This window comes from Haliaeetus leucocephalus, unplaced genomic scaffold (assembly GCF_000737465.1).
Source record: "Haliaeetus leucocephalus isolate CR32 unplaced genomic scaffold, Haliaeetus_leucocephalus-4.0 Scaffold751, whole genome shotgun sequence".
Taxonomy (NCBI): Eukaryota; Metazoa; Chordata; class Aves; order Accipitriformes; family Accipitridae; genus Haliaeetus; species Haliaeetus leucocephalus.
In genome coordinates, this window is record NW_010973187.1 from 8,914,164 (window position 1) to 8,986,252 (window position 72,089).

The window sequence follows — 72,089 nt, forward strand, 5'->3', positions numbered from 1 at the left end:
TATTTATCTATTTCCTTGAGTTATGTTAGAACAGAGTTCACATAACCTCCCAGCTTCAAATTAACAAAAAACTTTCTGACTACTAAGACTGCTATCAGACTACTGGGTTAGATACTTGCATATGGACCTGGAAGACTGAAAATTCAAAATATGGTCAGCCTTCTAAAGAAAATTCAAACCATTTAACAATTGAAATAAAGTTCCTCTCAAGTTCAGCTACTTAAAGTTTAGGTAAGAAGCTAAGAACAAGAAACATAAGTAGTCCCAGAGCCAGTTCTTCATATTCTGACATAGGACTGGATTATAAATGAAATTTTGATGTTTCAGGCTCCAGAACAGCCTGTAGGAGGGGGATTCATTACGCTGGCATATACTCCTTAGTGAATGGGATGAAGCTAAGCCCGGGTGCCAGGTGGTTGTACTCTTGGCAAAAGTACTTTCCTTTTGTGTAGGAGTCTGGTGGTTAAGGATGTCATGTTAGAGACTGGAGATCAAAGTTCAGATTCTTTCTCAGCCTGTCCCATTTCACTCCTTTGCTGTCCAAAACACCACACTGTGGAACAGCAGAGAGGAAGTGGGACTTAACCGTCATCCAGCCAAGTCAAAATATTCCGGAGACAAGAATCCAAGATTTTAGAATAACTGTGAAGAAGTTCACCTTGGCAGAAGAAGACATGGTTACTAACAGGAGATGACTGCCTATTTTTACCGCCTTATCAAACCTTTCCCAGTTTTGCATTGCTGTGAGTTTCCTTCCCTCTTAAGTTTTCTGTGCAGCCCTTCCCTTTCATATCTCTGCTCATAGCAGCTGTCTTCTTTGGCTGTAAAACCACTCTGCTTATGTGTAAAGATTGAGAATTCTTCTATTTTTTTGATAGGGTTTCATTAAGGTCCATGCTTGTGTGTCTAGGTTACTTTAATAGCGGTGAAGTGCAGTAATTCCCAGTTGAATTTGTTATATCTTGCTTTGTAGCTGGGCCTCTCCTCTGCACCTTTTCCTCTTTCCTTCCTCCCTTCTACCCGCCTGTCTGGACTGCTGCCCAGCAGCATTTACTACGGCTGAAATGTGCCCTGCATTGCCAGTGGTGCTGGTGCACTTTCCCAGGTTATTACTCATCTCCACCAAGGAACCTGGCAGACATCACCAACCAGAAGAGCTCTGCCTAGTGATTCTAACTGCAGCTCTAAAGTTATGATTTGTTTCTTCTGCATGCTTTCAGTTGTTGAAAAATTATTATAATCATTGTATCTCGCTGATTTAAAGTAGAACAATATTATCTTAATCCTCTACCTGTATAATTTGGACTGAATTCTAAACAATGGATTAATCCTCTACTGTTTTGATTTATTTCTAAGACCAGAGCTATAAAAAAATAGATGTTCTGGAGCTTTTCTGCACTGCATTTTTAACATCTTCCACTCCACATAAAGCAGAATAAGATAAAAGCTCTTTACAGTGACATGGAATACTGTAGGATAACACCGACCTGTCCTGCTTCAGATAGGGAATTTTTCTTTTACTCATTTGTGACCATGTTTTCCCAGAGTATGTTTCAATTCTGAGAGACTTTGAATGCTTTTTATTGTATCATTTCTCAGACAACTCCTGTTGCCAGAGAGGATTTCAAGACTTTGCCTTACAACTGATCTTTTAAATAAATAAACCAGGGGAGGATTTGTTTAAGTGTATTAATTTGATATTCAGACTGAATTGGAGAAATCCCAAACAGTTACTCACTGGACTAGGTGTTGGACTTATTATTGTGGATTGAAGCTTCTGCCCCAACAAAAAATAAGGTATTTTCCTACACACAAGGGACACAAGGACATATTGGTATATTTCTCAAAAGGTGATTGCATTTATTGCACCAGATTTGGTCTATACAAACAGGGCTTATGGGCTTACTTGGATTTTGGTTTTTTTAAATTAGCATAGAAATTGCAACTTAGACACCCCAAATAACAATTTTATATTCAGCAATTGCCCACAGCTCTTGCTGAAGTAAAAAACCACCTAGCTTCTCTTTACGGATCACACCTGAATACAGAACAGACTCTTCAACCATAGGTCATGTAACTGAGATTTGAGCTTTCTTCAACCATAAGTAAAGTACAGAGGACAGCAAAATGCCACTTCTCACCTCCACCTCCCATCTGCTTAACTCATACATATTCAGAGGTGACCCCAGCTGCAGATAAACAAAACTCGAACTGTGTTGGAGCACTGATTAGCATTAACTCTTCACAATGACTATGAGAGAGAAAGAATCTATTAACTCATTTTTTGTTCCTATCTGCTCAGCCTCACTTACTCCAGTGGTTTCTTCGTCACAGCTATCAGGAAAGCAGTCATTTAAAGCAGATGTGTTAAAGTGGGAGGGAAGGAAGGTCGGGATTTGCAGTCATCAGTCAGAGCTGTCAGCTCAGCCCAACTTTTCTATTTAGTTGAAGGTATGAGTTGGGATGTGAGGAGAAATGGTTTACACAATGTGGAAACCTTGGAGCGTAATAACATATTTAATGCTGTTGAGAAGTTCAGACACGCCTTATTTTAATTAAACAAACACTACAGGAGAGTTCGAAAAAGGTAATGATGACAGCGGCATGTCATGAAAAACAGATACTCCTGGAAGCTCTCTTGACATGACAAAATGAATATAACTTCAAAATCCTGTTCATTCCCTTGTCCTCTATCAAAACACCAGGATTTACAATGAAAATATGCACGTATCTATTTATCACACATGGATGCAAACTAATATTTCAAGACAGTTGTAAATGTATTGTCATCAAAATTAATATGAACTGCCTTGTAACAACACAACTATGAATACACTTGCTTAATTAAAGTATAAGTAAATACTTCTTGAAAACAGTTTTATTCCTGTTAGAAGGGCTTTTTCCACATATAAACACAGCCTACACTGAAGATGTTTGATTTCAGCTACTGCGTTTATAGGTTTGTTTTTCCATCAAGACTTCAGCTGCTGTTGAATTATTCTTTTTAAATAGGACTATGTTAAATCACCTGTGTGGTTTGAAGTAATTACTGATTTAGGCAGCAATTGTAAGTGACAGAATTTCTAATTGCTAGATGGATGACAAGATGCTAGAAATAGGCAGTGCACAAAAAAACAATTAAGAAATCCTCATTCACATTGGATCTCATCTTAATGACTGAGACAAGGTCAGGCCTGTCTGCTTGATGATTAAGGGCTGTCTTCCTTGTTTTGTTCACGTACTTCTCCGTGCAGAGAAACCCTGTGACACTGGGCAGTCAACAACAGAACATCTTCCTCATAAGCAATGTTTTTAAATTGGACTTAATTTGCTTGCTTTTAATCAGAACATTTTAAAAGAATAACTGGTTTCTTAGATGCTATTGAAATAGTTGCAAACTCCATAACATTTTCTTACTTTTTCAGTTAGATTATTGCCAGAAAATCACTGCAAGGTTACAAGAATCAGAAATGCTAATCCATCAAAACAAGGTTGTTTCTAGAACATTTATTATAACAATTTCCTGCATTTGTGTGATTAGAAATCTGTAGGAAAAGGAGTGCATTTTCAAGGACATTCAAAAGTGGTTTCCAAAAGTCTTCTGAGTTAAAAAAAGAAAAATAAATTCAAACACGGAACCCCACACTGAAATGTAACAGATCTTCAGTGAAACCAAAGGAGGGAATCTGCCTCTCCCGGCACTTTATGGAAGTCTGTAATAATGTATTTAAAGTAAGCATGTATGCTTTATTTAAGATCTACTAAGACTGCACTGACTCTTGTAATTTCTTTTTCATTTCTTTACAAACAAACTGTAAAGGTCAGATTCCTTTCTGTCTACAGTTCTCAAATTATTACCACTCTGCTAGAGTTACAGAAAAGAGAAAATCTAGCTTAAAATGATGATTTGCTCTGAAGAATTATGTAATTATAATATATTCCAATATTTAAAATATAGTCACTACAGTTACCCCAAACGATGATAACCTTTTGCAAAAATTGGAAATTTTCAACACACCCAAGCCCACCACCTGCCCCAGGAATAGTTAACCTTGCTAGAATCAGGAGACTGGTTTCACTGTTTGGTTTTTTTTTTCCAGTGTTTTGCTATAGCTATAATAGCTAGAAACTTTTTTCAGAAATGAAAGCCGAGATATTAATATTAATGCTTGACTCTAGAACTAGGAGTTTAATCATGCCAAACATTATAAGATCCACAGTAAAATGATGACCCTACTGGGTATTGCTGATTTCATAAAAGTCAAAGTTACCTGAAGTATTTCTGTTGGCTTATTGTTTCATGTGTCCACCATGTGTGGTTTTTTTTCTTTTTTTCCTTGCTGTATTGGGTTTACATGGCAAGGTTTTGGTAGCTGGGGGGTGGAAGCTGCAGGAGTGGCTTCTCTGAGAAGCTGCTAGAAGCTTCCCCCATGTCCGACAAAGCCAATGCCAGCTGGCTCCAAGACGGACCTGCCCCTGGCCAAGGCCGAGCTCATCAGCGATGGTGGTAGTGCCTCTGGGAGAACAGATTTAAGAAGGGGTAAAAAAAAGCTGTGCAACAGCTGTGAGAGAGAGAGGTGAGAACATGTAAGAGCAACAGCCCTGCAGACCCCCAGGTCAGTGCAGAAGGAGTGGGAGGAGATGCTCCAGGCGCTGGAGCAGAGATTCCCCTGCAGCCTGTGGGGAAGACCATGGTGAGGCAGGCTGTCCCCCTGCAGCCCAGGGAGGTCCACGGGGGAGCAGATCTCCACCTGCAGCCCGTGGAGAGAGGACCCCACGCCGGAGCAGGGGGATGCCCGAAGGAGGCTGTGACCCCGTGGGAAGCCTGAGCTGGAGCAGGCTCCTGGCAGGACCTGTGGCCCCATGGAGAGAGGAGCCCACGCTGGAGCAGGTTTTCTGGCAGGACTTGTGACCCCGTGGAAGGGACCCACACTGGAGCAGTCTGTGCCTGAAGGACTGCAGCCCGGGGAAGGGACCCACGCTGGAGCAGTTCGTGGAGGGCTGTCTCCCATGGGAGGGACCCCAAAATAGGGCAGGGAAAGAGTGTAAGGAGGAAGGAGTGGTAGAGATGAAGTGCTATGAATGGACCACAACTCCCATTCCCCATCCCCCTGCACCGCTTGGGGGGAGGAGGTAGAAGGGTTGGGAGTGAAGTTGAGCCTGGGAAGAAGGTGGGGGGGAAGTTGGTTTTAGAGTTGGTTTTATTTCTCGTTATCCTACTCTGTTTAATTGGCAGTAAATTAAATTAATTTCCCTAAGATGAGTCTGTTTTGCCCGTGACAATAATTAGTGTGTGACCTCCATGTCCTTATCTCGACCCGTGAGCTTTTAATTGTAATTTTTTCCCCTGTCTAGTTGAGGGGAGGGAGTGATAGAGCAGCTTGGTGGGCACCTGGCAGCCAGCCAAGGTCAACCCACCACACTTGCTTAGTTTTTTATTTTCTTTGTTATTTTTAGTATCTCTTTTGAATATTTACTTTTCTCCTAATTTCCTTCTACAACATAGTCATGCTTGAGGATTGTTAGTCTATTTGCTGTCGGGTCCCTTGAGGCTGTTCAGATAGTACTTCTTATGTCTCATTCTCCCTTATTAACATCAGAGTTTCCTTTACCCTTTTACATAGTCTTTGGAGTTGAAAATTGCCTCCCAGCTTTCCTACAATTAGGTATTGTTTATACGTGTCTGGAACAAGATGATTACAAATGAAAAGAGAAGCCAAGTATCTTTGGGCTACTGGCCTCTGAATAGTCATTCCTGGCAGTTGTTTAAGTATGATTTGTGCAACGTCAAGATCTGTCTCAATCCCAATATGTTTCTTGCTCTTGACTTCTTAATTTCTGGCATCGCTGCTATTCTTCCCACAATTACTGCCAGAGCCATTAGAGACCAAGAGTGGACGTGTGGTTCCAAGTCCTCACAAAGTGCAAGTAGCGTTCTTGTGACATTTTGTTCAGTATCATCCTAATTTAACAAAGATCAGTGTCCGTTACAGCTGCCCAGTAGGGAAGATAGTCTTTGAACACAAGATACAGACATTTTCATTCTTCACACCAGATTCTGCATTCTGACCCTGATAATAATGCAAATATTAGAGGATTTTAAATGCAAGTTGTTTTCTGGGCTTCTCATTAGTTAGGAAGTCTGTATATTCCATAAAGGAAAAGTTTGTTTAGCTGTATAACATTGCAAATATTGAAATAAAATAATGTTTATTCAAAATATAAATAGATCAAATTCTTAAGCTGGTCACTTCCCAGGGGACGGCTGCCTCAAGGAAGCAAGAACAGTCCAGGCATTCGTGTACCTTGTTAAAGGAGCCTTTATTTTAGAAATGTAACAACCAGATGGGTGAAGCTTACAGCTTGTATATAAAAGCTTAAAAGATAAAAGTTGTAAACAGTAAATTCACATATTAACACATTAATGTTAATGGTATCCTCTGATGATATACCTGTGGTCTGTTTTTTTAAAATAATGTATTTTGAGTGGCTTTATTTGTTTAGAGTATGTCTTCTACTGAGTTTAGCTTCAGACACAAAAGCTGGGGGGCTGGGCATAAGCTATTCAATGAGATCTCTACAAAAAAATTAGTTTTCTTGAATTTGATGTTGCTTTATCATTTTTGGGAGAAAAAAAAAAAAGTAAGTTCCAGTTCCAGCAGCCTGTTGCCTGAATTGTGATATCATGCCTTCTTTCACTTAGCAGCGTACATGACTTGCGCTTACTAAAGTAGAAAGGAACTGCTTGCCAGTCCTTTGTAAAGCCTATGGCTTTGCATGCTGCACCTTCGCATGCCCTTGAAGATATATTTTATAAGTCAAGAACTCCCAGACAGACACGTTCCAAGAAAGAATGTGCTGAAACACACATGGGATATACTGGAAATCAGTGCTCATTCAAAAGATGTAAGGTATACTCAACCTTACATTTTCATCAAATGGTGTTTTACAGATATGGCACTTGTGTTTGGAAAATACAAATGAGAGGTCAAAGAAATGAAAGCTAATTAAAGTCTGCTGAGATGAAAAACAAATGTTAAGAATCTTTCCAGTAGGAGAGGAACTAAGCACTGCGAGTGTCCTACTGGGAACACTCCAGCTGACTCTGATGGGGAAAATTCTGGGCTACACGGCTAAAAAACTGATAGAAAGTCTTTTCACTTCTGTTTTAAGAGATAGCAGAGGACTATCCACTTGAGCAGTCTAGATCTGAGATATATATTTTTTGATGATTAAAACCAATTCTTATTTGGTAAGATTGAAATAATCTAAACCGACGACTTTATTTTTCACTCTATAGACATTGTATAAACAAGTACGCCACTTCCATTTCTTTAAGTAACCAGCAATTTTTTTATTTTAAAAGTTTTTTGGCAACATTACTCTCTCTGTTTTGGGGAACATGGTAATTTCAGCTAAAAAGGATCTGATTTTCCAAAGGACAAATAGCAGTCTTCATAAATCAGCTATGTAAATTTGAAGGCATCCAGTATAATTTGTGACTTCTGACAATAAGATTTTTAGGATTCATGTACATTAGAATATTGCAGTGTTTCGTTTACAGAAATAAAGCAGAGATGCTGATTTTGGCCATGCCGAGACTTAGAGAACATACATGGAAATAAATGGGCTTTATCTCTGAAAAACTGAACACCACCACAGAATTTCTGATTATCCACTGCCTTATATTAATGTAACATCATTACTTCACTGATGTAAATTCTTTTGGATTCCTGTGCTCTGTCACTTGGTCTGGCTTCTATTTCTGAATGGCTCCAAATATATCCAGACTCAGTCAGAGAAGAGGACAATTGCTGTCACCAATTCTGGACAAGTCAGCAGCAGGCCTAGGCAACTGGTCTAGGAAAAAATCCTACTCGAACATTTTGCTTTGAGGCACAGGAATTTCCAGTCTCACTGCCTAGACTCAGCACCGATACCAGCTCTGCAGCTGTAGAGCCTGCGGGGATTTGCTGCGGACATTCAATTACCTGAGTAAATCTGGCAGGGATGGGTTGTCATTAAACAAGGAGCTACGCCACTTTGTAGTTTCTAAATTCAGACCAACTTTTAACTCTTGAACACGCATAGAAAGTATTAACATTGTATAGATTTCTCTTTAAATTTTTATTCCTGACTTTAGAGACTTTTAGGCTCTCTATTTAAAAAAAGTAGGCAGAAAACTACTTTCAAGGGCTCTGAATCTTTATAAACTCTAAGAAAGTCCATTTCTCATGTCAGAGACCGAGCCACTGAACTCTTTGGGAACTATTTTGGTTTTCCATTAAAAGAAAAAAAATCTTCCTATCCTACTGTTTTACTTGCAGTGTCAATTACTCGTGCAATGTACAGTGAAGACAAGCTCAGTGCTGTTGTAGTTTCTGAACAGAAATGCAGCATACTGCAGTATCTCCCGTCTTTTCTTGTTAAGCCATACAGAAAGACATAGGTGTTAAATATTTGTCAGTGTAATACTTTTTCATTAATATCACTCAGCATTGCATGGTGTGTCTAGATTAGTGTGCTCCTTGCTAAACCTTAATATTGAACTAATTTATATCTTAACATCTAATTAATTAAGAGCCATAATTATTTAATTCATGTGATGGCTCCTTTATGTGCCTCTAATACTGCTTGAAGAAAACCACTGATTGGGATTCCATCAGCACTTCATGAAGCTTAGGATTCATGCGTTGCAAGCATAGAGTGTTTGACAAGTTCTAATTGTTAATTAATTTTGTATTAAATCAATTTTTACTAATTACAATATGGTGGAATAAAGAATATAAGAATAAATGAGAATAAAACCCAATGAATCAGATAGACTAGGGCAATTTCATGTTGTGATTATTTAATAAAGAGTCATACGAGCACGTTGAACTGTGATGAATTTCACCCTGAACAAAACCCAGGAACAATGCCCATAGGCTGTTTAAATTCAAGTTATGTCACTGTATCAAGTCTCGCTAACTACAGTCACTTTTTCAGGATTAAACTCTCCCCATTACAAGTAAATCCCAGAATCAGATAAAACTCAATTACAAAATGAGGATGAGATCAGGTCAGATAAAGCTTATATTATCATTTCTGCTCCCTACTAATGCCTCATGAAGTTGAATACAGGTTATTTCTATAATCCTGAAAATCGTTCCAGATCTTTGGAGTGCATCTTTGCATGCCTTTTTGTGGGTATTATATTGAATAATACTCCTTTTTTTTTGCTTAGGGAAAAAGGGGGAAGTTAATCTCAGTGGGAAATATTCTGAGCTAAATTTTTGCAGAGCAGTAGGCACTGTGAGGGACTGTGCTGAATTGCTGACTCACGGTGCTGCTGCCTCAATATCCTGCTGTTGTAGGGGAGAATGTGAGGGACTGTGCTGAATTGCTGAGTCACGGTGCTGCTGCCCCAATACCCTGCTGTTGTAGGGGAGTACGCACAAGACATCCCCGAAGAAACCACCGTACCCGCGCCTGCCGAGCTGTGCTTGCCCGACAGGGTAATGAGCTCTGTGGAAATGGGTAGACTTTTCCGAAAAATTGTGGGGACTGGGACAATAAGAGAACTGCGTGCTCCCCTCTCACGAACGGAAGATCCGAACATGGGAAACATCGGCAGGACTGTGACACCTGGCTCGGAAGGAGAGACACCTGACTGGCGGCAGAGGAACCTGACCCTCCATCACCGGCATCGGAACCGACTCAGCGGGACGTTGCTGGCTTCGTGGTGGTGGTAACTAGTCTTGCTACCTCTCTTCCGTTCGCTTGCTTAGGTCTGCCTCTTTTTCTCCTTCCTCACTCTGTTCTATCGCAGCTATTGGTTATTGTAGGAAATAAAAGTTGTAAGGTTGTACAGCATCTGACCTCGTTTGTGCCTTAATCTCGCTCTCGGGATCATTTAACAACCCTCCCCGATATTGGATCGGGACAGGCACTCATTGCAGGTAGCTCATAAGAGCTACTTTTAATTTACCATATAGTAAGGGTGAGAGGACTCAAGTCCTAGAAAAGTATATTTTTCTCTGTAGACAATGAAGGGATTCTGGGTAGACATTCAGATGTCTACAATGTGGACAGCTAAATGTGGAAAGATGATTCCTACCCAGAATGGCAGTTCATTTCTTTTGCTCCACAATATGCATATTGATTCAGAATGCAGTAAAGATTTTTCAGAAAAAAAAAATGCTACAGTCTGCTGCATGATTTTTGTTGGTTCGTGTTGGTTTGGGTGTTTTTTTTTTTAATTAAGATCTGTTAACTTTTAGTCCTGAAAAAATGTATGGAAGTTCACACGCAGGAAACAATGCACTAGCTCCGTTCTCCTAGGATGCTTGAGGGCTGCACATCACCTTCACAACAGGGAACAACAACATGAAGATTTCCTGCAGTAAAGTGGAGGAGGTCACTCGTATAGTTAAAGACAGGTTTATGCTGGGTTTAGATGCTTAGAGTTGTAAGATCCAAACAAGATATGTTTTCCGGTGATCCAGAAAGATCTGGAAGTGAAATCAGGTGATGTGTTGAGTCAACACATTTGCATTAGGTCTATACTTTGGAAGCTGGTCTTGTCCCATCCATAGAATGTGTGCTGGGCACATGCCCGGTGCCTTATGTGAATTAAACATGAAGTATCAAAATGGTATTTAGATGAGGCACAGTTCTAAAAGTGGGAACCTGATCATGGATTAATTTCATCATAAGAAAAGGAAGGCTACGTAGAAATACAGTAGCCACATTAAAGAGGGCTGTAACACCTCACAAAGCACTTCAGCTGAAGCAATACACTAAGCGTGCAGTGTGCCAGAGGAATAGGTCTGTATTACTGCCCCATTCTGCAGGTGAGGAACCTGAATGGTATGAAAAGTATGGCTTGGTTAAGGATGTGCGGGGAATCATAACACAATTCCAAAGGTCTGTGTAGGCACAAATCCTCCCAGCCACACGCATTTCAGTAAGACACACATGGAAGTTTCCAAGGAAAAGGTGGTATTTTTCAGGGTGTCTGCATGATGGAAAAAGGCAATAGGCAAGGTTGCAAGAGGGTAAAGAGCTTAGCTACACAGTAAGTTTCAGGGGACATTCTTTGAAATTGAAACAAGGCACCTGCATGTGTTCATGTGTACATGCAAGCATGTATAAAAGCTTAAATATTTGTTGGGTCAAAAATGGAATTTTATTGCCCTTAGAGAAGAGGGACTTCACATTTTACTTGGGTGTAGGAAAGTAAAATATCCATAAGAAAGTATGTTCTCATGTTTGCTATCCAAGAAAAAAGACCCTCTCACAAACCTCACCAATTCATGGGGCAACATATGCCTGTCATGCCAAGATGAAGATTCTTCTCATTACATGCAGATGAAAAATCAAAATGCTGGGATCTGCTGTCTCCAAATGGCAAAGAAGTTGTCTTTTACTAGGTTTTTCATAAGCCCAATGGATTAAAGCTGTCTGCCAGGAAAGCTGTTGGGAGGCCATGAAAATTCACCTCCACTGCAGTTGTTTCTGTCTGTTATAAGGAGATTCGTACACATTACTTGAATGTGCATACAGATGCTATTTAGGCACGTGTACATTAGAATCACAGACACATTAAAGCTATAGACAGAGGCATGGTAGGTAAACTGACAAATATCAGCTGATAGATGTCCACGGTGTTTGATCAAATACTGGCATGCTCCCTTGGGTACATGGACTTTGGAAAATACAATGTTCAATAAGACCTAGAATGTGTAACTGTTGTTAAAACAGTTCTCACACACAGAAGTACAGTGGAAAAAACCTTCCCTATTACAGGAACGTGCAATGCTGAGATGAGCTTTTCAGTCTGCACATGCAAGACTTTTAGAGGTACTGTTCTGATCTGGTCAAAATTTATCCTCTGAGAGGAGGTGGGCAGACAGCCTGACAGCAAGGCCTAGGGAAAGGAGGAGAAGTCCGTGTTAGAATGTGGCAGCTGAGAAAAGGAATTGTGAAAGAAAGACTGGCAAAAAACTAACTAGAAAACCACTAACAGAGCAGAGTGCAGCGTGGAAGAAGTGGTTGCAAGAAGCTGAGCGTTTCTATGTCTGTAATCCTGTGGCTGTTACTACCCAGAAAGTCTTGGGAGTGTCCTGCTGAATCCTCTCCAATACCATTTTGGGAACCTGATAAGTGACTATTGTTACTTTTTGCCTAAATCGGACAAGCCTGAGTATAATTATAGGGAGGGTGTGCACTCCGCCACAAACATGCCTGGGTGTTTCATGTTGTGATGGCACGTTTACAATTCTGTAATCTTTATCCTATGTAATTTTAAGGATTGTTTTTAAACGCTAAACACTAACGAGTGCCCTGACTTCTCAAAGCACGAGAAAGAGGTGAAGGATACATCCTATTTCCTTTCTAGCTGTTGCAGGGTGGAAGGAAAGGCACAGCACTGGTTTTGATAGCCCAATAAGCCTGCTCGACCACTGAACCTGTCTGACCCTGCAGTCAAAGAAGTTCCCAGCCTCATCTCAGATCCTCCCAGTTCTGGTGCAGGTAAGTCAAGGATGAGGTTTACTTTTCCCTACCTGGCACGGCTGCTTCTTTGTGTATGGGTGAAGCTGTTCAATATTCATTTTCTCAGGAGTGGGAGGACTTCAGAAAGAGTGCTGAATGTCAGCTGGGCAGGGAAAAGATAATGGGCAGGAGTACCATGGGCTTTACTGTTCTGAGGCTTTAGGAAGGAACACAAACAAGAACACATTACAGGATTAAGGTACCAAACTTAATTATTATTTATAATTAACCTTTTCAGGTAAGATTCTTTTGTGTACCAAAGAGCACTGATAAATCTGGTTTTCGGTTGAAATCAGCTTTTTGATTAACTGATAACGCAAGAAGGTTATATACCAGGACTTCAGGGAGAGGGAGAAGAAGGGAAGGAGGAGAAGAAAGAAAAAAGTATCATGGGAGATTTTGAGAAATACAAATCGAAAATATAATGGCAGGGGACAAGAACAGAATTGGTGTGAAGCTGTAAATTCTGGAAGTGGGGAAAAAACTAGAGGATAATTCAATGGGGGAGGAGACAGACCGGAGGAGATGCCTGATGGAGGAGTGACTGCTGAGATGATAGGGTGGAAGGTAGGAGAGACAGAGAGCTGGAGGAGGGAGGAGATTGTTGGGTAAGGGAACAGGAGTAAAAGGAAGCACATGTAGAAAGGAAGGCAGAAGGGAAGTCTGGCAACAAGCTGGAGGCTGCAGATGTGAAAGCCACACAGGAAGCAATCAATGGGACTCCAAGAAAACCAAAGGTAGAACAACAGCACTTACATAAGAGGACAGGTCAGAAAATATCCAGATTAATGGAAATTTAAGGAATATTTTTGTTTCCTTCCTTTCCCTGCTAGCTTCATTTTCTGTCTAACTTTAGAGGTGGAGAAACTGCATAGAAAGCCCGGCAAAGAGGCTTATGCCATGGGATGTCTCTTGAGTTAGTACATGTGTGCTGTAGCTTTACAGCTCCTGTCATACTGACTCACCTCGGGGTCCTGTTAACCCTCTGGGACAGCTTTTATCTTAACTATGAAAGGCCTTGGCAGACAGGCTGCTCACTGATGCTATTTGCTGTAACTGGAAGGAGGTGCCTCAATCTGCTGGTCAAATAAAAAAATAATACAGTGCTTAAAACTCTAATAGTTTTTAAAAAGTATTTAAAGCAGTTCATCACTGCTACGATAAAAAGATCTAGCAAACATCCAAAAGGACAGGCAGAGGAAGCAAGAACACTGTCACTTGGCTCAGAGGTTCATTTAGACAACAAAATTCTGAATCAAAGCCTGTGGAAATCATTAGAAAGAGTCCCATCAATTTGAACAGCTGTATTCACAGCTGTGAGCCCTCATTCTGACCTGTCTCTGTACTTTGTGTAAATAAGTATAATAAGCCCAAATATGAAGAGTTATCTCTAGTATGAAACTCCTTACCTGGCTTCCCGCGTGTTGTGAGGATTAACTGGGATTAGACTGTGTTTGCAAAGAGTTATTGCAAAGAGCGAGTTCAGTTAAGCTTGTTCTGGATCGGCAACAGGGACCTGATACATTGCCTACAAGTGCTGGGCTGTTGCAGAGGGTAAAGAGATCAGAGGCAGAGTCTGGGTTGGAAGGATTTCTTACTGCTGGTCTTTCTTGCAAAGTGCAAGTGTGAAAGAGTATTACCTTTGGCTCAGAGGTCTTGTAATTCCTTATCACTTGAGCCAGTTTAGCTACCAAGGTGTTTAAACGTCTGTGCAACATTCTATTTCTTTTTGTGGCTGATGAAACACCAAGTGACTCGTAGGGCACTGGGCAGCCAGGGTTGCTACTGGGTTGTTACAGCAGCTTGGTTTTCCTGTGAATAAGAAATTAACTTAGCAGGCTCTTCTGCAACTCTCCAGTTCCTGGTGGCAAAAGCAGTGAGAACAGCTCTCCCTCCATACAGGTACGTGACCCTGCTCCTGGACTAAATGTAGTTTCTCAGCACACAGCTGGACATTGTATTCGTTTCTTGTGACTGTACTAGTGCATCCCATTGCTAACAAATGCTCTTACATGCCAGAATTATTAAAAGCAAAGACAGGTATGCCATTCAGCCCCTATTTCTTGACTGTTTATAACTCTAAGAAGAGACCATTCACTGAAATTTAGAAAGAGTAAATATGCTGATAATCAAATTATTTCACTTGCATATTAGTATCTTGATAATATTTAATATATCGCTAATATTTCACTGTACATTGCAATTAAAAATGAGTGTAGTCATGTTTTACACTGTAACAAGTGTATAGAATCATTTGTCTGTAAATGATTATCTTATATATAAAGGTCTATTATATAAAGGATTATATACATTTATTATCAAAAATAAATATGAATGAAGAGAAATATCAAGTGTATAGCTGGTCATAAAATGCATATGGTTTATGAGTGTGTTATAAACAAACATCTGAAAATACTGTAGTAATTCTTAATTATAGGAAAAAGCATATATGTGTATTTCTGTGTAGATTTAAAATTGTAATTCATGTCCAATGAAGATGCTGATGTAACATATATTAAATTACTTTTTATATGGAAGTCCTGAGATCAACTCAATAAATATAGCATAGTCGTATAAATACTAGTAACTTGTGCTAGTGATCTGATTCAATACCTGATCCAACTGATACAATAACTATGATATTAATTCAATGATTTTTTTTTTTAACTTGGCAAAAATGTCCTATTCATAAAAGTGTGTAGTCTGTAGCTGTCTATTTTGAGGGGATTTTTTTCTGTCCTCAAGTGAGACTTCAGAAGCATTTATGTAATTGGCACAACCAGGAAGATGATCAGAAATATAGGTTTTTTTCAGTTAAATTATTTTATTTTGGAGCTGCTTTTTGTGTAACTGATAGTTATATACATATTCCTGTAATGTGGTTTCATCTGAAAGAATACTGCCTTATCTTAGCATCAGAAAATTACATGATCTGATATCTTCAGGTTATCTATTAGTTGCCTACTTCATTTACTGCTAGTGCACAGAAATCGCTGCTAGTACTTTTTCAACTGCTCTGTTTTTCATAGTTGTTAATGTTTCTTAATATGCAATAATGCTACACAAATTTTCCTAATCTCTTTAGATCTTCAGCTGCTGCCAAGGTATCTCTTGTGGCAAGGGTGATTTTATTTTTCAGTTTTGGTGTTTTTTTGTGTGTGCACAATCTATGTTTTATGCTTTCATTGTAGTAATTAAGTATCTATCTTCTCAAGAGAAATATGAAAAAAGGAGAAAAATCCTTTTTTGCCATACACACAAGAGTAGCACATTAGCACTTAGAGTAAAGAAGAGAAAAGGCATCCTTTGGTATAAGAAAATTTGTATGACAAAGTTTTTTTATAATAGAGTAGTTTAAATAAAACCTTGCTCACCAGATCCATAGGGAAAGGCTATAAAAGGTGAAAAACTCCACGGCAGTTGGTGCACATTTTCTTGAAACTGTCTGAGTATTCCTTCCTCACCCAGCCTGGTAGGCAAGACCCACATGGTCTGCACCTCTGCTGCCAGCTGGAGGGGAAAATCTGCTTTTCTGAGAGCATTTCTATTAACTCTGTGCCACCACTGCTGTAGTTTCTGGATTTCCTCTCGAGGGAGAAAGCTTAATCAGAAAGGGCTTTGGCCTGTATTAATTCTCCAGATATTTCCTATGTCACCCTTTCTTTTGGTAGAAAACATATGTCGTGCTGGCAGAGGCCTGGATCCCCTGGTACTGTCCCAACCACTGATTCTGATTCTCAAAGTGGGGCTGGACAACTGTCCTACGCCATGCAGTTGGTTAAGTAAAGCTTTCTTCTTGTGCTGGCCTGATGAAGAGCAGGGTTTTTTTCTGGCAGTAGGCTCATGGTGTGGCTTTTATACCTCGTGTCTGAGGCTGAACTGAAATCCCGGGGAAGATCTTCTGCATGTTGCTCAGACCAAGGACATGTCTCCAGGTCTGGAACATGAGAACTGAAAGAAAAAGATGTCAAAAGTTAATCTTAAACTTACGTCTTCATTAATCGGAAAAATCCCCTGTACCTATGTTGTTCTTACTTATTACACAGACAAAATTATGGTGTAGCTGGTAGGCAAAAGCTAACCATAAGGACTACCCAGTCATTCATCAAAGCCACTGCCATTGTCTGGGATGATTCATTATGGTGACTATTTCTCAACCAGGTATTGCACCAGTGAAGGAGTTTTGAATTTCCCCATTATTCTGTGACTCCTGAGCCAAGGAGAAGAGTTTTGCAAGAAGTGGAATATATCCAAGTAGGGACAAGATTTATTAAATTTCTCTTGACTTTCAAAAGTCATCTGCTTTCAAAATTTTTCTTCCCTACCATTGGAGCCTCCTCTCTGTGCCCTCCTTAGGTTTCAGTGAGAAACGTCTCGAGCATTAATAGACTGACCCAGCCCTTTAGGTAACAGATTTTTATAGCTCTTTGCTGCTTCAGACTCACTTAGAAGCCTAAGTTATTATATTACAGTTTCTGTATTGGGTTCAGTTCTGCGAAGTTCCTTCCTATCTACGTTCTGAGTGACTCTCACGTGAACCCACAGGAGTGGAAGAATCAAAGTCCGCTCTATCCCTGCCTCTCTTGTGCTTTCTTCACCTGATTCCTGTGCTAAAATCACTTGAAAATAAATTTTAAAAGTGATTTTGAGGACTGAGAAAGGCAGTGGTTTATGCATGCCACAATCAGTGAAGAAAAGCTCAGAATCTATATTTTCTGGGTGTTGTGGTTTAACCCCAGCCAGCAACTAATCACCACGCAGCCGCTCACTCACTCCCCCCCCATCCAGTGGAATGGGGGAGAAAATCAGGAAAAGAAGTAAAACTCCTGGGTTGAGATAAGAACGGTTTAATAGAACAGAAAAGAAGAAACTAATAATGATAATGATAACACTAATGAAATGACAACAGTAGTAATAAAAGGATTGGAATGTACAAATGATGCGCAGGGCAATTGCTCACCACCCGCCGACCGACACCCAGCCAGTCCCCGAGCGGCGATTCCCTGCCCCCACTTCCCAGTTCCTATACTAGATGGGACGTCGCATGGTATGGAATACACCGTTGGCCAGTTTGGGTCAGGTGCCCTGGCTGTGTCCTGTGCCAGCTTCTTGTGGCCTGGCTGGCCATGAGAAGCTGAAAAATCCTTGACTGTAGTCTAAACACTACTGAGCAACAACTGAAAACATCAGTGTTATCAACATTCTTCGCATACTGAACTCAAAACACAGCACTGTACCAGCGACTAGGAAGACAGTTAACTCTATCCCTGCTGAAACCAGGACACTGGGAAAAAAAATGAATCGAAGCAGCTGCTGGGTCTTCCATCACCCACTTTTCCCCTAAAGAACCTAGTTACAGTTTGACAGAGAAACTCATCACTGGCAGGAGCCAAATATATCACGCTGTTTCCACCGTACTGCTGCCAAGTTGGTTTGAGCCAATGGTATTTTAGGATGTTTTCCGTATCATCAGAACACGCTGAGAATCACAAGGGACTGCACCTTAGGTCCTAACACTTCACAGAGCTGGGAAAACTACAGCTGGGACTCTTTAGTGGGTAATGAAGGAGGTACACAGCAGTTTGGAATGAGTCTTCCAAGTTCTTGTGATGAGAAATCAGGTATTAATGCTTGTTTAGGAGGATCTTTTTTCAGGGATCCAAAGTCTGCTTGATATGAGTGGTTGGAATATGTCCCAGGGCATACAATGGAAAGCTTTGAAGGCCAACACATCTGCAGTAAAAGTCTGTGATGCGAGGTGGGCAAAAAAATGCTACACCACGTCTGCAATCTTTGGCCAAACTTTCCATTATTGTCAGGCGGTAAATATTTTGAAGTTTTCTCATTGCGTTTTCTTCTTGCTTCATAGCTTGTTTGCACTTACCAGAACCTTTTATAGTTGTCCTGGTATTGTTGATACGGTGCACTGATGAGGGGAGGAACTGAAGGACCTTTTGGGGGAGTTTGAGTGGAACTGTTCTAACACTAACCTTCTAAAAGTTAGATGTCTAATTTAAATGAGTCATTTAGATCCTCTGCAGTTAGAAGAGAGACATCAGTCCCTCCAAAGGATATGATACGTCCTTGTCTAAGATAAGCATTTAAGGTAGATGGGATGAGTCCATGGATGTGCTCATACCTCTCCATTGAGAGGAGAGGAAACCAATTCATCTTCCTTAGGCCAGATGCTTACTTTTACCTGGATAAAGTTATTTGCAACAAATATTTGTAATTCACTTTAAACAAGAAAAGCATTATTGCTTTGAAGCTATGTCTTTCTTTTCTTTTAGGTCCTTAGAGATAAGATATTAAAAGCAAAACTGAAACAACTGAAATATCTTGATACTTCCTTCTTTTAAAGTGAGGTGACCACTCCTGCTGTTTAACTCTGTTCTATCGTGTGGCTTTTGGAAAATGAGGTGGTACAAAATAGCAGTCACAGTGAGGGTAGCTGAGACAAAGACAGTGAACATATAATTGAGGAAGAAAATATTAGTTCTATATTATTATTTTTATAATTTGGGTGTTATATATTCAAATTCTTTATAGGCAGTACTTGAAGATAGGCCATGTTCGCTAGAGGAGGCTCTTCTGCAATGGAAGTGAAGTAAATTGTTGAGGTTGGTCCGGGTGGATAGCTCATGTGCTGCTGCTTCTTATGTATTGTGTGATGACATGATACACAGAAGGTTTTCATTTCCACAGGAAGTCAAACTACCTTTCATGAATACAAAATTTCACTCCCTATAAAGGAACACCTTCCACTATCTCCAAGACATGTGGAGGGGCAGAAGTCTCCTCCAGCTGGTGGCATATTGCACATTTTCTTCTGTAGATGATTCATCTTTGTCATTCTCCTCCTCAGTAGAACTAAGCGCACATGAGTGAACATGAGTGTGTTGAATCAGAAAGAGCTTATTTGGGGACAGGAGCCACATGTTCTTATTTTTTGTAGGTTTTCTGAATGCTTTACATCTTTCACTGCTGAGCAAGATACAACCCTTCTTGTAGGACTTAACTGTGGAGAAGCCACAGGACAACTGAGTGATGGCAACAGGATTTTGGGTAGGGAGTGTAGAAGCCACATAAGATGATGTTAATAGAATAAGCCAGATAAACAATAAATCTGTGCTTTTACTTACAATAGAAAGGAGGTAAACATAATTCCTCACACCTTTATTTCAAAGTAGGAAGAATACCCAAAAGATTATAGAAAATCATTTTGAATGGTGAGAACATTAACCTCATCTTCTGCCCAGGGCTTGGCACTTTACCTAACAACTAGAAGGTTGGTTTTGTTTTGGTTTGTTTTTTATAAAGGTTAGTGTCTGAAAAATTCAGAGGGTGCAAAAGTATAGACAGGCGTTTCCTCGATTTTTCTAATTTGCTTGCTAACCTCAGCTGGCATTTGCTAACATCTCCACATCTGGCAAGGGATTAATGTTAAGATTAGTTTTTACAAGTTTCATAATAGGCAGGTGAAGAAAAACTCTGTGAGTGCCATGACTGTGGAAACACGGGAATATAAAGTCATGCTGTGCTGTACTGTACATCAGAGAATTCCTACAGGAATATGGGAACGTTTATGTAGGCATCCTCAAAATTCAAATTATATGTACCATTAAGGTACGTCATCCCCTGATGGAAGGGATCTTAACGTAAAAAAAAAAGGGGGGAGGCATTGAGTGTTTAGGAATCTCAGGGCATATAGAAAGATGATATCTTTCCTCATTTGTTCCCTCTGTGTTTAGAAAGCACCCCAAGGAAAGTGATTTCCAAAAGGCTCTGCTATGAGATGTCTAGAAAAGCCAGGAATCACACTCATCTCTTCAGCATTTTCTCGTCAGTAATATGTTTATTCTAGGAAATGTGGGTGAACTTCATTTAGAGTTAGCAACTGCATTTATCTTTTTCCGCTTCCCACAGTTTTCTATGTCTTCAGCAAGCACGTGAGTGTCATTTACACTACTTCTGTTTCTTGACAGTTTCTCCTTGCGGGGCAGTTTGCCTGTTGTCACAACAATGGGGACTCCAATGAAGTACATATTTTTTTGCTTTTTCTGTCGTTGTTCTGTTGCTGTGCGTCTCTGTATTTTCTCCCCTACAACCTCTGAACTCTGATATGAAGCCAGAGTACACAGAAAGACCATTGAGTACTTATGGTTTGGTTTGTTTTTAAGAAACAGAGATGACTGACATCCAAAAGTGCACAACTTCTCTCTCAGATTCAAATCCTTTTAGCTGGTTCCTGCAGTTCAACCTGGCAGTCCTCATTTCACTGCCAAGCACTGCCTGCTAGAAGAGATTTTGCTTATACAGGACGTTAATAAGATATCATAAGTTACAAAATCAGCTGATACAACTCAGCATGTATATGTTGAAAACTGAGCTTCATTACATCTGCATTAGTGCCTTTAAGATTCCAACAAAAAGACAGTAGTAGATATCTTCCTCCCTTATGGATGGTGCACGCTGAATCCCATACACTGCTAATGGAGAAAATGAGCATGGTAGGGAACATGTCCATGGGCAGGTGTGATTGACTGGAATTACTTCCCCTTAGAAGAGACAAAGCAGCAGTGAAGAAGTCAGTGCAGCCTGGGAGGAAAGCTGGGGGATCCCGAACAAGAGCATCCCCAGGACAGCATCCTACGAGGAGATATCCAATAGCAATAATTAAGGATAATATTCATAAAAGTAGTGCATATGAACCATAGTGTGGAGGACTACTTCTTTCAGCAGTTAAACTCCACTCTTTAATTAAAGAATAGAGGAAAGCAATTTTACTCCACTTCTCAAGGAGGTGAAACTGGAGTTAGTCAGGGTCACCAACTTTCCCTGGCAGTAAGCCTCGTACAGACTGTCCTACAGGTTGCTTTCAAAGGACCAGGCTCACTTTCACCCCTGCTTTCACTACTAGGAGATAAAACCTCAATTTTGTTAATCTTCATCCACCTCAGATTTGTTTAGCAGAAGTAGATTAGAAGAAAGGAGCTTCTTCCACAGAAGCTTAACTTTCAGGTAGGGCAATATCAAAACCAGAACAGTAAACAATCAGTCAAACCACACAGAAAATACTAAACGTATGGATCACAAACTATTCAGTGCCATACCCTGAAAGTCTGGACCTAAGAATCTATTTTTGGGAGTACTTTCTCTTCTATAATTAAATAAGCCAAATATAAACCATTTCCTCTTGCTGCTGCCAGAAGAATCTTTTAAAATAATTCATTCATTTAATTCACCTGGGATGAGGAGGTATTTAAAAAATATTTGTGCAAAAGCTTCCCAAACTGATTATTGCAAATTATTAGTATACATTGTGCTGGGGTGACACTTTGGTCTACACAGATGTCACTGTAAAAATAACTGCTTTTTAGATACATTAAAAAAAAAAGCTTCTGGGATGATGTTCAATGAACTTGCAGTTCCTCTTACTTTGTGAGGAAATGTTGTAATCCAACCTGTGAAGGAAAATCCCTTTAAAAAATATTCTGACATTTCCTTATTTTTATTACTTGAAAATATACTATCACAATGATTAAGCTGCAAAGGCCTTTAGCCTGTATTTTGGTAGAGGATGACTGCAGTAGTAAGGCTTTATTTATACAGCAGAGCATGCTATATAGCAAAGAATATTTGAAACTATTCTGTATCTTAAAGAAGCTGTCAGGAACTGGTTAGTCATAACTTGCTAATATGAGCAATTTTAAAGCAAATGGACATTAGAGAAGTGACCAGGAGCCAAATAAGTTACCCTTTTGTCTCCTTGACCTTTGACTCACTTGGATCAAAATTTGACAAAGATTGCAGCGGCTAAGTATATTACCACGAGATGTAGGTAGTGGCTTTTAGTCAGACTGCAAAAATAACCCCCCCCCCCCCCCCCCCCCAGCACCAATACAACTTAATTTTTTCTGCTGGCAAAAAGATAAACAGGGAACTGACGTCTCTTCGAATATATAAACACTCCCTCAGAGTTTAGAGCCTATGTGCTCGGTGGGGAGATTTAGCTGCTTGTCTTCTCGTAACTTGATGCAAGTCATGTGTTAAGTACTTGTATGTTCAGCTGAAAAGTCAGTTGCCCTTATTCAAGGTGAGTCATATGCTACAACATTTAAAATCAAAGGGTTTTTTCTCAGGAATACTTTTAAAATCAGTTGGTGGAAATCTTGAAAATATTTATCTGTAATATAAAATATAATGGCAGGATTTTGCAAAGCTGTTTGCAAAAAACAGTGAAATGTTACATGTATTAGTGAAATGCTTCATTACTGTGTTAGCAATGGTATTTTATGTTCAGTATTGCTGGCTTTCCCATTTGCATTCTGTCTTCTGATATTTAATATTCTTGAAACTACAGTTCTGGAATCATGTGAATTTATAAAAAATGCATCTTTTTAAAGTGATATTTGTAGCATTTACTATTGCAGATAAAAAGCTCAAAACTATAATTTCAAAGTATGTCAAAGACAAAAAAAAAAAAAAGTAGAAATAATCTCTTCCCTTCAAATGTATCTCTTAATAAAGTCAGGATTTTTAATCACACCATCTGACCTTGGAGAAACTGGAATTATGTTTAAAGAAACAACATGTTTTTTGGGTTGAAACTCTTAACAGGAGTTTTCAAAACCCATTTTAATTTTCACTACACACATTGCTTCTTCCCCATGTAGTTGGGGGCTCTCATTTGCAGCAATAAATCTAATCCTTTGTCAGAACTGAAGTAATGCCTTGTCATGCAAAGTTTAAAAATCACTGTTAGAGCTAGAGAAATCATTAAGAAAATAAAGATAATATTTTTTTGATTTTTATAAGGGCTTGCTTTAAACTAGCATGTACAGAAGCATAAGTTAAGTAGGGAAGAAAAAGTTTAATAACTTTTTGCATCTTTCCTCCTATTCAGTTGCTTATAAACTGTCTTTTCAGAGATTTGAATGGATCATTTCTATTGTCAATATTCTATTAAGGTCATTTGAAACAATATTAAAAAGTAGATACCCAAGACTCTGGAATGGGGTGAATATTCTTATTAATCCTGTAGTCAAATATAAGTTGAAATGATACTATAGTCACATAGACAATATCTCATTTTGTTATGGTATTTTCTGTTCTGCTTAAGGTAAATAATTTTCCCTTGAATATGAGTTCCCAGACACAGGTGCATTCTTATTGGAAGTTTCTACTTTAATCTTCATATTTTACATTCAGTTGTGATAGGTGAGAATAGCTTGTTGACTTCTATGTGAAACTGAGTGTTACGTTGTGAGTGCTCTTCATTGCAGTTGTGTAATGGATAATTTAAATTGCATAAATTGAGATGTGTCTAGGCTGCTATTGCATTGCATTTGGTGGGAGAAGGGTGAATATTTTACAATTTGCAAAATCTTGGAATAGACACAAGTTGTTATCAGCCAGTTGCTTTCTAGCTGGTTATTGCTAGTGCTAGATACCTAGTCTGCCTAACACACAATAAATCCATTGGAAAAAACTTGTAGAAACTTACATGGAAATGTATTTCAGTGGAAGGTGTATATGTGTTGATTTTGAGAAGCTTCACTATGCAAGCCAAGGAAAAAAGTCTGACAATATCTAAAAGCCCTCTTTAAACACTTATGGAAGAGGTATTTCCATTTAAATTGTAAAATGTGTATTTCCACACTTTTAAAAAAAAATCTGCTAGAATAGATAGCATTGGGGGGGGGAAATCAACTTGAAATATGTACTTTTCAGAATTTGATTTCACTGAGAATTTCTGCTTCTTAGATTTGCTACAATGTGTAACAACAGTCAGATTTTTAAATTCCCACACCACTTATCCAATGAGTTGCACAGCCGTATTACGGTTCTGCTTTTGACAGAGTGAAGATCTTGATCTGAACATATCTACAAAGACATGAGGGTTGGTCCTAGTGACTTTCACTTAAAAGTTCTCCAGGTCCACTGAATTTCTAACTTGAGTTTGCTTTGAAGTTTGCTGTTAGCGACATTATGCATCCATCCGCTACGTCAAAGAGCCTTTAATAACTTGGTGTTTTTATAACTCAGTCAAGTCGTCTTTTAGTTACGTTTGTGAAAAGTGCAACAAGTTGCATGAAAAGTCTGGGGAAATGGATTTTTTTTCTTAATGTTACCCCTTTGATGAGTTTCTATTGCTGTTCTTGCAAAGGCACAGAGTAGCAGAGCTGGTAGAGAGGCAAGCAACTAAGTAAACCTGCAGTTCAAATTAGGTGTACCTGCTCCAGCAGAAAAGCCAGGTTTACAGCTGTAAAGAGACTCTTCTCAGTCCCTAGCAAAAGGGACTTGGTCCCTTGGGTGTGCAGGTAAAGCAATCAAAGGGTAAAGTTTTGATGTGGGAACCGCAAGGAATGGCCTGGTGGCAGGTGGATGGATGGGCTGACTTTTATAGGAAGGATATTGTTCTGAGATTGCAAGTAGTCTTTTGGTTATTCTGCTTCCAAATGTCCACAGAGAATCGATTAAAATACCAAATGAGCTCAAATGTACAGAAATAGTCATTGTTAACGGCAAGGGAGCCAGAAACTGCTGCTAGTGCAAGAGCAGGCAAAAGGTAGGTTTCCAATGCAGATAAAAAGAGCAGTCTGGGCTTACATATGGACATGATATAATTGTGAGTTTGGTAGGACATAGGAGGACACATCACCAGCCTGCTGACCATGATACCTTATATGTCAATGCATGCTGTATGTGTCCTTTTTTTAATGAAAGGACCTTATAACTGCGTTTACAAAAATAAAACACATGCTATTCCTACACTTGCTTTACTATTTAGAAATCCATGGATATTTTTTAGCCCTTTAATCCTCATGAGCAATCTGGGAATTCAGACTGAGTTGTTCTTCCACTTCATCTTTCTGTTTTCCTTCTCTCTCTGTGTTTGGCTTTGAATGCGTAATTAACTCTGCAGCCAATACCTGCTTTAAAATTGATTTAGAGATGATCACAACATGTTAACAAACAGAAATTGGTAAGAATAAAAAGGATATGGACAATGACATCTAAAATAGATAACAGCAGATTTTGTGTTAGCTGGAGGTCTAAAGCAAGTAACAAACTTGCAAATTCCGTGGATGTGATTAATTCCTGAGCAAGAATAAATTGCAAATTGGGCAGCTCTTTGTCTCAGTTATTCATAAACAGTAACAAATAGGAAAAAGTATCACTGGGAGGTTATGTTTTACCATATCTCTCAGCACTGGTATCATTCTGATTTTCTTTACAACACCTTTCACTAGGGGCCAGATATCAAGATATGTTAGCATATATTACCAGCAACTGTTGTTTTCCAATGAGTAATTGCAGACATATTTCTTTTTCTGAGACTGAATGATCTTGAAATATAAGGTGCTACATCTTTCAAAGATCAAAATCCAGACTCACTTTAAGAAATCTGCCTTTCTGTAAGGCAGCTGGGATTGATGAAACTAGGAGATGGTAAGAATGCAGCTCTAAAAGGAAAATCTAGCCATGTCTTTGTCATGAAGTGCCTGAAACAAAGTTTTATCCCTTCTGTAGTAGACTGTGGACTGCCAGAGATCTGGAAAGACGGGCTTTTCGTAGGTGCCTCCCATTAGAGGCTGGCATTCCCACCAAGGTGCTGATGAACCTTGAGGACTTCTTTACTGGCATAATGCAGAAACAGCCTGGGTAGCTCACGCTAGAGGTGTAAACTCCTGGTTTTGCCTGAAGTGGGAGCCATGGGCATTTGCAGGCTGCCTTAACTGCAGAAGGCTATAGCCTCCTCCTTTGGCACGGAGAGATTTTAGAGAAGGTGCTTGCCTCAGGAAGAGTGTCATCTGAGTAGTAATTATGTCAGTTTGACCTAATGCAACTGAGCCAAAAACAAAACAAAACAAAACAAAGACTAGTGAAACTAGTGCAACTAAGGCTAGACTTATCAGTCTTTTAAAGAATTGGAATAAAAAAAGTTAATAATATGTAACAAGTTAACTAGCTTGCCAAAAGCACATGCAACTTTTTTTTTTTTTTGGCACTGGCTGTCACTGTCTGGCTGGTTTTGACATGTAATCTTCCTACCTGCTTCACCTCATGCACTTTGTACTTTGAGCTTTGGAATGTGATTTTTATCCACTCTCTCCTTATATTAGCAGCTTCTCTCAGGAAGATCAGTGAGTCTGTCAGGACCAACAAGCGAGAAAAAAACCTCAAGCCTTACAGCAAGGACATTTTTACATTGTCTACCTGCATCCTGACATAGGAGAGGAATGGTCTGTAACAGAAACTGTGGGCTCCTCACCGGGGCTGTCATCGGTGCTGTGTTGGCTATCTTTGGAGGAGTTCTGATACCAGTTGGAGATCACCTGATAGGCAAAGCAATAAAAAAGGTAAATTCTTTTTCCTTTTTTTTTTTTTCAGTCTATATGGTTTGTGGTTATTGAATAGTCATTATTTCTAAATCTTGTGTTCTGTTTCTGCTTCTTTCCTTTTTTTTGTTTATTAAACCTACGGGTTTTAAATATATGCAAACCAAATTTCCCTGGGAATAGATGCTGCAGCAATATTTTTTTTAATATATTAATTATATTGCCATGTTTACTTGGCTGCTCTCTTTCATGCTTCACATGAGAAGCCAAAATATTGTTTTCAAGATGTGTTTTCAGTAATGTAATTTAGAAGTAAGCATTTTTTATTTTCATTTTAATTATGATTGCTTCTACTTTCTTTTTCTTTTCCCATGAGGATCCACTTATTTATTTTTCTGCATTTTTTTCTTATTTTGGTACTCATTCCATGCACTTATATTTATGTACTGCAAATAATCTAAACAAACTTCTGATGCAGAATCTCTAATCCTAGACTTACATGCATTCAGCTCACATTCTGTGACTATATGATCCAAGTCAATGTGCTCCACAAGACTGCAGGATCTGATCATACAAATCTCCTTGATTCAAGGAGTGTGAAGGGTAATAGAAGTAGAGTGTTGTAGACCTGACAGACACTTTTTTTTTTTTTTTTTTTTTTAGATGATTTTATGTCTTTAAAATCTAGGGGTGGTTAAATACAAATGAAAAGTTAATTTCTTAAATCTTCGGTGAAAAGGGTGTATAACTGAGCATCTAAATCATGGAGTAATCTGGAGTGAAAGACCATGGAAGCCCTGGGGTGTCCACTATGGAGGCATGGAGTCTCCCTGGGTCACGGCAGCCAAAGTGGGCTCTCCTACAGTTAAAAATCTAGAAACCTTAAGGTCTTTTGCTGATGGTTAGTCCTCCTAATGATCTGCTGCAGTGCTGAAGGCTGTGGAGATACTTATTCAAAGGCCCTTCTGAAAGACTGCCCTTAACAGCTGTTGAAGTCAATTGAGGAGGTGGATACATGAACTGTCAGGAAATGTTAAACTGTCTGTTGAAGCCCTGCCTAGATTCTAGCATCACGTTTTTTAAAAAATTGGAAAAAATGGCTTCTACATAACATTTTGTCAGCAAACTCAGTGAAAACCTAACTGTGGAGGAATTTTACAATTCTTACTGTATTTTTCATTAATTTTTCAAATTTACAGAGAATAATTTTCATTGAGAATGATTTTATAGAGAATAATTTTCAAATTTATAGAGGCTGAAGCACCTATCCTATGAAGTCAGGCTGAGAGAGTTGGGGTTGTTCAGCTCCAGGGAGACCTTATAGCAGCCTTCCAGTACCCAAAGGGGGCCTACAAGAAAGCTGGAGAGGGACTTTTTACAAGGGCATGTACTGATAGGACAAGGGGTAACGGCTTTAAACTGAAAGAGGGTAGATTTAAATTAGATGTAAGGAAGAAATTCTTCACTGTAAGGGTGGTCAAGGCACTGGAACGGGTTGCCCAGAGAGGTTGTGGATGCCCCATCCCTGGCAGTGTTCCAGGCCAGGTTGGATGGGGCTTTGAGCAACCTGCTCTAGTGGAAGGTGTTGGAAGCTTCCATCTGATGGAAGAGGCTTGAACTAGATGATCTTTAAGGTCCCTTCCAACCCAAACTATCCTATGATTCTATGAATAAAAAAAATCTCCTTACCTTAAAAATTTACTTTGAGTTAATCCAGACTGTTGTCTTATGCCATTAAGTATTTTCAAAGCAAATTACACATATGAGCAATGTTATGTGTTCATCTGTTTACTTATAGTAATGAACCAGTTTTACAGCATGGTTTGCAAATGCCTACATACTGAATTATATCCGCATGAGTTCTTAGTGGTAAAGTATTAGACAGAGTAATTTTTTCCTCAACCTCTTTTGAATTTTCTGCATTGTGATAGTGTTTCAGATGTTTGTACCTATTTCAAGGCAGCTTGTTTGATGTATGCATAAAGGAAAATTTGTAGCAGTATTCATGTAAGACATAAAAGAGTAAATTTGTAGAGGCTTTATTTATTTAAGTAAATGGATACTTTTTTCTAAGCACAAGTCATACTAGATTATTTTCTTGCTATTTGGCATGCTGACTATTCAGTAAGACCATGAGACTCTTAAGACTATTCCTTTTCAGAAAAGATATGCCAAGGTACAACAGCTGAAATATATGATCAGTTCAGCAGGTACTCAAGAGTTACCTGAATCTAATTAATTCTGATTTACCTGTGTTGATGAAAGGGATAGTAAGAAAAAAAATAATATTTGTTATTCACTGCAGTTATATTTAAGATAAGTATAGAGCTGACTGCAAAGGAAACAGGTCTGCTGAGCAGACCATATTAAAAATACTTTTTTTTTTTTTTCCAAATCTTTCACTTTTGGAAAGGTCTTTTTTTAAGTAGATATTTGGTAGAAACAGATCAGTTCCAATGACAATTTTATTTGGAATTTCTCAAGAATAGAGACTCTAGGACAGGAAAAACCCTAATGAGTGAGATGTTCTCTCAAATATGGCCTGTAACCATTTATATTTCTATTTGTACTCTTATAAGGCAAAGCCTGAACTTAGGTCCTCACCCACTGCATGAAATCAAATGTCAAAATGCCACATTTTTTATGAAAGGGAAAAACCATTTCAGATATCACCATTATAAGCAAAATCATATCTTAAATTCTGCACAGTCCAAAGCTTGAAAAAAGACCCTTAGTTGTTCCTCTGCATATCCTATCTCAGAGTAAATTGCAGTTCTTTGCACAGGTTGACAGCAATGCAGTAAGACCAAACCTGTATTTCTAAGGAAAATGAATGTTCCTGTAAAATTTTATTGCTGGATTAGAGAAACAAATGTTGAATATTTTTTTTTTCCTCCTGAATGAATAGTTTTAGGACACTTGATACTATAACATCTCAAATTGTCATAAATTAAGTTGTTATCAAGATTTGATCAAATCACCTTGTCATCAATTTACTCACAAGCAAGTCCAGCTGAACTTCTTAGCATCTCCCAATAAACAGGGCCAACTTCAATTTCAAAAATCAATGCCATCAATAGTTCTTACCATTCTTGTTCTGCTAGCAGCAGAAGCCTGAGCATGCTTCCCTTAACCACACATCTTTGCAGCTTACCGAACCCTATCAGCCTCATTTCTCCTCTGTTTCAGTCATTGAGAGATTAACCTGAGTAAACACTGCAGGACGTATTTTGCTGGAAGGCTGCATACTGTTGCTGCAGCAAAGAGAAAGCATCTGCAAGTGTACAGACAGTCTCAGGTGCCCTCAGAAATTTGTCAGTCGGGGTATAGGCTGTTATCTCCGAGCAGGCAGGTGCTGTTCTCCACCCATGAACAGTCCATGGGTGAACAACCCAAACAAAGTCCATGTAACACCAAGATGTTACCCCTTCCTGTGTTCCACTTTATTAACATATATCTCTGCTTCAACACAAAACACACTGCTATGTTTTCTAACACCAGACTGCTTTACCTGTGTCTCAGATCTTTTTTAGATAAGCTGTTTCCACTCCTGCATGCAGTGGGGGGGCAGGGTTTTAAAAAATGGCAACATTATATGTATTTTCTGACTCTTTTTTGAGGCTCTTTAAAGAAACTATCACTTGAAGAGCACACTCAAAATGACACCAACACCAGCAGCACCTTGGCAGGGATCCACTGAAGGAGATTAGTGCTAAGCTATTTCAGCTCTGATACTCTTCAGGGAAAGGAGACTTCCCCCTGAAAAGATGCCTTTGATTCTAGTACCAAAGGCCAAAAATCCTAGTTTCCCCAAACAATGAATCTATCCAGAGGGGAGAGATGCCCGTCCATGAAGTTCTTGAAGGTTTAGAAAACTGTCCTTGGTACAGTTAGGAGTGAAACCTGAAAGTTTCAGAATTCTTTACAAAAAATAGTTTGTTTGAGGCTATCAAAATATACCTTTTTAACTGATTCCACACATTTCGGTTGCACATTATCATGTCTGTTATCATTATTATTAGACATTATCATGCCTAACATTAAAAAAAAAAGGTGAATTTAAAACAACAAATCAGAAAGCTTGCACCTGATATTGTTGAAAGGAGATGTTTCAACATGGCTCAATTACTACTTTTTGCCTTTCCCTTCCTTAAAACAATATTATTTATTTAGGCAAAATTCCCATTATTTGAGTTATGGTAAAACTTTTTTTTTTTAGCTGATCAGCTTTTTTTTTACCCCTAGGTCTAACCACTCAAACCCATTGGTAGCTGATTCATTTTCCAGAAGAATCTTTATCGCTACTTCTCTAAGAGCTTTTGCTTTCTACCTGAGCGTGTGAGCTCAGGAGGTTAAGAGAAGCCACATAATGTTACTTAATATATTGAATTCCTGATTAATTGATAATACAGAATGGTGTATGATTTGCTACAATACCTCAGTGCTGCACTCTTTCTGTAGAGTCCTCAGGGTCAGTCTTTGCTATTTTTAGCAATAAAGCTATCAATTTTAGCTATTATTAAGTTTAGCCATCTGTCTGTCTACATATCTGTTATCTATGGTTGGCCAGATTGTAACTCCTCAGCTACTGGAGGCATAGGAAACACTTCTAATTTAAAATTGTGCTTGTGACATTCATATGCCACTTCTTTATCTAAAATTAAGCTGAAGCAACTGCTGCCTCCCAGCAGAACAAAAGTGATCTAATCGCACATATTCCAGCATTATCAATGATAAACTTGATTGGCTTCCATAATTTTTTATGATCAAGGACTGAAAAAGGACTAAAAGCTTTGATCAAACAAAGCTTGGATAGAAAGACTACTAATAAGCTAATAATCCTACACAATTGTATTGTTTGTTTCCTCCAGCTTACATATGCAGCCCAACACATACAACACATAGACATAAACTGTGACAATTTTTTTACAGCCTCAAGTATTCACGGCATCTCTCAGTTCCCAGAAAATGGCATCTTTTGTCCATCTAGCCAGATCCTTTGTCAAGACAGTAACTTTGTCTTACATTTTGTATTTCTTCATCAGAAATCATGATGGCTGAATTTAGCATAAAGCAACAAAGTACAGCAAGTTTCTATTGCTGACTGCTCAGCATTTCTTGAATTTATGTATTGCTAGTTGACCCACCACAAGTGGGGAAAAATTGTGTCAGAAACAAAAGGGGTTAAAGTTCCCATTGATTTCACTCAGTCTTGCACAGTTAGGTCATGAGATGAACTTTGCTGTGTAGCAATTATGTATTGTATAACTACTTTTGCTAACAATAGTTAATCTTGCATAAGATATTAGAGCTGATGCAGTTGACTAGGGAGTTAAGAAGTGTTTCATGTTATCAGCTGCAAATTAGCAGTTTCCCAAATTACCCTACCTTTCATAATATCACAAAGCATGGCAGTGTTACTAGGGCAATATACAAGTGACCAGCCATAGAGAGGGGTAATATTTAGGGCTGGCCTCACCAGTGATCAGACAGCCAACACCCAAGGGCTTGCTGGTGTAAGGATACTAGATTTATTAAATGAAGACATGAATAAAGACAGATCTCTAGATTTTCTTCCACTTTAACCCACCATTTGCACTCGAAGTATGTGACAGAAGATCATGCACACCTCCTTTGTGGGAGAAATGTTATTAACAATAATGGCTGAATGCCACCGAAAATAACGGTCTTGCTCCCTTCCTCCCCCTCCCTCTTTTGTCCTGCTGCTTCCTTTGTTTTAACTCTGGTTCTCACTTGATCCTTGCCCCTACCCACACCACCAAACCAAGTGGCTCACTGGTAGAAAGGTAACCCAGAAAAAAAGAAAGGAAATAGCTTCCCTCCAGCCCGGCAGGCAGAAACAGCTCCCTGAGGAATGAGAGCCGGCCCAAAGAAGGGGGAGGCGTGTAGATCAGGTACCGGGGGCTGCGGGAGCCGGCTAGCCCCTTTGGCCGCAGCACTGTCAGGTCGGATCAGCTCTCCCCTTGAGGCATCCCCCAAGAGTGTCCACGGTGGCATTAGCACAGAGCAGATGCTGGGCTGCCAGTCCACACAGTAACTCATTGCGACCTGGCTGTCCTGTTTACTCAGGTCCCAGGGACATCTTCATACAACTCCCGAAGTAATTTTTCTCTGTCGGCATTTCCTAAGGTATAATACGGACATACTAGCTATTCTTGCATGAAAAATAAAAGCAAGCCACCCTACCTCTTTAGGTGGACAGCAAATTTGTTCTAGATCGATAAGAAAGTACATAGTCTAGTGAAGTGCAGTAAGAGGCAGTACGGGATGTACATGAAAAGGCTCGTGACACAGCCTATAGTCTCAGTTTACATGGAAAATTGTCCTGGTTGTACTAAAAAGCCAGTGTAACGTCCTGCTCACTCTTAGTTTTCGCTGCAATAGCAGAGAGAGGATTAGAGGCAAAGATCCACCCTTTGATAAAAATAAGATCATTTACATGGAGAAAGCTGTGAGGAAGCATGTTCCTTGTATTCTTCCAAGTCAACACAAAGTTGTAACGTGTGATCATTGCAGAATAAACATTTTTCAAAACGCCCCAGATGTCTAAAGCTGGAGGCAGGTTGCGGACTATTTCTGCACCTCTCCAGGATGGGAGGAGAGGTCCTATGGCTCAGGTACTGAGCAAACTCTGCAGTGGCAGAAGAGTTAGCACATCATTCTGTGCTATTATAACCCCTAGCAAAGGGTTATAAGGGGAGGGAGGAAGGGATGGAGAGGATTTTTAAGAAGTAACGTTACTTTAAAATCTATAGTCACAAGGCTGAAACTTCTCTATTCACGTCTGTGCCTGTGTGTTGTTGACTTCTAGAGAGATTAGTTTGTCCTCTTGACCATATAGCTGCCAGGAATCCTTAACCATTTCCCTACCCCAGTTACACAGAGGCAGGAAGTCAAATCCTGGCATCTGTCCCCATCCCAGGACCCTGCTGAGTACAGATCACAGACTCTGAGCAGACCAAGTTGTGCCTTTCTTTATATCAGCCTACTTCTCCCAGATTCTCTGAGCAATGCTCTGTGGAAACTGAAAAGGTGATTTCCAAATCTTGTAAGCTTTTCTCTCTTCATCGAGGAGGTGCTCTGTCCCTTGCTGGATCACAGCTGTGATGGAGTCTTTGGCCTCCTGAGGTTTGCAAAACAAGGCTGAAGAGAATTTTAGCTGTCAGGTCAGAGTGCAAGACCTCAAGCTGATGACACATTTGCTGCAGCAAGGTTTCCTTCCCCTCTCACACAAATGCACATAAATTATAGCAGATATTCAGAGAGCAAGCCCAGTGCTTTACACCACCAGCAAGGCATTTGCAACTCCACCATACAAACAGGCTTTCCACAGACAAAGCCCTGACTGTGTTACGAGTTCTCCAAGACATGGTATTTGTTTCTAACTGCAGTGATTCTTAATTGGTAGTACCCTTTTTTTTTTTTAAACTTTGCTTGCTAAGCAAACTCCAGAGGCAGAAACCTAAGCTAGAAAGAAAATCTAGCAACTTGTAATTTAAAATGTCTTTTCTTGCTATCTGGAGGGATTCCAGCCTTTTAATTCCTGGGACTCTATGAGCCGTGCAAATTAACTAATTAATATTGCACCACTCTAATAAAAAAACCATTTTATATGTTGGAACCAGGCAGCCTAGATTTTCCTTCTTATTGAGAAAACTTTTCTGAATTTTTACCACCAAGGAGAAAAACTACATTATCCCAGGGCTTTGGGAAATTCATCTAGAAAGAGGCCTAATGTAGATCAGGCAAAGCAGGCGTTCTCCTGACAACGCAGGAAACAAACTCTCCTTCTCACTGTACAGTCCCAAGGACTGAATAGACATTTACCATATTATAGCTGAGGGCCACAGACATAAAGCTGTTGGTTATTCTAGAGTGGTTCTTCATGTCCTGTCTTGTCCCTATAGCCATATTTTGCCCTCGTTACCTAGACCTGGGAAACTTTCCTAACAAAATGTTATCAAAACTAGAGACATTTCTTAGAAAGTCTCAGTTTTGGTGACAAGAGTTTTCTGACAAAAACCAGTCCTGCAAGAACACTATTTGCTTTCTCTGGGTGCAAAATTACTTAGGGCCTGAGTAATGCTCAGAGGTAACTCTCATTTCCTCCTCTGAGCTATTTGCAAACATATGAAAAGTAGTTTATGGATTCTAAAAACCTCTGTGTATCATTCAGTCATTCAAAGATTTTTTGTTTTACAAATAATCAGTGGATTTGGCAAGTATTTGGGAACTAAGGCAGAGCCCGACCACAGCAGTAGGAAAGTTTTGCTACTGGCTAGAGTAGCAATTATATCAGCTTTGTGGTCACTTATTTTAGGGGGACTCACTTTTGCTCTCCCTGAGCAGGAATGTCAGGCTACCTTCAAATATTGGCCAAAAAATGTGTGCTGCATGCCTTATATTGATGATAAAAGGGGTTTTTTTTGTGTTTGTTTGGGAATCTTCTACAATCCTCTAGAGAGTAAATGCAGCCTGTCACTCTTTTTTTTTGTGCTTAATTTTAGCTTTGATTTTTGTCCTTTTAGGAAGCTGTCATTGCAAATGGTACCATTGCTTTTGAAAATTGGCGTGTGCCAGGAAGTTCAGTTTACAGGCAATTTTGGGTTTTCCATGTGCAAAATCCCTCAGAAGTATTAGACCAAGGAGCACGTCCAAAACTTGAACAAAGAGGACCTTACACATACAGGTAAGCAAAGCCCCCTGAATATGTGACATGTCGTATCAGAAGTTTTGTTAAAGTCAGAGAAAGTTCTGATGTTGACATAGGACTAGTTGATGCTTCCTGAGTCATTAAGCTCAATACCCAGCTATGACTGGCACATTTCTTATGAAGTTGCTTTCCTAAAATGATAAGATATTTATTTCTTGATATCTTTGGGGATTCATATTGTATTTGCAAGCTGGTTTTGCATTGCAGCATCTACAGCTGAGGTGCTTTGATGCCTAAAAGACTATTTATTTCTCACTGGAAATAGAGAACTCTTTGTTTATAGAGCAGCTGGGAAGACATAGGAAATGGTTACACAGGAATCAGGAAACTAATCACTTAAGAAATACCACAGAAGGTGAATTCCTGCCAAACAGAAGTGTTTTACTCTGGTGGTGGTGATTGTGCCTATTTTCTTAGGGACATATCTCTGCTAGAAGCCTAGATGATACCATGTAAGAAATGATGGCTATAGCTGTTCTGACTGCTGCGGTCATGTTCACGTGGGACATTGGGTGTCCCTGAATCACTGTGACACTGGGTGTCTCTCTCTCTCTCTCTCAATCTCCCTTTAAATATTTAATTATTTATTAAATATTTAATTATTTATTGGCCTTGAAAATGCAAATGTCCCCACAATTCTGTTGGGAAACTTTGTTTTAGGTCATTTGTTTCGTTAGAAGTAATATTAATTAGAAAAAAAATCTCCCAACTTCCAGGTAGGTGCTCTGCACATTAGGCTATTAATTAAAATGACATGCACAGAAACCAATCTTGAGAAGCCAAGATCCAGCTGCTTTGGGGGTAAGGCCCACCTGCACTGGCTACATCTGTACCATGGGGAAATACTCTCCGAACCTTTTGGTCCCCCTATGCCCAGGCTGGAAGATCTGATGGAGTACCCTCAAGATCCCTTCTGGGACGGAGCTGGGACAAGGTTTGTGGACCCACAGCATAGGCTAAGCCATATGATGCCACAGAGGGGTCAGCCAGAGGATGGGGACTTGAAGAGTTGAGCTAAAACTAGAACTGCAGCGGCTCAGAGATCTGTATCTTAGGGATCTGCTGACAAGGTATTCTTGAGAGGCTTATGAGAATCTCAGTGGAGCTGAAAGACAGCTTATAAATCTCCATATGCATATAAAATGTTATCAGAGTGACTCCTATTACGGATTTAACCTGTAATCTGTTTTGTTGCGACACAGGCCTATCAAATCGAAACTTAAGAGTGTTTATTAATCATTCTAAGTCATCCCCTTCCAATTACATGCAAGCACGAGAAAGCTTAGACAAAAATGTGACAAAACATAATTAATTTAAAACGAAATATAAAAAGATACAAGGTCCATAAAATAAATAAGGTCCATGAAATAAAATAAAAAAGAAATATTTGTTTTCATTTTAGTATCAAGAAAAAAATTCCATTAGGCACTAAGGAAATATTTCCAAATGAAAAATATTTTGTAGAAAATGGAATTTTTACATATACTCACATTAAAATTTTAGAATCCTTTCAGTGGTTATAAAATGTTCAACATTCATCTACAAAAATGTTCATCAACTTTTCAAAAAACTTCAGTCAGCATGGTTATGTGTTGTCTTGAAAGTCAAATGTTAAAAATATTCTATGTTTTTATTTTGTATTTCAAGGGTGCGATATTTACCCAAAGAAAATATCACGGAAAACTCTGATGGCACAATATCCTACATGTTGCCTAACATTGCTCGTTTTGAACCTGATATGTCTGTTGGGACAGAAAATGATACCATCACGTGCCTCAACCTTGCTGTTGTTGTAAGTAAAGAAACAAAACCACAATGTCCACATTCAAATGTTGAGATACTGGAGGAAATAGGGGAGAAGTTAGCATTAGTAATACTGAAACTGCCACAGGATAGGTTTTCTCTCTATGAACTCAGATGACATCAGTGTCAGCTAAGGATAGCTGTATTACTGTGTTTAAAAAAAAAAAAAAAAATCTGAGTACATTAGATATATATATATTAAGGTTTCCTTATATTCCCAGGGTAATCCTAACGGTAAATGAAAATTGACTTGTTCCTGTCTGTTACGGAGGCACACACAATCAAATCCTACAGGTGTTCAAGCTCAGATTTATTCTTCAGTAGAAAAGTTAGTTAGAACTCTGGTAACCATAGTGAACTATAGGTTCAATGACATAAGGGGAATTAGTACTACACAGCTGACTTAAGAATCCTTGAGATTTAAAAGTGATGACTCAAAATGCGCATATCACTCACCTAAAAGATGAGGGCTCTCTCCCTTGAGGAGTTACCTCGGGCGGTGCCCCGACCCAAGGGGGAGTCCCCGACTGCAGACCCGCTGCTCTGAGGAGGACTGATTCCAACGTGTCCTCCGGTGGGACCCCGTTTATACCCTTGTCGAATCTGATCTGTGGTCATTTTAATCCCTATTGGCCAAGAAGGTCACCTCAGTGTACCTGGCATGTCTCGGTTGGCCTGTTCAATTTTCAACCTGTGGCCTCTAGGGTTTGGGATTTTTTCTCTTCTCCCTGCCTGGAGAATCTTTTCTGAGAAAGGGAGCCTATATGAAATTTTCTAGCACCCTGTCCAATTGCACCTTGAAAACTGCCAGTGATGGGGACTCTACAATGTTCCAGTCATTGACTGTTCTCACTGTAAAAAATTTCTTTCTTCTGTCAAGATGAAACCTTTCCTGGTGCAACTTGTACCCGTTGCCCCTTGTCTTCTCCATGTCACTCCTTGTGAAGAAAGAGCCTCCATCCTCTTAGTAGCTGTCCTTTAAGTACTGGAATATTGTGATGAGGTCCCTTAAGCTTTCTTTTCTCTAGGGAGAAAAGACCTAATAATTAAGAGCAAATGGCCTTATTCAGACCAGTTATATTCTGCCTATGTCCTAATTTAGGCCAGCATCTCTTTTTTGAAAAGCTGTTCTTTTTTCCTATGCCCAGAGTCCTTCATGTCACAGTATTAACGGACACGGCTCAACTCCCACACTTTGGACCACATAGCTCTTTATGGGTCTAAGCATAGGCTCATGCCTGCAAACATCTGCGTCAGGGGGGTTGAGAACAGAGGATCCAAGCTTCATTTTGCTATTCAGAAACAAACTGGTGTAAACCTAACCTCCCAGAGAGGCTCTGCCTATCTTGTTTGACAGCACTGACTTTAATCCAGTAGAGTCCACCTTTGATATCATAACCTTGTTGTCAAAATACTCACAAGGGAACTCAGACACATATTTTTCACACTTTCTTAACCCTGAGGGGATTGAACCCACATCTCTTCTGCCTCATAATCTTGTCATATCCATGCCTTCTGCTTACTCTGCATTCCAGTTCAGACAAAAGTAAAAGATTCATGTGGTTCAGGGGGGAGAAATGAGAGCAAAAGAGACTCTTCCATTGCTATCCCCACAGCACTAAGTACAAAGAGATGGCCCACTACTGGGCCTAGGCTGAGCACTTACTCTAAGAGAATCACTTGTTTTTGCACAGATTTACTTATCAAAATTATTACAATTTTCTGCTTCACCAGACAGGCCAACATAGATAATTTCTGTTTGCTTTCTACAAGCTATTCATTGTCTTTAGGGACTTGACTTTATGTTTATGCCTCTGGTAACGTTCATTACAATTATTGCTGGTAAATCTACATTGTTCTTCATTGAATTAGGAAAAGTTATCCATTATTTAGAATTCAGAAATTTCAGAAGCCGTTCAGAAAGAAGGAGTCATTTGTTGCAAATATGTATTCTTTCTAAGTAAAGAAATAATGGAGATGCAGTGCTTTATCAGTTTTATGCAGGATACAGGTGTATTGCTGCTAGCATAACAGCAAATCTAAACCACTTATCTAAGTCAGAAAGTACCAAGGCTTGTATATTTTTACTTACACATTTATAGTGTGAGTGAGTCTGAAGTATGTGACATATGGAGATGACAGAAAGAGGAAGAAAACTGAAAGTGGTACAGCGCATGTTATACAGATAGGGATTTGAGATTATTACTTGGAGACATTCAAAAGCCGTCTGGCCATGGTCCTGGGAAACTGGCTCTTGGTGGTCCTGCTCGAGCAGGGACTTTGGACCAGATGACCTCAAGAGGTCCCTTCCAACCTCAACTGTCCTGTGGTTCTGTGATTAGGGATGGTCTAGTGAACTCATGTAAGCAGTAAAGACAAATTGTCTACTTTTGTGTAAATTATGCCCAGTAATTGTTTTGTTAAGGAGTCAGTTTTAAGTAGAAACTTAACTTACAGTGAGCTGCAACTCTGGAAACTGGCTTTGCCAGAGATTTCTTGGAGTCAGTCTCTGTGTTTTTGATCCAAAGCACATGCAGAATTTTTATGCTAAACATTAATTTTATTGCTGTTGTAGGCTGCACCTTCCTTGTATACAAATACTTTTATACAACTACTACTGAACACCTGGATTAAAGCTTCTAAGTCATCCATGCTGCAGAACAGAACAGTGAAAGAGTTACTGTGGGGATACAAAGATCCCTTCTTAAGTAAGGTCCCCTTCCCCTTGGACCCAGTTCTGGGAGTCTTCTACCCGGTAAGCGAAACCAATGAGGAGGCAAAGCCTTCAGTTATCATTCTGTGAATAAAAATTAAGGCAGCTGCTGTGAGGAAAAAATAATCTGACAATGCTACAATATAGTTCAGTACTGCTAACTGTTATTCCTTCTTATTATGTCTGTTACAGTATAATGGGACATTCGACGGACTTTACAAAGTCTATACTGGGAAAGAAGATATTAAAAAAACAGCCATAATTGAAAGCTATAAAAACAAAAGGTATCATATAGTTGTATAATTAAAAACCATACATATTTTCAAGGTATGGCTTTTAAGGCTTGATTCACTAAGATATAGATAAATGGAAAATCTTCAACAACGCAAAGGAAGCTGGATCAAGTCCTGGGCTTAGCAAAATCACCTCTCTCTTTCAGCTATTAATGATTCTGTTAGGAGCTCGGATTTAAGGCAGTTATTGACTCTTTGATAGAATTAGTTACTTTTGTTTTGGATACTTAAATAGCTAGATCCCTTTTATCCAATTCTAGTGCATCATATAATTTATCTGAATAAATGAATGAACATCTCCATACTCTGACTTTTCTTATGGATCAGGCTTATACTAGAACAGTTATATTTATCAATACAGGTAATGAAATGGATTACACGGTATAACATACTACATGCAGAATGACTTTTTTTTTATTTTAAAGCAATCTTGCATACTGGGAAGGCCACTGCGATTTGGTTAATGGCACAGGTGAGCCTATTAAAGCTTTTTAAAACTTCAACACATTTCTTGATATTGCAAGGGAATAATGAGATAAAATCTTTAAAGTAATTCCCCTGGTATTTGAAATTCTGTATTCTGTATATTAAATGTCTATATAAATATGAATGTATACCTACTACTGCTATACATGCATATGTGTGTATCCGTTATAATATATATTATATGTTATTGTACATTATTTTATATATACATATATATATATACACTCTCTTCAGCTAGAGTAGATGTGGAAGAGACACAAGAAAAGAATCCAGCTCTCTGTTTCTACTAATTATCTATATAGTACAATATAACTAAGATTCTTTTCCTTTGCTATAGCAGTTGAAAAATATCTTTACATTCTAATAATGTACATTCATTTACAATGTTGAAAAATAAAATTAAATGCACCAGAACAGACAGAATAGTTTTTTTCTGAGATATGAAAAGCAATTGGGGTGACAAGGAAGAAGGCTGTCAGACAAGTGGCTTGGAGGCCACTCACAAGTGAAAAGGGATGAAGAAAAGAAGTAATTTAGTTTGGGAAGAATAAACTAGAGAAGAATATTTTTGAATTTGCTTTTGGAATGCATATGAAAACAGTTGAGTGTTTAAGATACATTTATTCAAGAGGATATTTTTCTTCTTGATGAGTGAAAGAGTCGCTGTTAGGACACCACAATCTGTTGAGCTGAGGCTGGCAGATGTCACAGTGAAAGCTTTTGCAAAGAGCAGTAGGCCTTCAGTGGGCAACTATCAAAACAAGCAGGTTTTTGTTTTGGTTTGGTTTGGTTTTTTTTCTTTTCTATGTGTCTTTACCTGGCATATATCATTTTCCTTATAACCCAGAGCACAGAGCAAGTTATTTTGAAGTATTTCAAATACATCACAAGAATCTGACTTTCCAAAAGTCTGTGAATCAAAACCAATTAGTTCCTTTTTAAAACATGCAATTAATTTTATAGGAGGCAATATTTTCTTAGGTTCTAAGACTTTCCTTCTTTCTTATGGAGCCTGAACCCTTTTTTCCCAGGGTCAGCTTTTTGTTTTTTCTTCTTCCACAGCTGACAGAATAAACATACTCAGCTAACTAGACTAAGTGCTCCAGTACAGTGAAAATGTGGAGCTTTTCCTTGTTAGCAAAGGTTATTGCACAGTTTACAAGAGCATTCAATGTGACTGCTCAGGAGGGACCATATGTTTACAGAAGCAGGAGGTTTAAAAAGTCTTGTAAGCAAGTGTGAGAATTCCTTCTTATCACGTAAGCTTTTGCACCAAAGTGCAGCATATATAGTATAAGTAAATACCTAGATAAAAATATTAAGCAGTATTCTTGTATGGGGCTTGAAATGAGTCCATGTTTGCAAACTCTCCAAGACTGCCAAGATTTAGAAATAGAGTGTGTGTCTAGGATGATCTTGGATCTTCTTTATGAAAAAGTGCTTCTGTCAGCAGTGGGCAAGTGGCAGTATGTAATTTAGCTTTTATCACTCTTGCCAACTAGATTCAAAGATACCACAGATGTTTTCAATCCCTTGGTTATGGCTGCTGACTAAGAAACTATACAGAAATTGTAGCAAGAAGTAACAAATGTACTGGTTAAAGGTTTGTTACAACAGCTCATTTGAGAAAATGGCAGAGTCCTCTTACTTAACTCGGGATGCTTGCAGTGCAGAAATATGCATCTGAACTGGCTGTCTGTGTTCTTTTTATAACAAGTAGAGAAAAAGACATTACCAAAGTGCTATTCCTCTGACCTATTTTGCATGCCTACCATGGGGTGAGATGGGTTGTGCCCTAGAAGTCCTTCCTTCTCTCCATTAGCTATAGAGAGGATCTCAGCTTACAAAGAAGAGGTCCACTTGAGCAATCTTTGGTGAAAAAAGGTTTAGCACTGGTTATAAAATAGGCAGTTTTGAAGTCTAAAACTGTGTTTCTTGTAAGAGCTGAATGCCATAACTGCAGAGGAACCAAGCACCTCTAGAAAGGTTTAGGTCTTTAGACTGCATAAACCTTGAAGCAATGGCAACAGGTATTGGGTTTCATATTAAGCAGGATTGGTTTTTGTATCCTCTGTTTTTAATGGGCTTGATCATACAGCTTCACATCTGTGAAAAAAAACCAAAACTAAACCAAAACAAAACAAAAAACCAACCACAAAACAGCTGCCATAATTTGGCTTACTTTCAAAACCAATTCAATGTTATCTGTGGAGTGCCTGTCACTGTGCAATAACTTAGATAAATATTTTCCCCATAAATGACTCATTTTGTTTCTCTTTTCACAGCTTTATAGGAAAGTAACAGCTGAGTATTGAGCTAGAAAATAAATCATGTCTTCTAAGTGGAATTGCTTTGAACCTCTTATTTTATTTTATTCGCAGATGGGGCATCGTTCCCACCATTTGTTAAGAAGGATCAGATACTGCGCTTCTTCTCCTCTGACATTTGCAGGTAGGCTGGTCCCTTCCTGATGTGCGTACACGCCTGCACGTGCCACCCAAATGCTCTTTCAGTTCAGAGGGTGGCTGCAGTGGCTCTGCTTGGGCTTAGGTCCCCGAGGCAGTTCAACAAAAACGTTTCACCTAAACACAAATAAATTTGTGAGCTGTGCTCGTGATTCAGAACCTGATTCTACCACTTTTATTTATGCCAAGTAGCAAGCTATTTATGATGTATTTTATTTCAGCCAGTTACAGATGTATAATTCAGGAATATCTGACACTGTTGTGAGCTGTTACAGATCTATGAAAGACATTGAGGGCCACAGGGTTCAAAGCCTTGAACTTCTAAGATCAAGACGCAGGCTATAACCTGCCTTATTTGGTCTGAGAAGGCAATAGGTACGTTTGGCATTTCTGCAGAACATCATTTATGCAGATCTGGATCTACTGTCATCCACTAGATACTCAAAATTGTTTTCTCACAGGATATTTTTACATATTTTATTTTTATCTATTTACAAACAAACAAACCTGCTTAATACATCCCATACTGATGGCTTTTCAGCCTGCTGCTTCTGCTGTGGCTAGCCAGTGTCCCCAAGTTCTCCAGTGGGATCGCTGAAAGCAATGGTAAAAGATTTAAAGTGCATCACAGTGTATTTACTTTGGGAGGTTCGACCCCTTTGTCCATTTTGCTGCCTGGAAACAGCTGGTTCCTTTTAACTAGGTTTGAAGTGGGCCATTTGCTTTGCAGAAAGTTTTTTTTTAAAGGTTGGTGTTTTTATAAGAAGTTAGAGGGTTTTTTTGGTGAAGCTTTCCAAACTGGAAAGCATTTCACAATCATTTCACATTTTTCATGGAAAAGGGGATTCTTTGCAGAGGAGAAATGATAAAATTCTTTGGATTGATTGCACACAGTTTGAGAGATCCCTCTGACCATTTATTTCTTGCAATTAATGAACAATGAGGACAGTAACAATTGCTCAAAGGTCATGCTGAAACGGAGTCATGGAAAATGGTTCTGTCCTTGTTGCAAAACCCAGAACCCTTCTTTTGTTTGGCTGCAATACAAAGTGTTGCTGCCCTGGTTACATTACTGTGTAACAACCACATCTCTGTATCAGTTGATAACGTATCAGCAAAAAGAAGCTTAAGTGGTATTCTGATTCGTATGCAGTGGAATAAGGTTATATGCAGAATGTTGCCTGCATCATAAAGCTTAGATTAGTATTATCAGGTCAGCAAAAATCTGTAGCAGAGCTGATTTATATTGATAAGTATCTCTACTATAGTCCAAAAACTTTCAAAATTTCATAATAACAGTGGGTATCGAAGTGCGTAGGAAAAGAGCTCTTAATTAATTTTTTAGTTTTGTGTATATTGTTTATTAGTAGTATTTTTGTCTGTCTTTTTTGTGTATTGCTGTGCTCACCTCTGAGCTTGCACAACCTTTTGTGAAAGTGTGGAATGTTCTCTGTCACACAGGAACACCCCTACAAACTGCTGAAGTGTGAAGGGAGCCTGGACATCAGCTCCCTGGAGTACTTGTTTCTTTTAAGAGAGAGAGATGCTTGGGGGAATAATCTTAAGGAGTATTGCCATGAATTCAGAGTTTTAATCCAAATGCCTGAAGCATGTTTCTCCTCTTTTATATTCAGATCAATCTATGGAGTTTTCCAGAGCAAGCAGGACGTGAAAGGAATCTCACTCTATCGTTTCGCAGTTCCTCGTGAAGCATTTGCATCACCTGCTGAAGTCAGAGATAATTATTGCTTCTGTAGAGATGAAGTCATATCAAAGAACTGCACAATAGCTGGAGTCCTAGACATTAGCACCTGCAAAGCAGGTATAGTAGTGACATGGTACTACCAAAGGAGCCATTTAACTGTGGAGAAAGCACGTGTCCTGTAGCTGAGGTGGTACGCTAAGATCCAGGATGTTCATGTTTGTCTGAATTCTTCCACAGATTGCCTGTGAGACCTTTCACATTTCTGCAGCCTTATTTCCCAAAATGAGGGCTATAATATTTCTGTATTCTGCATAGTGCTCTGCAAAATAGATTGTATACTGAAACTGCGGGAATGCATGTATAGAACGGAAAGGAGGGGAAACTGTATAAAAGCCAGAGATAGTCACGGTCTTTGTATTTGTGATAATTCACACACTCCGTGTGTATGTGTACAACTATACGCATGCAGAGACTGTCAGACACTACCAGCTTAATTTAGCATCAGTATAATAAAATAAATATATACAGAGTCTGTGTTTGGTGCAGAGTGGACAGCATGGGTTCCCTTCAGGCTTGCTTTCTACTAAGACAAGATCATGAAGCTGGAGGGAAAGACTGACAGTCAGATCCTCACCTCAGCATGAAACTGGAAGCACTGCCAGCTCCACAGTGTAGACACAGACAAGCAGGATTTGTAACGACAATTTGTTTCACCATGCAAATTTTCCTCACGACAGTAGAATCACAGAAACGCTCAAATTTTTTTTTTTTTGGGGGGGGGGGGGGGGGGCGACTATTAACATTTTTATCAGGATTGTGTGTCTATAGAAAAAACTATGTTTGCATGGAAAATGGTCTCAGAAGGTGAGCACTGAAACAAGGCTTAATGATTCAAGTGAGTTTGTTTTTTTCAAATAGGAAGACCAGTATTTATCTCTCTTCCGCATTTTCTTCATGCAAGTGATTCTGTATTGCATGATGTTGAAGGCCTGAGCCCAAATGAGAAGGAGCACGAGACGTTTCTAGATGTAGAGCCTGTAAGTACAAATATTTAATAATTGTAACTCAGTAAACTTGCAATGTTTAAATTTAATTGTAGTAGAGTAGGCCTTTTACCAGGGGGATGAGCAGAAGATACAATATATCCATATCTGCTTTTGCAAGATCTGCTCAAAAAAGTGTTATGGTTTTAGCAGGGGAAATTTAGAGCAGAACTTTTTCTCATTCTGACCTTCAAAGTCTGGAAAATAAGTTTTGATTTTCTTATTGGGAATGTAAGATTAAATAGATTCTGCAAACTTTGAAGTATGCTATAGCTTTTCTATGACCTTTAAGTACTTTCAGAAAATTCTTTCCTATGAAAGTTCTTCTGTTCCCTCTATACTTAATTTTTTTCATTTTCCATTGCTAGCCATTATTGTATAATTACTATCTCAATTGAAATTAAATAATATAGATCAGTTTATTTCCAAGAAAATTTCTAGAAGTCTGAACAGACTACTCTAGAACAGACCTAATATAGTCTTTGTGACTCGAATTATGCAACAGAGATTGCAAACTGAATGAATTTTTGACAGCTCTGATTTTGATTGCTTTGCTTCCAATTTTACCTCTACTTCTGTTCAAGTGGTTCGGATTCTTAACTTTAAGTGTATTTACCAAAGTTTTCTGAATTGTGTGATGAATTCTAATGTTCCAAGATTTTATTGTGCTCTGAATTTGGGTAAAAAGTTAAAATTCAGGATTTCTTACTAACTAAAATATTTTCAGGCATATAATTTGATAGTTAAGCTATGTAACTTCAATGAGGAGATCGATAGTTGTTTCACCTTATTTGGAATAGAGACGTCAACCAGAATTTCCTAAATCTGATATGAAATTTTCAAGAATCACACCCTGTCTTATTTTTGTGGAGGACAGAGGAGAAAAGAAGGAGATGAAGAAAAGATCTGATCTTTGTTTTGATAAGTTTGTTCTAATAGGAAATGTTTGGTTTTGGCGCTACGCAAATTAAATATCCTTCTTGTTGAAAAAGAAAATTTAGCTAATTTGTGGTGGAAAAAAAAACCCAAACATATTTTTATATAAAACATTTCATGACTGTTTTAGAATTTTTAATCTTTTTTTTACCTCCAATTTTAATTGCAAATTACAAAAGTAACTATGGTAAAGCCACAAAATCAGAACTTCTATGAGAAATTAGAGACTCTTAGAAACAATAAAACTTCATAAAAATGGAATCTTTAAAAACATAAGGATAAGATAATACCAGAGTGCTTTTTGACACAGTCCATATTCTAGGCTTAGGTATCCAATTCAAAAATCTAAATTAATGTGGGATTTTTTTTCCTGGTTTTAGATCACTGGTTTTACACTACAGTTTGCGAAAAGGCTGCAAGTAAACCTCCTTGTGAAGCCTACACCAAAAATTGAGTAAGTACTACTTCATTATTTTGTTTTTAAAGACTTTTTTCAAGAGGCCTGATTGGTCTATGAGAGTGTCAGAAATGGCTGGGAAAAGAAGGAATAAAAATACTTTCCCAAAGCTTTTTCATTTTTCTTGCAAAAATTTCAGTCATGACTTTTCAAAAAACACAAATTTCAGCCAAAGAGCAAGCCTTCTTGAGTAACGCACTGCCCAAGTATTTTAGCACACATTTGATTTCCCCACAGAAGCTTACAAGGCAACATTATTATGTTATTCTTAAGAACAACATTCTTGCAAAACCCAAGTGGGGACCATGAGGATGAACTAGAAGGCAAAATGTATTTTCTGTAATAAATCCAATGAGAGAGAGAATTTATGTGTGCTCTATCACTACATGGATTTCATACCAAGGATTGACCAGCCTCCAGCTGTTTCTTTCTCTTCATTGGCCCAAATGTACATGTACAGACATGCATTTGGGCATCCTGTACATCTGGCAGCTGAACACCACGCAGATCTTCAGACCCTCCCACCAACACCTAGCTATGTCCAGCCTTTCTTTCTTTTTTCTGACTACCCACATATGGAAGACTAGACAGAAAGAGATGGTTCCCGATATGTAAAATGGCTGTAGGCTTACTTTTTTTTAGTCCAAAACTATACTAAAAATATACACCTGGAAGGTAGAAATGTAGTTAGAGGAGAATAAAAATGTTTAAGCAGAGACTGGGCTTATGCAACAAACTAAAGGTAACATGCTGTACTTATTTTCTCATTTCAGAGCTTTATCAAAAGTTCAAAAACCTTATATTTTTCCTCTTCTTTGGCTAAATGAGGTTAGTATATTTTCTGTCATTTAATCTTCACTGTTTAAAAAAAAAAAAAAAGAAGAAAAGAAATGACCTAGCTTTTTCAGTCTTGGTGCCCTGAAATTGGGCAATTAAACTCATGCCGTGATTTGCATGTATATATTCAGCAAGTGAGGGCTTGCATACTTATCTTTCACTGATATTTTTCTTGCACTGTTTCAGTCTGCTGTTATTGGGGATGCGAAAGCAGAAATGTTCAGAAATAAAGTCACTGGTCGGGTCCAGATGCTGAGTGTGCTGCAGATGGTGTTAATCATCACAGGTTCTGTGCTGTTCCTTGCATTCATGGGTTCCTATTTCATCTGCAGATCCAAGAAATTAAAATAAGTAAGTAAGCACTAACAGCTCAGTCCTCAGCACTTTTCCTCAGGGTTTCAAGAAGTTCAGAATCATTACCTATTTAGCTGTTCTTATTTTTTAAGTGCTAGTAAATTCAGCAGTTGTTCTGTGCGAAATCATCCAGATAATTTAGCTAATGTTTTCAAATTCTCTTCCCAGCCTTAATCTTTCAGGATTCTCTTAACACACTCAGGAGAGGGTATTGGGAATTATATCAGAAGACCAACATTTTTTTATTCCAAAACACAACACAATTGTTGTTGAGTTTATGAAAATAGACATTTTATCCAAGACTGCTAAACTGTTTAGAAGTGCCCTCTAGTACTTCTCTGGGACTGAGGCCACACAACTGCAGATTCCTGTGCTCTTCCAGGACATACCCCTGACTGAGGGGTTTCAGAAAACCCCCTGTAAAAGACATTTTTTATTGAGTATTGGATAGGGTTTCTCACTTCTTTCTCTCAGTCGTGCATCACTGTCATGTTAGTCTAAACATCTCCTGAACATACCTAGCCCACTAAGACTAAATATACTCCCATCATGGGTAGAATAACCAAGTGGTGAATTAATGCACTGACATCTAGGGAAACAAACACATTTTTGGAGTGATTTAAAACAAGTGAAGAGATGTGAATGTTATGGTGAAAAGTATGCTGTAGTAAGGAGACATTTTTAAGACAAAGACTTACCTCATCGCATGCTGCATTCTGATTTTATTTCACTACAGGTAACAGAAGACTTCAGAGGTAGTCAATGTTTAATTGACATTTCAGCCAAGCAGCATGTTACAATTCAGAGACAAAAGGTATGATTCAAGGCACAGTCAGTCCACATGCTATGGAATTCAACGTGCTTTTCCATTTTGAGAAGACCAACTCACTAACCCAAATAAGCTGATGTTTCCAAAGGTCCGCGCTTCTGACATCAATAACGAGACCACCATGGAAACTATGCTTTCAAATAACTTTGATTATTTGAACCTTGTTACAAATTTTAACTGACATTCAAGCAGACTGAAGCTGAGGTGCAGTTGGATTTTAGTCCACCTTCTGCCATTTAAGCAACTTGCTACTTTTTTTTCTTCTGGGATTTGCAAGACAAATGAAAGCAGTTTGCTGATGTTCTGTCTCTGAGCACAGGCTGGGAATGACAACACCTTTGAGCTCATGCTGTGCTCTAGATGCTCTCATTGCAACGTTTCTTTCTGTTCCTTCAAGGAATGGAAGCTGCTGCAATAGAACTGCTCTCTGTCCTCTATTCAGGGATGTGAATTGCGTTGAATGTGAAGTTTAATATGTAAGGTTACTAACTGTAATACATGAAGTTAATAAAAGACTTACTAAAATATGTTGTTTATACATTTTATATGGAGATGGCTCATAGACACACCACAATCATTCGTATGTTGATGTTGTTCATCAACATTTGGCTCCACAGCTGTTTAGTAATCTGAACCACTCCCTAACTCCCAACCTGCTCCACTGCTCCTTCTGTTGCCTCCCGTGTGCTTTTCTTTCTGGCTCTTGCTTGAACACCAGCCTCTGCTCTGCCCTAACCCTGCTTCGCCCAAGTCCTCCCTTAGAGAACGATCTGATATGTCGCCTTAAGGGTCAAGAGAAAATATCCCAGAATGCTCCAGACACAGGAAAGACTAAGATAATGGTTTTGATCAAACATCAGAGGGTTCCACTTCCTTGCTATAGAAGAACATAAATTAAAACAGGTAGCCCCAATTCTTTACTGATAAACTGTCTGCCACAAGGAAATTAGTGCAACTGTTTGTTAAATGAGGTGCACCGGTCTGTAGACAGGTAGCAAACACTGCCATCTGCGTAAATGGTTTACTTTTTCATTTAATCTGAATGCCATATCTTAGAAATGAGAGTCAAAGGGGCAGATACTGAGTGTTGTGGGGTCTCTTCCCATGGACTCACTGAATTCTGAATGAGAGCCTAAGTTCAGCTCTTTATAAGATTTCTTCTTGGATATTTTGTCCCCTTAAATAAGAGTTGCAAGGAAAAAGGAAAATCAAACATGGCCAGCCTCTCATAGCCTGGTGTTTGGAAATAATGCTACAATGGACTTTAAACCAGAAAGGTTTGTGTTGCTAGTAAAGGACAATATCTTTGGCCAGGTGTCTTTAGTAAGGTGTTTTCACCCTTTGGAAATAAAGCGAAAACCCCAACAGACTACAATGCTGTTGTTTTAATCCCATGTTCCTTGTGGACAAAGTTATGTAGCTATAAGCAGGCTGATGAATCACAGAAATTCCAAGAGATTATTCCTGAAGATGAGGTCTATGTGGTACATGGCTACACTCTCTTTTTTCAGCCGTGATGGAAATGCAAAGTAACAGGGCAGGAGATGTGAATGAAGCATGACACTCACTTCGAGAGCCTGTGCATTTGATTACTTATGGTGCTTGCCAGTCAATGAAAAACAAGACCTTTCTCTCATCTCTACATTAATGCTGGTGTCATATGCGATGCTCTGTTCCCATATTAGTTTGGGGACAGTTTGACACAACTGAAGGCATCCCTAGAGTCCTATGGACTGGTCAAAAAAGTATGAGAACAGCTAAAGTCATTAAGTCACCTTCTCCTATGAAACAAGCACAGCTCTGCTGTGGTTCAAGATCTGACACCAAGTTTTTATAATAAAACTAGTCTTTCGTGCCAGAATCTAATGGTGAGATCTTTTCACAAAAGGAACAGCAATGCTCCTGTCATTTTTGATACACTAGCATTTCAGCTTCATTTTCTGTGGCTTCAAGCTAATTGTCAGCAAGTTTGCATTTGCTCTGCTAGTGTTGTTTAGTGCTCTGTGGTGATCCAGCAAGTCAGGCCATGATTTTAAATGTCTCAGGGCCCAATTCTGCATGCACAAAATTACATTTGTTCATATGTATAATCTCATTGATCTCGATGCAGGTTTGGACTTTTAAACTATGTTCAGCACCTAGATTGCACTTGAATTATAATTAGTAGTTATTTTGTCCAAAGCATCAGTTACAGTTATTGTTAATTCATGTTATTAAGGCTAATGTTAAGTATTTACATTTGTTCAAACAGTGCAGGATAAACATTTATTAGAAATGTTAATGAACTCAATACAAATAAAATAAAGCTCAAACTCTTCTTTCTGAGATCCTTATGTCTAATTGTAAATAAAATCTTCCGTGTTGAATAATTAAGTTCTTGTGTTTCTTTTCTTGGTATTTCGGATGTATTTTCTTTTCCTAGAAATTAATTTTATAAATTGATGAATAAGCGAGCTTTTGGCTAACCTTGTTATGTCATTGTACTCTGTCACATCACAGCTGCTTAGAAGTGCATGTCACCTTTCGTGTTGCCACTTGATATATTATGAATACCAGTGACATACAACATTGATGCTCTGGGTTACAAAAAGCAGGAGACTTTGTGGGCAAAGCTGAGCACCGGCATGTCTAAACTGAAGCAATTCTAAAACAATCCTAGGAAACCAAGCTCAGAGAGAGACCGCTTTCGACTCCCTTGAGCTGGAGGTGTTGGCAGCATGGTAGCAGCACATTACAACAGCCTTCGCTGGCTCTGCTGGCCCAGCAGGTCGGGTGGGAGGCAAGCCTGGCTACGTTCATGCCTCACATTCCCCACCCTCCCCAGGTCCTTACGGGTAAAAATCACTAGTGAAAATCAGATCTAACCCAAGATCTAACAGCCCATATATTTACACCCCAGAGCTGGTGTGCCAGCTCTTGATGTCTAACTGTAATTATACTTTCAAAGCCTTTCTTAAAACCTGTTCTTCCCACCTAGCCTACCAGTGTCTGTTGAGGTAATGTAAACATGCTACTACACCCTGAAAAAGAAAGAAAATTGATGTTTTCTCTGTTCTTTTAACTGTGAGACTAGGCAAGGACTTGTTTTATTCACGGGTGTACACATCAACAGTATTTAAAAAAAAAAATAAAGTTAATAACTAATAAAATATGCTTACAGCTTTTTCAGTAGCCATATAAAACACAGAACCAAAGAGGCAAATGACTCACACTTACCAAATGCAAACTGCATTTATAAATAGATGCTATTCGTTTTCTATTCTCTGTCCCCTCTCTGCATACCAGATATCCCTGAGGCTCTGTGGTCTCACCCTCTCCCAGCAGTACCCAAAGGAGCCAGGGAATTAAGGTCAGGCTGGGACCTTTCTCAGCTCTACTGTGTAAGAAAAGAAACCAAATGCTTTGCAGTAGGCGCCACCCAAAGGGCATACAGTTTTTCACAAGTTCTCCTGCTTCATTTCAGCATAGGCAGTCAAAAATAATGCTGGCTGAAATTCCTTGTTGCTCCCTCTGCCAGCTGACATTACCAGAAATAATTACATCGCTTTAAAAGCAGTGTGAGAAAAAACACATCCTAAGTGTCAGCTGAATGACAGATTGTCGGATGCAGCACTAAGACAGAAATTTTGCTGCCCATTAATAGTCTGGAGTGTTTTGCTAAGGCCAAGGTTTCCCCTGAGTTCTGTGAATCAGTGTTTTAAGAAATATGTGCTTGGTATAACCAGACACACCCATATTTTTCAGGAGAGCATCACTTGTGTAACACCAAGGATTTTTGGACAAATCAGGACTTACATATAGCCATGTGTGTGCTCTTTTCTGTGACTTAGGTTTTTGGATGAACCTTAGAAACATTTGCAATTTCAGCCCCACTAGAAAATTTGTGCGTAGGACTGGGAAAGTCGCATTTTTGCCCTTACGTTTTCCTCATAATTTTTCCCAATGGAAAGCCTACATATGTGAATACTTCTAAAGGTAAATGTCTCCACTGATACTTTCTTTCATGATAGGAGCTAAAACATGACTGAGACCTCAAACCAGCAGCGGAAGGTAAAAGCCTGCTAGAGGTGCAGGTGCTTTTGAGTACTGACATATAAATTCAAGCATTTCCTGTGCTTTTACCACAAATGTGGAAGCATATCCTTCTCTGTGCACTCACTCTACAGGTGTAACTGTTTATCTTTGCACTGGTCAAACACTGGGTCCGCTTTGCGAAATCAAGAGCATGCAGTACAATTAATGCGTGCACGCACACACATACATTGACTGTCATGTGGCAGCAGCTGCATTTTATTCTGCAGTCTTGACAACCTCAGCCTGGTTGTCTCAGTCAGGATAAACTGAAGAACACTGTTGACATTCATGGACTCACATTGACAGAAAACAAGGACAACAGGGGAACCAGGATCCTCTAATTATTTCTATTTTTCCTATAAGCAATGGGAAAAAGCACTAAGAAAGAACTTCTGGCAAAGCATATACTTTAGTTCAATGACAAGTCAGTGCAGTTAAGAGGTTAATTCAGAAAATCTATTCCAGCCACCATCTCATCTTCCAGGGACCAGACAGAGACTTCCCTGAGCACCCAGGAGCATCACCCACTTTGCTGAATGGATGTACATACGTGTCTCCTGCGTAAGATCATTTGGCACTTAGTACAGTCCTGAAGGAGCCATATCTGATAGACATACACAATGTTTCTAGCAGTAAAAATAAGTTAATGACTAGAGGTATCAGCCAGAATGTGGAATATGTGGGTTCCAAAAGCTCCTATTTTTATGTGAATCCATTTAGATTACACTAATTCAGATGAAGAGGGTATGCTATGATTCAGGTTAGTTCTCCAAATGAGGCTAAAGTCCTAGAGGAAGATGATTGCTAATCCACAAAAATGAAGAGGATCTTGGGTCTACTTTGGATACTGGTTGAGAGAGAGAGAGAGGACTTTTTTTATGCTGGTTTTAATTCTTAGTGGGTTAAAACTGGAAGCATTCTACAAATTCAAGGACCATAAATTCTTGATCTCCCTTTCTAGCCAGGTGCAAGAACTATAACACAAGAGCTAAATGCATCTTCTCCTTAAGGAAGGAGAAAGATGGAACACTTTTTGGAGTTCAGATGATGTATTTCTTAGCACACCAGCTTTTATGAATCCAGATGAGAGCCAAATTTTACCCTGTGTTTCACCTGAATTCCCTCCTGGGGCCAAGCACCCCTTAGGCATTGCAGCACCAACTATCAAAACATTTAAGTACTTCTGTTTAATGCTGTTTTGACCCCAAAGGAGCTGCTCTGTCTGGAATACCTGAGTGAAGAGGCTGGACGTCCCTGAAGTCTGGCCAAGTTTTACACAAAGATGAAGAAAGGCAAGTCTGCACAGATGGTTTACCATGGCAATGCCTCATACCCCTGTGGAAAACTTTCAAGAGTGCATTTAGCTCAAAGTCATCTGCTAAGAGTGTCAGTCCTGCAATCTGGACTTCACGGCTTCATGAACAGGAGAGTGGTCAGTGGCCCTGGCTGCAGTGGTGGAGGGCAGATCACACTGCATCAAAGCCTACCAGATAGCAGTTGATAGTGGTTCTTCAGTAGTATCTGATATCTGTTTATTCACTAATAGCTGAAAATTGAATTGAAAATTCTCACATTTGACTGAGACAGAACAAGTCAAGCAGATGAGTTTAAATCAGTCGTGGTGGTACTACCTTAAACTAATACATTTGACGGCGTTTCAACCTCTCTGATGTAGCACAAATGGGAGACAGGTTAAGCAACTATCTCTGATCAGTCAGATCTGAGCTGAGACCTGTTAAATGGTTTTATGAATGTTTAAATCTACGACAAGTGGTTAGATTCACCTATTTGGTCTTCATCTGAAAGAGACCAGAAGTTCTCACTATTGCACAAAGGATGATGAAATAGGTTTACAGGCACAAAGATTTATTTCTGGGGTCCATAACTCATGGTATACAGCAACTGTAACAGTAACTCTTCCATTTGGGCAAAACAAAATCCAAAATCCAAATATACAAGGGAAGAATGGGGAAAGAGAGAAGGGAAAAAAAAGGGGGAATGTGCTCCCAAGTGGCCAACCCCGATGAGAAGTGATAGGGGTCCCTCCAGATGAGCATCCTCTTCAGGGCATCCTGTCCAGTGAAGCACTGACTGCAAATACCATTTTCAAAGTAACTGCAGTTACATCATGATCTTGTCATTGCTTTCCCTCCCTCATCGTGCTAATAAGGTTGATGGACACATGCTTCATTCTGGAACAGATTTTGCAGCTCTATTTGGCTGCTGAGCCTTGTGTGTGTACATTACTGGGAAATGTTAATTGTCTGTCTGAAAAACTCTTATCTACCATGCTCTACTTGCTTACTAATATATGTTTTTAAAGTAAAAACTATGAAGCAGGGAGTGAAATGTAGAGGGAGGAAGGAAGGGCAACTCACATGGCGATGGCAATGACTTTTGACAAAACCTAACTGAACAGCCATAACAGCAATTTTTGAGTGCCTTCGTGCAGGGCAATGATGAAAAGAGCACTCTGGAAGACCAGGACAGGGAGAACAGCTGCAGACGCAGGTGGGGGTGTGCAGGTGGATGGCTGTCAAGTGAAAGGCAGGCTGCAGTGCTCCACAAGAAGCACTACAAGGTTGAACACAGCAGGCCCTGGGCATTGCACAGGTTGGGGCACCAGGGACATCATATCACTAGTGAGTTTGTTGCTCACCAGCCTCCCAACTGTTTACTGCTGATGCCTTACCAAGTGTGGGTGTGTGCTGTACACACGTGCAAGCAATCCAGGGAAAGCAGGAATGCTGTGAACAGTCTCAGTTGCCTAACTATATAAATACAATATATCTCAGGACACCTAATTTTTTTATTAGCAGCTAGTTTAGGAAGGCTGAATCTCCCATAGAGTCCTTATCATACCACTTACCCCTCACATATATCTCAAATATCCAGAGTGTGTCATGTGAGAAGTCTTGCTAGATCATTTTATAATCTCTTTCCATAGTTGCCTTTTTCAGGACTGGGCTCATTAACACAGTTGCTGGGCCAAAAACAAAGCAGAAAGTGAGGTCATGAGTACAGGAGGCCACAAAATTCACGTAGGAGGTTAGTCACCAAGACTTTTTGGCTAGCTTTGGCAGAGTCCCTCTGAGACAGCTGGCTTTTGCATACCCCCATCTCAGGTAGCCAATCCTCCCTTGCTGAGCAGCCAGGTTATGTTATTCATAAATATGGGACCAGGTACTTAAAACTTAAATCCTTTGCTGTTTTTGCTTCACACCTAAGGCCTTTTATGGAACCTCCCCTAAATATCTTTGTAGACAGAAGAGAGAAATAAATGAAAAGAATACCCAGCTAAATAATTCAGGAGCAGATTTCTGTTAACTTCTCTTACTGATCTCTTCTAAGTTTTTTTTTACAGCCACTTCTTGGATGTGTTTAGGAAGAAATGCTCTCTTGCAGCTTGAAACCCTGAATGGCATATTGTCGTGCTTTAACCCCAGCCGGCAACTAACCCCCACACAGCTGCTCCCTCACTCGTCCCTGGTGGGATGGGGGAGAGAATCTGAAGAGTAAAAGTGAGAAAACTCGTGGGCTGAGATAAAGACAGTTTAATAGGGAAAGCAAAAGCTGCACACACAAGCAAAGCAAACCAAGGAATTCATTCGCCACTTCCCATGGGCAGGCAGGTGCTCAGCCATCTCCAGGACAGCAGGGCTCCATCACGCCTAACGGCGACTTGGGAAGACAAACACCATCACTCTTAATGTCCCCCCTTCCTCCTTCTTCCCCCCACTTTATATGCTGAGCACGACGTCCTATGGTCTGGAATACCCCTCTGGTCAGTTGGGGTCAGCTGTCCCGGCTGTGTCCCCTCCCAACTCCTTGTGCCCCCCCAGCCTCCTCGCTGGTGGGGTGGGGTGAGGAGCAGAAAAGCCCTTGGCTCTGGGTAAGCCCTGCTCAGCAGTAACGAACACACCCCTGTGTTATCAACATTCTTCTTATACTAAATCCAAAACACAACACTGTACCAGCTACTGTGAAGAAAATTAACTCTACCCCAGCCAAAACCAGGACACATGTTTAGATATAAAAATGCTTATTTCACAGTTTTGACAATATTAAATTTTTTGGTCCACATGCATCCACGCAGCAAAACTTGGAAATGCAACACACCTGCTAGAAGTGGCAGAGATCAATGCTTTACAACTCATTGAGTCACTGTTTGCAGTGTAGGAGTAATGTGCAAACCATGGAGCAATCCCAAAGGCAAACAGTGAATAATTTTGAATGGGAAATGAGACTTAAGGTATTTGCATTCTATTTGCAAGCAAATACTGAGCTGAAAGAGGAAACACTGTGCAAGGCTCACCTGCAGATTGTCTTTTCTGTATTTACAGGGAGAGGGTACACAGGGCTTTTCCCTGGGTTTTCCGACATCCAGGAAAGGAAACTGGAAGGGCTGAGAGTTTCAAATTTCTCGTGCTGTTCCCTCACAACACTGATTCTCGCTCCTTTAGAAAAAGAAGGAATGAGACTAGAGATTCCTCTTAAGAATTTCCTGCTGCCATTACATGATGACCTTGCAATCGAACATTTCTAAAAACCGTCCTTACTTTCAGACGCGTTTGCTGCTGCGGAGCAGTTTCTGGGCTGTGCACTAGATGGCAATGCGACATCTGGGCTGACCCTCCCCAGTTCTCCCAGTGTCCGTCCTGTCCAGAGCGGCTCACCCCGCTCCGGGGCTGGGTGGATACTTTTGGCCGTGGTGAGACTTCAGCTGAGGGCCCTTTTTTCTCATTGACCCGGAGCATAAAGCATTGGGTCACCGCCTCACACAGCTTCGGGGCGTTGCAACAGTTGCCTAATGCATGCATATGTGTTAGGGTATGGCTTCCACAACAAATAGTCACTATGGAGAATGGTTTTTTTACAAAGTTGCATTTCAGCTTGTGAGGAAATGTGAACTCGGAGAGTTCACATACTCTCCGGCGTGCGAACGATGTAAAGATGTTCCACGTGCTGCTTGCCAGCCGCCGCAGACCCTGGTGCCTGCTCGGAGAGCCAGGCTGGCCACCTCTGGTGAAGGACAAGGACAAAGTATGGGAGACCTTCAGGCTCAGCAAACCCAGTCGCTGCCCCTTACCGTACCATCAGAACAACATCTCTCACTTTCCAAGACTCTTCCTTTTTAATATCCCCATCCTCTATCCAGAAAACTCACCTTCTCTGATTCTCTCTGCTTCCTGTGGCTGGCGGGACATCTGACCATGACCTGCTTGAGCATTTGAGCTCAGCTTTACTTACAAAGCTGACATGTCTAGAAATGGCTCTGTAGGTATTTGTGTAATTTTGTATTTGAAATAGTTGCTTAAGGATGGTTACAGCATCCCTCCCAGATTTTCTGTTGTAAATCAAGGCTCCAACCATTAATTGATACACTGCCTTTAGTGCAGGACATGTTTTGGTTGAAGAGAAAGGAGGTTATGTTTCTGTCTTTTGTATCATATTACAATGAAGGTGGCTACATAGACAGTTAAATGTTGAGATAACATTTGCACCAATAATAACAGTATCCAGTTAATAGGGTGCCCATGATAGCAGCCCTGAATGACAGGAACTTAAAAAAATTATGTAAACGGCAAACTTGACTTTGTAGCCTACCTTCAAAATCATGTCTATAAGATGTTCTGTAGGGCTTTCCGAGTAAGCAGGACATGAGCTATTTCTGATCCCCAGTGTCAAAATAATACTGCAAGCCTTGCTGAGAACCAGCACCTCAGCAGGCTGGTCAGGTCTAGCTGAAATTATGGTTAGACTGCTACTCACCTGTGTCCATTATTTATGAAAATAAAGTATTTATCCATCTGTGTATATTTATTGCCTTTAATAATAACATATGTATATTTCCTGGAGTTATGAAGATTGGATAGCAGTCTCTCTTTTATTTAGAAAATGAAACTGGTTAGAAAAACCATGTGATATATTTTTCCTTACATGGTCATGTTTTTAAAGCTAAAAACATTAAGAACATAAAAGATCTTTGAGAATACTATGAAATGATTTCTCTGAAATCAGTTTCCCTCAAAATAATATTTTTTTAAATAATTGTTTCAACTAATTTTTTGGTATTGAAGTAATTCAGGGAAGAGGTGAGAAATTTTGAGTCTCCCCTGAAATTCAATCACATTAAAATTGAAGATATCATCAAAGAAGGAAAAATAAGATTTTGTTGGGTTTGACCACCTCAATTTCCAGGACTGATTATTTGTGGATGTGTGGGAGGGATGATATGTATATATGTATGTATGTTTTCATGTATAATTACTGACAAAAAGAGAAATGTTGGAAGCTGTGCCTGAGAAGTCGTGGATTATAATCTCTTATCCCAGTGAGATGACATCCTAATACCTAGGTGAAAGCACTTCTTGTAACACTCAGGAAACCCTTTACAATGATGGACGATCAGTTTATTTTTCAAAATCAAACAGCTTGAATTATATGGACAGAAAGTCAGAACTAGACTTTTAAGTTATTCCTCAGAGAAATTAGGATCAAGATGTTACATCAGAAGTTATCTGTGTTGCTAAACAGAGAAGGTGCCAAACACTGGGCTTTTTCAAGTTTCCCTCTCTGTTTCTACTTGCAACATGCATGCGTGGATGTCCTGAAGATATGGCTTCAGTTGAGTGGCCTACGTCTGGTATGAGGAGGATATTGGAAGTGTGCCCAATCATCACTGTATGTTATGGAAGTTTCTGGTAACAATTTTACTATGAGGATTTAATCCTAAATTTTACAGTAATTTAGTATAAAATTTCTCTTATGGCCTTTTAATATATATAATTACCACATTGGTCTTTTCATACATTTTAAACAAGAAATCTCTACCTTTTGCTCCTGACTGAAATTATTTTTTGGCTCACCTGCCTTTTGCTGAAGAAAAATGAGTTTTAAATAACTTTACCCATACAAACTGAACTTGGCACGGAGATGATCCTGCAGGGAGCTGGTACCATGGTGAAGGCTTTTGTGTTGTTGCATTTTCAATGGTTTAGAAATTTGTATCCATTATCCAAATTAGCTCTGCAAATGAGCTTTGCAGCAAGTCTTGCCTGATTGAAGCTTGGCGCATGGTAGCTTGGCATCCATGCTGAAGACTTAGTCTTCACACTGAGTGCCTGAAGGGCAGGGTGAGCATTTCCAGGTCTGAGTAGGTGGCAGAGGCGTGTTAAAATGACAGATATGAAATGTGTATTAAACTTTCTCCATCACTGACTTTGCCAAAGAAGACTTCATAGGCAGCTGCCATCGCATGAATTTATCTCCAGCTGCTGACTCGCCAGGGAGCACCACAGCTGCTGATATCTAAAATATTGCCTTTTGCTACTTCTGTCCCCATCGGTCTGCTTCCTCCAGCCCTCAGCAGTGGCTGCTGATGGTTCCTCCAGACAGGCATTGGCAACTAGTAAACATGCAGAAAGCCATACTGTGAAGCAGACAGTTGCTGCACACATGACATTATTACCACATATCCGCATAAATAAGAACAAAAAATAAAATTGCACCACCTGATAAGGCTCTCCATTACACCATATGTGAACACACCCATGACATTGTATACTACATCACACCCTGCTCACCCATTTCTTCTGCCTTGAAAACCACCCCTTGCTTTGATAACAACTGTTTTCCAACTCTGTGCACAACTGTACCTGAAACCCCTGAAACCTGAAACTCAGGGTGGTAAAGTCAGATCACTGGCAATGAGGCAACAGAAATGCACTTGTGAAGATAACACGTACCATGGCCCTTCAGCTGGATGCGGCCCCACACTCTTGACCAACTTCACCATCATAACTCAACAAAATGATGGTGAATGCAATAGGGGAAAAGATGTACAAACATGTCTTGGACGTACTATAACATCTTTCTGTGTGACTTAGCCTTATATACAAGACTGATAATGTCTCTAAGTACCTGCCAGCCCTTTTGCTTGAAGAAGTCCATGCTTCAGTGTTTTGGGTTTGTGTGGTGGGGTTTTGGTAGTGGGGGAGGGGCCACAGGGGTGGCTTCTGTGAGAAGCTGCTAGAAACTTCCCCGGCTCCAAGTCAGACCCACCTCTGGCCAAGGCTGAGCCCATCAGTGATGGTGGTAGCCCCTGTGGGCTAACGGATAGAAGAAGGGGAACCTGCAGCAGAGAGAGGAGTGGGATGTGAGAGGAACCCCTCTGCAGACAGCAAGGTCTGTAAAGAAGGCGGTGGAGGAGGAGCGGGGGAGGAGGGGATGCCCTTGCAGCCCATGGTGAGGCAGCAGGCTGTCCCCCCCAGCCCATGGAGGGGAGCAGGGGAGCAGATGCCCACCTGCAGCCTGGGGAGGAGCCCACACTGGAGCAGGGGGGTGGATGCCCCCAAAGATGGCCATGACTCCATGGAAAAGCCTGTGCTCGAGCAGCCTGTGCCTGAAGGACTGCAGCCCACGGAAAGGACCCACACTGAAGCAGTTTGTGAAGTACTGCAGCCCGTAGGAAAGACTCATGTTGGAGAAGTTCGTGGAGAACTGTCTCCCATGGGAGGGACCCTGATAGCATATTTCCATACATTCTGTATGGTATGTCTAAATATTTTGATGGCTTTAATATTTTGTACCAGCTGTGGAAACTGGTTTGCTGCTAGGTGACTGTAAAAGCGAGATTTGGTAAATAATTATTAGAAATCTTATACTAACACTATGATCGAAACAATAGACAAAAGTATAGCCAAGCAATTAACTAGTAGAAGTAGTTACTCAGAAGTTTTGCAGTTCTTTGCTCTTAGGACTAGATGTTCCTGTACGCCAGATGAGAACAATGCTGAAACTGACCACATGTGATTGAAGCTGCGTTAAGCTTCAAGATCAAAGAACAAGGACAAGAATAAAGACTTCAAGGACAGCCAGCAAGAACTTGAAATGGGTCGGTGGTTGCAAAAGCAGCCCTTTGACTCAAATGGATCCTTTATTGCGCATGATCGGATGTAGGCAGTACTATGATAACCAGTTGCAATTATTTTTATGTGTATGTATACTAATCTGATTAATATGCAATTAGTTATTCTATATAACCTGTTAGTGCTAAAGCTGTGGTATGCACGCTACGTGAAACTATCCCGCATGCATCCAGCCCTGCAATAAAAGAAAGCTGCCTGCTTTCTAAAACTCCAAAATGAGTCTTCAACTGGCTTTTCGGTATCAACCCCACAGTGGAGCAGGGGAGGAGTGAGGAGTCCTCCCCCTGATGAGGAAGGAGCAGCAGAGACAAGGGGTGAGGAACCCACCCCAACCCACATTCCCTGTCCCCCTGCGCTGCTGAGGGGGAGGAGGGAGAGAAAATCAGGAATAAAGTTAAGCCCAGGAAGAAGGCAGGGGTGGGGGAAAGGTGTTTTAAGATTCAGTTTTACTTCCCATTATCCTGTTTTGATTTGATTAGTAGTAACTTAAATTGTTTTTGTTTTTTCCCCAAGTTGAGTCTGTTTTTTGCCCATGACCATAGTTGGTGAGTGATCCCTCTCTGTCCTAGTCTCGATCCATGAGCTTTTCGTTATATTTTCTCCTCATCCCAGCAAGATGGAGGAGTGAGCGAGCAGCCTCATGGTGCTTTGTTGCCAGCTGGGCTTAAACCATGATATTCAGTGCAAAAGATGTGTGTCCAGGGCTTTTCCACATGGAGTATTAGCGTTTTACTCTAGTGATTAATTCGGTCAGAGCACGGGGCAACATGTCAGTCAGAGAGCTGCAGAGCCTGAGGCCGGGCAGCCAGCAGTCTGACAGGGCCTGGCCCTCCTCTGGGGAAGGGCACAGGCATTTTCAGGTGCCATTGACTTCTGAGCTTTACAGGATTAGGAAGAAGATTTGAGAAGAGTCACGGATTTCTTGGCAGGATTGAGGCATTTTAATAACTGTGGTATCAAAGGATAAAAATGCTTTACTCATTTTCCAGGCCACAGTCCCAGCTCTTGGTGGTCACAGTTGGGCCTCAGACCTGCACTTCCCTCAGGCAGCAGTCCTGTCTTCCAGACCTTAAACCTTCACGTACAGGGCATTTAAAACCCAAATGTTCAAAGAGATCTGATCATTGAGGAACTGCTTACACCTGTGACTGCTATTAATTTCAGTGGGTCTTAAATAACAGTTACCCCTGGACCTTGGGCCCAAGGCTCAGGTTGCTCTGGTTGTAAAGAGCCCTGAAAATGCGACCCCAGGGTGATCGATCATGAGGCCTACCGATACCCACCTAACCAAAAGAGCAACTGATAACCCAAAGCTAGGGTATAATGGATGCCATTTGAATAGCACAGGTTTGGATTGCAAACCATGCGTGACATACTGCAGATGGTGACCTGGTCTGCCTTCGAATAGGTAGCCCACCCCAGCTCCCACAAATTTGATGGAAATTTTTCCATGAGTGCAGTGTCAGTTCAAGACACTTTGCCTTAATGAAAGGTGTCTTGCAAATAAAAACTTGTCTGCTTTGTCTTGTTTCTGTGTTCAGAGATTGAGTGTGGCAAACCAGAAGGTATGAAAGCAGCAAGTATTTAGCGAAGTTCCAAAGAACACCTCTTAGTAAAAGTTTTTACTCATTCTTGTATGCATTTTTCTACTGAAAATCAGTGGTTTATAGGCAAAAGTTAATAAATGTACCAGCTTTCAGCATCTGGAGAAATCATAGTCCAAAATAAATTGTACGCTTTACACATTGTTTAGCTCTGGTGTGGTCACTTGATTCCTGAGGAATGAACACATTCTGTGTGTGTAGGACAAACTCTTCACCCTAAGAATGCAATCTAGCAAACACCAGCTGTTTAGGGTTTTAGCCAACAGAACGGGAGGAAAAAAATCAAATAAAAAAAAGCTAGAAAGCTGTATTTACAGCTGCTTTAGCACTTAATACCATTAATTTCTTTCAGACTCAGAACAAAACTGACCTTTAAGAGTAGCAAACTTGGAATATAAATGCAAAACATGGCCCAATTATGAAAGCTCTGATATAAAGCAGGTTTTATTCTTACAGTGCTTGTCAAGCCCTTGATTTGGAACTGCAAAGCTCTTTGGTTGCCATGCTTTTCCAGGCAGACGATAAATCTGCCTGCTTTGTGCAGTTTGATATGACAGCATGGCTCGTGCGATTCTTTTAAGCAATGAAAATATGCCTGAGACCACAAGATTGTGTCACAGATAAGGGAGTGCCCTCTTGCATTGTCTTTTTCACAGGGATGCTAAGGGTATTGAAATGCTTCTGGCTCATGCACATATGGTCACTTATTGATTGGTTCTGTAGATCCAGTTACAGCAAATTACATTATATACCCTCCTCCCTAATTATGTAATGAAATTCTCTTGGGCTGCAACAATTTCCATATCAAAGTGGGTGGTTCATACATAAATATAATGATTGGAGCTGAAGCAATCTTTTTAAAAGCAGAGGCATAAGGCCAAAGGCCATTTCCTACCGTTAAATTAGATAATTTAAAATCAAGTTGGATGGTCATAGAGGTGTGCTGGGCAGTCTGAGTTACTCTGTCAGAAAGGACATAAGGTTGTACATCTCTTCAGCTTGTAGTGGTCTGGTAGCTGGAAAAGGTGGAGGAGGCAGTTCCTGGAAGCTGCCCCCCAGCAGCATAGAGAGGTTAATGATCACCCAGGTATATCCACCAGAGTCAAGCAACTCAGTCCTCACTGTAGCCTTTCAACTGTCCTGCAGACTCCTTCTGCCTCTTCTCTGCTTTGCGGACCTAGATGGAGGCCGTCATTTATGTATTTGAACAGGGACAAGAGCAAAGGACCGCTGCTCTGGCCTGGGGCCTTTATGTGCTGTTACAGTGCAATATGGAGGAGGTTGATACTCTTCAGTTAGAGTTATGTTACCTTTCACCCAAAGATGAGGGAAGAGGGGACTGCACCCAGGGCACTCATTGTGCTCATGTCCCAGTGCATGCCCCTGAGTGAACTGGCATGTATGAAGTCTTTCAGCTGATCCATGGTCTTGGTGTTACTACTTTTACTTCCTTCCAGGTCCCAACTCTTCAGTCATCCCAAGAAGCAGCTATGCTGATGCTTGTCTCACCCAGTGTTATGTGTCCTTACCATAGGTATTACACCCCACATTACACCTTCTTTATAGTTAATGGACAAAAAGAGGCACTTGTGAGTCATGATTCCTCTAAGCTTAAGACTTGTGATGAGATATACCACAAATGACAAAGGCTTATTTCTAGCCATTTGACTGAGGAATTGAAAGTAGTAGCTCACATGAATGCCTCCCCTCATGATATTTGGTGTGTTTAGGGCTGCCCAGCACTAGAAAGAAAGCTTTGGGTTTTGAATTAATCTTTCAAGTTGCTATGTGTGCCATGGGATCTAGCTTCCGGAGAACTGTCTTTTCAGTATGTTGCATCTGGCTCTGGATGCCTAAATCAAAAATCCCACCTGACCTAAGTGACACTTCCTGGCCACAATCAGCTAAGCTTCATCTGCCCACATCTGAGCACACCAGTTACCTAAGCTCTTGGGAGTTTTGAGGATTTCCACAGCAGATATTATTCCAATTACAAAGCATGAGCCTGTGATTGTTCTCAGACTATGTGCAACCCCAGTTAAACACATCCAGAGAAAGACTCCTCTCCTCCTCTCTTTTCAGTCACAGGTCACAGGGCTAACTCAAATGCCAATCCTTCCCCAACCAGAAGAGATTTTAATCCACTTCTCTGAACCAACTTGAGGCTATCATCTCCCTCGTTGCATCTTAGGCAGGGGTATCTAAGTCTTTCTTGCTGAGGTTGGCTGGCTTTGCATGGAAAAGTGAAAAAAGGAAAAAAGTAATCTCACAAACCTCAATAACACAGTGCTCAGGACTGTCACCTGGCAGAGAAACCAGCACTCTGAGCACTCACTTTGAACACTGAAGCCTCCCTTTTGCACAGATTGCACTGAAAATCCAGCCCAGAGCCTCCATCTAGCTCCTACTACATGGAGCAGCCCAACATTGTGTCCTGAGACTTGCTCAACATCTCTCTTGCTCAAAAGGGAGGACTGACAGCAGCAAATCCTACATGAATAAATCAATGAGTTCTGCTTTCATGTGACAGGTCCTTCTGCAATAATTCGAAACTTACTCCTCCAGAAAGTGTGTTAATGTTTATGTGAAAGCCCTTTGACCTTATAGAGGTATTGTTTATCTCAGTAGATAGGGCAATAAACAGCTGCATCAATATTTACCTTAACAGAAAAGTGTTTTCTCTGTAACAGTTCTCTTCTTTTTTGTGTTTTCTCCAGCACATGGACTGCAAAAACCCACCGTTTTGTTTCTTCAGTTTTCAAATTGGAGGGAAAAGGGAGCTGCCTACTATTTTGCAAGCATGCAACCACATTCACAGCAATGGCTGAGCTGTGATCAGCTTTCTTGTGTTGCTGAAAGCCGCTGTGTGGTGGTAAGCATGCTGCTCCTGCAGACTTTAGAGCAGTCAGCTAGTACATATCAGCAAAGGTCCAACTCATCTTCCCAAGACTAGTTACAGAATACTAGCAACTGTTTGCTTACAAGCAGAATATGAGGACCGTATTGGTACACATTGCGTTTATTTGCTATAGCTCATTTTTCAGCAGTTCAAACCCTTTTTTTATCTTTGTGAAAAGGCCAGTACTCAATTTGGGGTCAGTGGTGATAAGAGAAGTTGAAAATATTGGAGGTTAAATATCCCCTGAGACTTACATTTTCATTTCAGCTGTTGCTGTGCATGTGTAGCTGTCCACAGAACAGAGTGTGAGATCTGGGATGACACATTCATTTTGAATTGCAACCAATTTTTTGACCAGCCAAATGAAAATATAAATTCAGGCTGTGTTCAACTGTCTCTGCAGTTTTTCCATATTAATTACGTCACATGTTTCTTCGAGTCGGTGGACCCAAGTGAGTTACAAACAAACAAACAAAGAAAAACATAGAACCACCCTGCAAAGACAGCTAGGGAGACCAAGGGTCAGGATTTATGGCAGCAAGGAAAATTAAAATGCACAACTGGTACAAATTCCTATATTAAGGAAGACAAAATAATCTTCAGAGACACAAAGCACCAGCGAAGCAGCTGTACCCTATGGCAATGGAAGGGATTTTTAGAATTTACATTTTAAAAAATTTCTATCCTTAAAATCAACTCAGTATTTAGTTAATGGGGCACTGTTAATAGTTTCTGGTCCAGGGCTGGACTGTAGAACTGACTCATTTTACAGGTTTTAAGTGTGGAGGCACACTGTAAACCCAAGTTTTAAGTACTCTCTGATCAACAGTAAGGAGAATATGAGCCATATGCTCATTAATGTAACGCAGAAGCGTATTCTAGCACCATCTAGCCAACTTCAAAGGCAACTTCAAGTCAGCAAACATGCCCTGAGTGTCACAATTCATCAAACTGGCAATTATCGGTGTTGGTATAGTTGGTGGACTAAACAGCATGGTTACAGGAACAGCCAGGGTTGCAAAGTCATGCATGTCTCCCAGTTTGGTTCAAGGCTGCATTCACTCCTGAAAAAATATGGTTCTTCCTACAAGAGAGAACCTCCAGTGAAGAAACTCTTTAGCTATCTTACTTATTACTCGGTGTGGAGGAAATAATCCAGTTATTTGGGTTTCTGAGTGGTTCGTGGCATGGAGATGATGGAGAGGAATAAAATTGTCACAGTTATGACTGACATTTGTCAAATAAAATCAACAGTTGGGTACATTTTAATTTCTCTTTTACTGCATAGCGCCAGACCCTGTAGGGGTTTATTTAATTCTGATTTTGGTTTTGATTTTTTTCTTAATACTACTGAGCCCATTTTTCTCTGGTTATTTTTTTTTTTTAAATATACCTTCTGAATAATTTCTCATTGCTGTGTGTTTGTGATATCCTGACATTGTATATGGTTACTATGGCCATAGTAACCTAAAATAAATAACAGAAAATAAGTGTTCTTCTCAGTGACTTGGAATGAATTTATGAAGAGAGGATATAGAGCACCCACGGTCAGGTGGTGAGAAAGATTTCAAATGTAGAAGACCCTGGACACAGGAAAAAGAAGGCTGAGCATGATTCTCAGAAAGCCAAATCCCACAGGCCTCATTCAGCCCTCACTCATCCAAGCTGAGTAACTAACGTCAGTAGGAGTTTTCACTAGAAGCCTGCCTTAAGGAACTGAGGAAAGGAGTACATTGGACTGGACTGCAATTTAATATGTCTTCAAGTAAATACTTGCTGGATCTTTCCTAGGATCTGGGGATGGGAATTGCTAGATGATGCATGTGTTAGCCAAGGAGTTTATGACATTGCACAAGACTCGGGGTATTTTAGCAAGAACTGTCTTGACTTAAATTCTGGTTCTTTCATGAATTATATATTTCCTGCTCTTTTCCAGTAGCTGAATTTCAAGTTCAAGGTATGATGTATCTTAAGGACTGTCTTGTTTAGTGAAAGACAGGTGTGCAGCATGCAGAAAGCATTACAGAAACTGTTCTCCCACCTTGCAGCTGAAAGAGGTCACTACCAAGCATTATTTGCAAATCAGAGCTTTCCTGGTTATTGCACCAACCTTCCCAGTGCTGTGTCCTTCTTCAGGGTGCCGCTAAGTCCCAAAGCTGTCTTTGTGCACCTTAGTGCTTTGTCCTGGTAAAGAGAGTTAAAATAATGGCCTAGATCCAGTTGTTGCTTTGCAAAATTCTGGTGATGAAAAGCAGCTGTGAACTGACTTAATCAACCAGTTAAATGGTGTTTATGACTGTTTCAGCTTTCTGGGACAGCACAGAGTAGCTGGAGTGAACCAAAGGAGAGGCCCAGAGTTGCCAGTGTGAGGCAAAGGAAGAGGGACTGCATCATCTCCTTCTTTTCCCCCACTGACAAGTAAGGCAAAATCTGGTGTGAATGGGGCCAGGGGGACGTGGCATCTGGTATGGCATGACACTGTCTGCCACACTCAGCTCTGCCTTCACAGCCAGTAACAGCTCAGTCAACAGCAGTTACTTCAGAGGTTTCCCTCAGAGTGAGATTTATTCTTGGCACCCAAACCTGAGTGCTCTCAATGCAGGAAGACTTGTACCATTTCCAAGATTTCTGCTGGCTGAGTTTACAGTTGGCTGGAGGATGCAGGGGAAGTTTCTGTTCAGCTTATATGGTTTTCGCCGTCGTGTCATTAGCTCCTTTCAAAATAACAGCTTGCCTTCTTGACAGGAACGAATAAACTGGCAAGGCAATTTTTTCTTTGTTAATCTCTAACTGGTCTCCAGCAACACTAGAAAATGAACCGTCTCTAACTCCATTTAGGGCTCCTTGGCCAGTGTATACCGCACCACAACAGCCCCCGTGCCGGGAGACAACTAGCATGCTCCAAAGGGCCAGGTGGTTACCAAATGGAAGCAAACATTATTCCCTACTTCTGGAGCCCTGGATAATCTACCAGGCATATTGTTATGTGCTTTAACCATTTCCTGGTAGACAGCTCCAGACATCTCTAGGTGGAGGACACAGCACAGGACAGATCCATACATAGGACAAATTCTTATATAGGTAAATATCATAAATCTTTCTAATCCTCAGAAATCTTTGAAAGGGAAGAAAATTTCTGAGCTCCTTTTGTTCCATATATGTGAAGGAGGCATCTGGATTTGTTGCTGTGATGATAAAGGTGATCTTTCTCTTCCATGGCAAAGGCCTTTGATCTTTTCCCCCCCAAAAATGTCTTAGGAACTTTTTTTTTGTGCTCATTGATTTGAATAGCTTGGCCTAATTCTTTTGATTATTGACCTTTCTTAGTTACAAGATAATTTCTCCTACAGGTAATTTAACTGAATGTATTTGTGACTGGCAATCTGACAAATAGATCTGTGTAATATCATCTATTGATATTCTTTCTCTCCATCCTTTACTTTACCTCAAGTTCCTCAAAACAAAATCCTTGAGCTAGGGTACTTGTATTGTCAAGCATGAAATAAAGAATAGTCTGCAATATAAATATAGTGCTGAAAAAACAGAACAAAATACTACCTAAACTGCTTTTGAGTGTGAATATATATATTCAACTAAGTAGTCTGGTTCTGATGTTTGTTCTGAAGCTCAAAGGCTACAAATATCTTGGAAGTACTTCTTTATATTTTGTTTGTTAACTGACACTACAAAGCAGACAAGCTTGATGAAGCCAATAATGTGTGGCACCTTTTGAAGATTATAATAGATAATATATTTCAGAGTATTGAAGTGAATGGGTTTTGTAAAGCTAAATTAAAGTAGCCCCTCTGGGACTACTGGCCTGAGCTTGGCTGAGGAAAGGAAAGGGAATAAAGAAGAGTCCATACAGAATAGGAAGAGTGGAACCCTAAAGGAAGAAGAGCTTTTGAAAGAGGAAATGGTTGAATTTTTAATGAAAATTGAGGGGGGGCATAAAAGCTCTTGAAAGGACTCCACTGAGTCCTTGTTGTGACCAGTGAAAGGATATTAATCTTGGCGAGCTTTGACTATGGGAGAATTGGACCTTCAAGGCTGAAAGAACATATTTTTCCATCGTATAACAACATGTAGTAGCAAGTCAATATTCACAGTGTTCATATAAGGACCATGGCATGTTGCATTGCTGTTTTTTTCTGGGGTCCTGTTCCTCTCTGCCTGTCATTTTGAGCAAAGTCTTAAAAATCTTGCAAGTTTTTTTTCAAATATTGTATCAATTGCTGAAAGGATTTAGGTAGATATCATAGATGATACTATAAGTAATACTATTTTTACTGAGGTCTTATTAGACAAAAGGCCTGAAAGGATGCCCTGGACATAACTTCCTAAGATGTCAACTTGAAAGCAAGTATAAATCCTATGTCTCTTAGGGACCTTTGAAATGGAGACAGAGAGAGAAGATACTGAAAAAAGAACTACTGCAAAGAGCCAAGGAACAACAACTATCCAACCAAGTTGTGAGCCTAAGGTTAAGTAGATACATTTTTGCTTACTCTTTCCCCATGCTACATGTTGCTATACAAGTTGCTCAGCTAGAAAACAGTCTTTCTTATTTACTCTCATTTCCCACGGACAACAATACTGGCCATTTTTTAATCTGCTTTCTCTAAAATCCTTTGAAAAAAGTTCTAGGGCTTTTTAAAATGTTGAATATTTTGAAATCCCTTGGCCTAAACTGTCTTGAATGTGAAGCTCAGCAAACATTTGGGTTCGTTTATAAGGCTGGCATTCGAATCAGGAGTAATGAAGCTGATACATTGCTAAGAATACACAAATGCTGTTTGCTTTGTAAAGCTGTATATAGAATCCAATAATGAGTCCTGGGATACAGGACAGTCTATCACTGTAAAGTAATTATTTGTTGACTGCTGAGCCAGCTGTGTTGAATTTGCGTCTTGGAGTGTTCAGAATGCCAAAGCATCTTTAAATCTCAGTCTTTAGTTTAGATTAGACAAGTTAAATGACAGCACATTTTTCTTTCTTACACTGTGCTTGTCTCCTGATGCTAAAAGGAAATTCTTGTTGAGATA

At 39.9% G+C, this 72,089-nt stretch overlaps 1 protein-coding gene across 3 annotated transcripts; it reads left to right on the top strand.

Annotated features, from left to right (window-relative positions):
• The first annotated feature begins 14,424 nt into the window (after window positions 1–14,424).
• CD36 (CD36 molecule (thrombospondin receptor)) lies at window positions 14,425–50,062 on the top strand. 3 transcript variants are annotated; one of them, XM_010580938.1, is made up of 14 exons: window positions 14,425–14,439; window positions 26,670–26,903; window positions 35,432–35,592; window positions 37,264–37,408; window positions 39,995–40,174; window positions 40,325–40,416; window positions 40,851–40,897; window positions 43,293–43,362; window positions 45,011–45,198; window positions 46,000–46,118; window positions 47,441–47,514; window positions 48,291–48,345; window positions 48,541–48,705; window positions 49,445–50,062. In XM_010580938.1, exons 2-13 carry the CDS (start codon window positions 26,784–26,786, stop codon window positions 48,703–48,705), a joined length of 1,416 nt encoding a protein of 471 aa, XP_010579240.1. In that variant the 5' UTR covers window positions 14,425–14,439; window positions 26,670–26,783; the 3' UTR covers window positions 49,445–50,062. The 3 variants fall into 3 exon arrangements, with proteins under 3 accessions (XP_010579240.1, XP_010579241.1, XP_010579238.1); XM_010580939.1 differs by having other exon boundaries at window positions 49,585–50,061; XM_010580936.1 differs by lacking the exon at window positions 14,425–14,439 and adding an exon at window positions 22,530–22,633 and having other exon boundaries at window positions 49,445–50,057.
• Window positions 50,063–72,089: the final 22,027 nt, after the last annotated feature.

Coding starts and splice junctions, on each gene's coding strand:
- CD36 (XM_010580938.1), top strand. CDS start 26,784: ATGGTCTGTAACAGAAACTGTGGGCTCCTCACCGGGGCTGTCATCGGT. Junction 26,904..35,431: donor TAGGCAAAGCAATAAAAAAG/GTAAATTCTTTT, acceptor TTGTCCTTTTAG/GAAGCTGTCATTGCAAATGG. Junction 46,119..47,440: donor CGTTTCTAGATGTAGAGCCT/GTAAGTACAAAT, acceptor TCCTGGTTTTAG/ATCACTGGTTTTACACTACA.